Source organism: Coturnix japonica, chromosome 2, assembly GCF_054131305.1.
Source record: "Coturnix japonica strain WE chromosome 2, WE-NBRP24, whole genome shotgun sequence".
Lineage (NCBI taxonomy): Eukaryota > Metazoa > Chordata > Aves > Galliformes > Phasianidae > Coturnix > Coturnix japonica.
The window spans coordinates 94,599,450-94,671,538 of NC_140664.1; positions in this window are offsets into that span (position 1 = coordinate 94,599,450).

Consider the following 72,089-nt stretch of genomic DNA (forward strand, 5'->3'; position numbering starts at 1 on the left):
AAATGAGAGAAAATCATTTCAGGTTGGTCCAAAATTGATTTTTTCCACAATTTTTCAGGTCAGCCGATGAAGTGAAAAATCAATTCTTCACACAGCTTTAACTCAAGCCGTCTTGAATATAGGATTATTACTTTCCTCATGAGCATTTTCCATGGCATTCCTCACCACGTAAATTAATTTATCTTAATTTGGCATAGATTAATTAATTTATCTTCACAATAGTTTTGTAAAAGAACTGGGATTGCTCTTTCAATTTTACATAAGAAAGGTTGAGGTTCAGTTAGATTAGAGAGAAAGAACTGCACATTTGGGTGCTTCCCACAAGTAAAATCTAATTTAATACAGTAGTTGACTCTTTGTTGTGTAAACTACAGTGTTCAGAGTGTAAACTAGCTAAATGGCCCCCAAATGGTCGCATTTACCATAGACATTCGTTGACTCTAGGCTTCTGCAGTGCATTTACAAAAAAAGGTTTTCTTATTGGATGCTCCTCAGGACTGTAGAAAATGGTTGGCTCTGAAAAAAATGTAGACTACTACACTGCAACCAGCTCTAAAACCTAACAGTTAGAAATACTTTAAAAACAATTTAAAAAAAAAATAATTTTAAAACAAGCATAATTCCTTCTAGTAGTAAAATGGTAATAGATGTTGGAGTCTGCTGCATTCAAATAGAGGTGAGGCTACAGTGCTCTGGTACAACATGGAAGCCATCACAATTAGGTGCCAGAAAACAAAGACTACACAGCTAGGAATGCAGAGACTGTGAATCTTTTGACAATATAGACTATGATGATAAGGATCAATAAGGACCAATAACGTGTTTGGAAACATTTCTGCTCCCAGATAAGACCATGACATTCCACTGTCAGTAACGCAGTCTCAGTAAAATGCAGAATATGGCCTATGTTGTCTATCTCCTTACGCCTTAAACTTTAGCCAAAAATCCAGTATCTCTACACAATACTATTAAAATGAATTTAAACTTTGAGATTTGTTAGTAAGAACATCTTTAAGTCTGCTTACAGGGTGAAAGTAAAGTGAAATCACATTTCTGGGATGTGATTAGACACATATTCACATGTTGACTGAGGTATAGAATCCTTTTTTGGGAAAAAGTAGTCTTCAGAACTGGTACTCTAGTGCTACAAGATGACACTGCGAAATTGCTAAATTCAATCCTTCGTTCAGACTCACTACAGGGGTGATTTCAATTAAATCTGTTCAAAATTTATCAGTTTCCCGCATGTAGGCATAAATGATTTAAAGGCACTTACATACTCACTGAGCAGAATGTATTGAAGGGTATGTGCTATTGTTATAATTATTCACTTTTTTTCTATCACAAATGTACTTAATAGGAGCTTCTATTATTCAAAACCCTTGTCCTCTGCACTAAAGATTCATGGTGTTCATTCAGAAATAAAATCTTTTTTTATGCAAATGTCCAGAATTCTTCTCAGCCATCAAAAATGTGCTTTTCTTTGGCATGCTGCCATAGCTATTTTCTACTAGAAATTCAATGGCATTTAGTTTACTAACAAACTGGAAAGCTATTTTCTGTCCACTACAATGGGACCTAGTGTTGTTGAATTTGAAGTAGTTTCCAGGAAATATGGAGTTCGCTGTGATTTCTTTGTTTTCTTAACTATCATAATGAGAAATGTACACTTGCACGTACTATAAAAGCATTTCAGAGATAGCATTAGATAAGAGAGTAAGTACTTAGTTCACAATAAATCTGTTAACTCTTATCTAGCTACAAAAACCTATTAGACATCTTCATGCCCTGAAGAATTTATCTGCAGGATTGCATTGGAAAGGGTCTTCATTTCTAAGTGTATATTTATACTTGAAAGTACTGGTAGTATGCTTACCTAGATGCCTGTTTGGGGATGAGAATTTAATATATTTCATACTTACAAATCTTTCAAAGAATGTGTTAAATCTACTTTTGGTTTTGTTGCCTGTTATGTCTGCCAAATGGAAAATGTAGGGAATACTAAGCAACCATGATATACAACTTCCTGAGTAAATTCTGCAGTTTATATAAATTAAATATTTTAGGAAGGGGAAAAGACCATTAAGATGGTATAAAGCATATATTCTTTCCAACTTTTTTTTTTCTTCTTCTTCTTTTGTGCACCTTTAGATGTAGCCAAAGGCTAAGTTGTTAGCAAGCCATAAGGATTAAACATTACATTGCACTCATCACCTCTTGGATTCTGCAAATCTTTTCCCTACAAAATAGCACTTACCCAATGGCTAACCAACCCACTTCAGTAAGACTACTTATTAAATAAACTATCATTCATGCTGAGTGGGAGTGGCAGACCAAATAGGCATACTAAGCATTTTGTTTGAATTACGTGCTATAATTCAATCTTCCGTGCTTTTGTTCTGATTTCTTTTCATCATTATGAACTCAGGGAGAACACAAAGCATTTCTTAAACTGTACTGTATAGCTTTCTTTGGAATAACTTTAAACTGTACTTTAAAGACATGAGATGTCATATTCTGCTTCATCAAATAATGCGTGAGCCATAAACCAGTATTCATGATCTGTTTACCTAAAGCTGACTTCTTGGGGGACACCTTCTCTGCTCCCTCCACCAGGGAGCAGAGCAGGATAGTGACTTCAGATATTTAAGTGTTCCTGTCTAATGCTGCCAGAATAGTCACAGAAAATTAGCCTGCATTCACCTACAAACCCACGCTGAAAATCACAATTGCTTAAAATAAGATGAAAAAATCAACATCAATAGAAACAATAAAAATTCAAGGTACTATATTCAAATGCTGAGAAGTAGAAATGACAGTTGGCTTTATTGTTTAGAAACTAACTAGAACTTCTCTGCTGCTTAGATACTGTATGCTTTTATTTCATGCAGCAATTCCTGCAGAAGACTAATAATATCAATACTCTTGCATTCAGTCTGCAGGAGATACAGCTACAGTAATTTATTTTCATTACTTTGGTCTTGGATGTCATTAAAAACACAGCTAAACATAATTTGTTTGTACAGTGACTAGCACCAGGGAGTATTGGCTCATGACTTGAGCTTCTAAGAATGACATCAATGAAGATGATTCCCAAAGGAAGGTCTGCTTGGCAACTGTCAGACCTAAGACAATAAATTTTTCTACCTTCTTTGGAGATAGAAACCATAGGGAGCATGGGTGGTACGACTGCTGCAAATTTTTTATGTGTAGTTGAGAAGTTTCCTGGAATAAGCCCAGAGAAATATTTCATGGTCTGAACATTACTTATATAAAATACACTAGTACACTGAGTAAATGCTTTTTGGTCTCTACCTAAGTCATATTCTAAATCGTCTGAAAATTAAGCTTTGTGAATTTTTTTTACATTTGTATTTTGAACAGTTTGGACTGCAAGAGCCTTTAATATTTTGAATCCCCGCTTCTTTGAGGAGACACCCAATAAAGATACCTGAGGTAGGTATTCATTTGCTTATTTCAACACTTCATCTATTTATTGTGGCCCTGTATTCACCATTTACGACAAAAATAGCTTCATGAAAAATAAGATTCCAAAACAAATGCATTAACTATGAAACTGGGAGAAAGATTTGTCAGTGCAAAATATGAAAACTCTGGCTTCTTAACTTTATAATGAGATACATTTAAAAGTGAACATTAACATCAGACTCTAGTTCAAGTAGCTTAAAGAAAACTGGAAAAAAAATTAAAAAAAAAAAAAAGATTTCTAACTAGTTTTATGCAAACAACTCTCATTAATATTTGAAGTAAAATTCTAGCTCATTTTACCTCAAAAATTGAAAAAAAAATAAATTGAGAGTTCAAATATATAAAAAGCACAATTTTGTTTTCAGGCCATATTTGCAAAATGCATGAGCCTCATAGTGTATCAACATCGAAGAGATGCTTTGCGTTGTCACAAGATGTAAGACATATATGAGAGCCCTATGTTACCTCTCCTGTGCTTCTGTTCACTGAAGCTAAACAAATTAGGTATTTCACAGGGTAGATTAGTGGAGGCCTTGGTTTTTATACCTTAGTATATGAATGCTAATACTGGAACAGGAATGAGATAACCAGGAGGAGAAATAAACCTTAAATGGAAAAAGAGTATTTTAGACACCCTGCAGACAGCCCCCTCCGCAATTCCAGTATGTTAATTTTGCCTTTTTTTTTTTCCCCTGATATGTGAGGAAAGTATTTCAAATGCTTCAGCAAGAAAATTACCTAAGATAATCAATCTTAGACCAGAAGTGGGAAAAAAGCAAAAGAAACAAAACAAAACAAAACCAACCTCACAGCTCTTTCATCTTAATGCATTTATATGGTACCATAAATGAATCTGGGCCTTCAGAAAGTACTTATAGGCCCTTTCCTCAAATTTCAAATAAATTAACAACAGCTTACATGTCCACTTATGATCCAACAGGCTGAAATGTATCTTGTCATAATATAACATCACATATATTACTCCTCCTTCCTAACATCCCACTTCAAAGAATCATATTTTAAAGCTGGTACAGTGTAGTAGAAGTGTTAGGTGAACCTACACAGCTTACTACAGACAAGTTATATTGATGATATTGAATATACAGTGAGAAGTAAACTCAACATGTTGAAATTCTGAAATCACATCAATCATACTTAGATATATTTTATACATCTTTACTCTTTCCCTCTATGCTATTTTTATATTCAACCAAAAAACTTGGACTGAATGTTTCAAAAGCAAATTCTAGGGGGTTCTGTACTTCTTTCAAAAACCTGTTTTGATAAACTTTTCATATTTTGCATTGAAATTTTCCTTCCAAGTGGAAACAATAATACTATATATTATATTAGCCATCTTTTCCCCTAAGTTGAAAAGAATTCTGATAACTGTTCTGAAATTTACTTAAATTTAATAAACTTACCTCTTTTTTTTTTTTAAATTTTTATTTTTTATTATATATATTTTTTCAAATATTGGAACTTTACTTTTCATTTTCCTCAAAGTGAGATAGAGCATGTACCTCCCACTACCTGCATCACAGAATCTTCTGAAGGGCTCTTGATATAATAATGGGCACTCTTACTGTGCCCCTTCACCATCCCAAGCTGAAAAACGCAGGATGTTGAAGAGGATTCTTATTGCATGTAGATTGCATGCACCCTCATAACATAACTGCAGACAAGATAAGTATGCAATTATGTAGCATGGTTTATAGCAGAAATTATTAAGCACCTGGAGAAGCTGAGGGATAGTGAAAATATTAAGAGCTTTAGGGTAGAAATATTTAGATTTTGCTGATAGGGAAAATATTGAATTGTATGGTGAAAAACCAAATGGTAGCTTTCTGATTGATCTTTTGGGATGTTTTATAAATGGTTCTGGTTAAAAAAAATAAAAATAAAAAAATTAAAAACAAAAACAAAACTTGACTGCAGAAATGTCTGATGATACAAAATTACAAAACATCATCCACACAGTAGATGGTCTGTCTATTCGTTTTGTGCCTGTGTTGCTTAGTTCCCTGCCTGGCAAATTTGGAGGACTGTGGAATAGTGGAAAAAGGATTAAATACAGTGTTATAGAGAATTTGTCTGAAATTCTATTCAGTATTCTGGCCATATGGATTCAACAAAGCTGAGTTTAAATCATTACATTAAGAAAGACCAAATTCTGAATTGTAGGAGCCCAAGAGAACTCTGGCCAATGTTTTATCTCAGGGAAGACTGAACAGGTATAGCTTAGAGGATTAGTACCAGGTAGTCAAATGGTAGGTAGCATGAGACTGAAAGACAGTATAACAGATGGAACGAAGGTATAACGGCTCATGGAAAAGTGGAGAAGTTTAGACATGTAGACAGAAGGTTGGAAAACTTTTGTTAGTCTTAAAACTGCAGGCTCTAAGTGTTTACATTAATATTTCTGACTAAGTTAGAAGAAAATTTTTTTTTGTTTGTTCTGTGAAGGCTAATGACTAAAATGAAATTTTTTATAACCTGATGTTTTAACTTGTAGGACAAAAGCTATCAATATTGCCTATATTCAAAATGGATATTTTGCTTTCACAGAATTGTTTATATTACAAACATTTCCCAAGCCTTCTTAAAATGGTACCATGTACCCAATTCTTAGAAACAAATATTCAACATACATGCACACATATTCCCAGCTACATTTGCTCTGTATACTTATCTCTTGATTTTATTTTTTTATTTTCTGACTTCTTTTTTTCTCTCAAAAGTCCGACACAAATAGGCTAATCCAAATCTTATCAGGCTGACCAACTATATGGGAGACCTTAGGCAAAAGTTATGGGAGTATGTGTCTTCCTTTATGTACAATGTTATAAGAAGTTTTGTCTCTTTTCCAAAGAAATTAGGCATATCTTTTCCTTGTCTAATCTAAGTCCTCTGTGACAGCAGGTCTTGGAAATTTCATCTTACTTTAGTAATGGAGAAGTCTGAAAGTCTGAAGACTGCAGAAATTCTAATGTGGAGGCTTCAGGTATTCAAATTACTGTTCTGCAGAAGTACAGGTTTTTATAAAGAGTGACATACTTTTGCAGTGCTGTTGACACAAAATACACAAAACCAGAATACATACAAGAACAATTCTAAGTTGTGGGAGGTCAAAAATCAGACGTGTTGAATCCAGAATTGTTTTCTGTCTCACAGGGGTCAGTGAGAGCTCAGAAGTCTTCATCTGATGTTACTGTCTTACTGGTGATGTCAGACATGGATCCCTTTGACTTGTTCTTCCTGTCAGCTCATGCGCAAGAGCCAGACAGTGATACTTGCAGGGATGGGGACTCCACTACTTCCCTGGTCAGTCCATTCTAATACCACACTATGCCCTCCACAAATAAATTCTTACTAATGTTCAATCTAAATCTCCCCTGATGCAACTTGAGATCATTACACAGTAGGAAATAAAATGGAATTCATGCCTGCCATCTACCTCTGATGTTGTAGGCCAACATAATAAAATGAAAGATATTAATTTCAGAGCAGCTCTTACAAATGTATCTTTAAAAATATTTTGTTTTATTGGAATTCAGTCTTCTAAATCACATCCTATTTTTTGGTTCTTCTGCTGTTTATTTAGACTCATGCCATTCTCCATAACCTAATCTGTCATGTTTTAGAAGTTTTTATCATTCCAATTTCTCCACTGCTCTGACAGCATTTAAAACAACTAAAATAGGGCACCTTCGATAATATTTTTCATGCAAACATGTTTGTGGTTGTACAAAGTATTAATTCTGTGTTGGAAAGTTACAAGGTGAGTGGTTCTAGTAACCTACTGACTCTAAGTCTTTCAATTACACTTGGGAATGTCATTCCACTCTTCATAAACTTCATAGGAGGTCAAATTCTTTGCAGACATTACAAAATTAAAATATGTAATGCTTCAGGAATGTCATTATGTCATTTTCACAACTGTGGACAATGAAAAACATTTAAACTAAGAAATTTATTTGAGTTCATACAACTTTCCAACAGAATCTGGAATAGAAGGTCCAAATATTATTTTGCTTTGTCTAAAAGACATTTTTCCAGAAAATAATGAATCAAAGAGAATAAAGATGAATGATGAACTCTTGTATTATAAATTAAAAGTACACAACTTGAGAATATCTGTTCTAACAAAAATATGCAAATAATGCATATTATTATATGCATCATATAATAAGTCTTAAGTCTTAAGTCTGAAACATTCAGCACACACTCTAAGAGATGATGGTGAATTCATGAGCACAGTTTGTTTCCCAAGTTGTGTTGGATAATAGGTATCCTTGCCTACTTGGTACCTTAGAACACAATACAGAGTAACATCAAACGAATGGAGTAAAATAATTTGAGTTTAAATTCTTTTATCTACGCAAACAGTTAAGGAAAGGTCAACACATTATAAATCATCCTATAACAAGCAATGATAGAAATACTCAAATTAAACAAATATGTTTGTTGATAATATGCCATAGAAACAAATTCACATACTTTATTTCCATTTCCCATTAATATGTGTTTGGAAGCAGACAAACAGGAGTAATGGAATATAATGGTCTTAGTCACAACAATGAATTTCAACCATGGGCACACCAAATCCTTCAGGCTGCAATAAAACTCAAGGTCACAGTATAACACAGTTCCTAAACACATAAGGCTGCTATAATAACTACAAAGACTGGATTAGTGATGTGAGCAAATGTCGTGTCCATCCTATGTGCTCTCTAGATTTCCCTAAAAAGAATTGTCATAATCATTAATAGCAGCTCTAGGATATATTACTGAGACAGTACCACTTCAAAATGACTACTGTAACTATTCTTTTCCATAAACTTCTCAAAGAGACCACAGAAACAAACCTAAAACAAACTATTTTATTTTTTTTTTTGGACTCACAATATCAGAGGCGGTGGTATGGCAGTAGAGGTTGAACCTCCAATACTCCATTACATTTTGTTGCCATGAGACTGATGGCAGCAGAGGGGGAATCTGACACAATGGCATCTGACATGAAGTGTATATGATGCAACAGTGTGTCGCCAGATTCCTTCACAAAGAAAAAATGGCACCTAATGACACAGATATTCATTGATGCTTGCTGAACTTTGCTGGAGACTAAACAGTGGATGTGAGCAGAGTGAGGTCATGGGTGGTGTGCTTCAGCAGTGGTGACAGCAGCATTTGGTCACTTCCACTGGTGCAGATTTTTACAAGAGTGGCATGCAGGCTTTTGTTCATTGCAGTGAAAATGGAGAGCTAATGGTGTTTTTATGGTGAAAGGGTGTGTTTGGTAGCTGAGAATTTGCTCTATCAAATAAGGTTATTGTGCTCTTTGTATCTGTTGTAGTTTCAGTGGACATAAAGAGAAGGTATTACTTTCAGCGCAACATGTGTACATTTTTACAAGTTGAAATCATTTGTTTTGGTTGTTGTTTTTTGTTTTTTTTTTCCCTATTTTAAGCTATATCTGCTTTGAAAATGTGCACATAAATGTGTTTATCATACACAGCCTGATATTCTCCAAAAACCTGTGAAATGCTGCTGTGCCCAAGAATTGATTTCTGTGGTGCAGAATCGTAGTGAAACAGGTAAACATGTTTGTACAAGAGGAGTCACCTCTAAGAATGCCACATAAACTTCACATTTGCCACAATCCAAAGACATTCTGTGACCTAAACCTTCCTATTCTCATAGACTTTATTATCCTTCTCTCTTTCTGTTTCCTTCTTTCCCCTTCTTCTGTGTTTGCTTATGATGGACAAAAGAAAATGCGTATTTCCAGGCAACTTGCTATATTTACAATCAAGTGACATGGCAGCCAGACCATTACTTATCAACTCTCCATTAAACTTTAATAGATTAATCATCAATTATTGAGGAATTAATGTTCAGATCCAGCTGTGCTGTCCCAGTTCAGTTCACAAGTGCCAACAAAGATACTTTATGGCCTGTGCTGTTGAGCATTCAGATTCTCAATCACCTAGTTCTCTCACATCTCAGCTTTGTGAAGCAGAAAACATAATTTTTTTCCAAAGCAAGTGCACAAACAGAATGAGATAAAAGCAGAAATATGAGATGAAGAGTAATTTTCCAGTGCATGGAAATATTTTGGTATTTTTGTTATGGGGACAATAGGTTTACTTAAGGAAAAAAAAAAAAAAAAGCACTAAGTTATGAGCAGATCTTGAAACTGGGTATGAAACACTAATCTGAAACATTATCCTTAGATCAAAACAAAATAACAAACAGAAAAGTGATAGTGACATGTTAGAATGCAAATAAAATTAAAACTAGCATTTTAAACACAGATGAGCTTTGGATCTAAGTCCTATCCGACTGTTCTAATAGTTGACATGCATTTGAAAAACCCTGTAAACAAAGAGTTTTTTAGAAGACTAACAGATTATTCTGAAACAAATTGATACTTTCCCCATTAGGTTTGAAAACAGAAAATTTGCATAGCTTATATATTTTTTCAGCTGTAAGTAATGAAGGAGAGGTCAAGCAATAATCAGATAAACAAAAGGAACTGGTACATGTGCATGTCTTACTTTGGTGATCACTGTGACACTCTATGTCAAGTAAACTTTCCCTCCCCTCCCCCTGTCAAATATCAGTCTACCTGTCAATCCACCTACCGATTAGTATGCTGTACATGACTGAGAAGAAATAACAAAGAATTTCTTGGTCAGTTTTCATTGCCACAAGGAAAAAACAACGAAGAGATAAACTTCAGCACTGATCCATTATAGTCCCTTGTAAGCAATTTAGAATCATAAGCAGACTATGGGAGTAGCCAGGTAAATACTAAGATTAAAAAATATATATATATTTAAATCAGATACTCAAGTTGTTGACTAGAAATCCTATAGAGGAAAGTGAAAACATATTCTGATATATAAGGAGGGCAACCAAATGTAAATGATAAGTGTTAAAAAGTCATTTTGTTCACTGCTTGGTTTCCTTGATGAGGTTGATCCTAGATGGAAATAATTTTGACTTTGACATTTATGGAAAATTCAGGTACAGAACAGGAGAATGGAAGACAAAAATTCAGCTGTAATCATAAGCATTAACTGTGATGAAGTGTAGTACTCTAAGTACGACTTATATTCATTTCATTATTGTTAGGAAAGCATTGGCTATGAAAGTATAATTTCTTTACCCTACAGCCCTCTAAAATCATCACTGCTGCTATATCCAAGCAGTTTGCTTCAGTCTGTTGAAGCAATCATCACAGCCACGTAAGAGGTTATTTAGCCACAACCTTCTGTCATCCAGAAGTGGTAGGTCACCACTATCCCCAAACAGTATCCATGAACTGCATGCATTACTCTTACAGACATACTTGCACAAAGTAGCAAAACCAATATTTAATCGCTGTGAAAAAATATTGTCATACTGCATCTACACACTGAAGGCCAAAGTCTACTCATCTGGACAGAAGAATTTTTTTTTATTTAAATAAGTTAATAATTAGTATGTAAAAAATTGGTTATAGGTGAGATTCTTAGCTTGCTCTGCTACCTTTTGGAGAGAAGATGGCTCCACCAATTTCATCAATAAACATGTTGGGATGGTGGCAGGAAATGGCAGACAATTCACTAGTGTGGTGAATAATGTTCTAATAAATAATTGATTTCTGGACTCCGTGGAGGTTGAGAAAAAAAGATGTGGAGCCAAGGATTTACATCAAAGATGAGTGTAGAACTTGAACTGTAGTAAATAAGCTCTTGCTCATAATCTTTGTTTCTGATAAGGGAAATTTCAAAATTTAAGGCTACCATTAAGACATTCCTCTCCTATATATATGGTGACGTGTAAAATGTGGACACTGAAAAACACTTGCTTTGCTCCCAGTGACGACTTCTAGAACAGTTAAGATATTGAGGTGCTTTTGTATTAGTCTAGTCTCCCCATTCTGTCTTATTAGAGATAATAGAAGACAGGTATCCACGTCAATAGCTATGGACAGTTAGACTCGGACCCATTCACCACCAGTGCCTGCAACAAATCCCGAGACAGTAAAAACATCATCAGTGTACCAGTCCCTACCAACCAAAACACTCTGGAAGAGCACTAATGCATTTTTAGTTCCAGCATAATTTTCTGATTCATATTATGAATGAAAATGAGTTTCATTCGATCATTACTTGCTTATTTGCTGATGCATTAGAAGACAAACACAATTTTCTATTAATTTTGATAGGAAACAAATTTATGAGAAGTAAGAAGTTGCACATTCAGGTCATTTACCTAATTTGGACTTCTGACTGTTCTAATGCTTTGAACATTTAAAGGTATTGAGAAAGGATACTCATCACAACAGAAAGGATGGGAGAAGCCCAGGTAAACTTTATGTGTTTTAAAATAATTTACTAATTTTTAACAAAGATAATCTCTCTTCAAATTCCTTCACTGAAGAAAAAGGGATAGAACAGAACAGAGCACTAATTTAGGGTCAAGATTAAGGGAATTTTTCTGACTGTTGCAGTGTTATTGTGGCTTTTTCTTTTTTGTTGTCATTTATTTGTTTATTTTTTTATTGGTTAGGTTTTGTTATTTGTTTTGTTGTTGGTTTTGTAATAGTTAGCTGTCTTTTTCTTTCATACATTCACATGCATGCACACTACAATGCATCTAACTTGAAATCATTTGCCGCATGTATTTGACATAAATTTGCTAGCTAGCCAAATACACAAGACAGTATAAGTCTGTAGCTATACCACCTTGGGCTTTGATCTTGTCAGATCCCATAAACTAAGCAAGACTGGGCCTGCTTTGTAATTGGGATGGAAGACCTCCAAGGAAAACCCAGCTGTTATAGGAAGTGGTGGTGGTCACTCTGTAGGTGGCATTCTTCATTCTGGCTCCATACTGAATCAATGCCATATTAAGATGCTGTTGGAGGCATTATCTGTGCATGATACATAAATCTAAGCTGCTGACCAAGTGGGCTAATTAGATATCCCCTGGCACATTTCATAAGAGCTAAAATTGTTAACTGCGGCAACCTGGACAAAATCCAAACAGAGTAAATACATTATGCCAACTTAAATATTCTCTCTAGTTTCAACTGAATAAAGTATTTAAATACTTTTAATTCACTATATACTATCTTGTGTCATTTATGTACACTGCTAAACAACCGCCACATTTTACTCTAGAGGGAATGATATTTCACTGTTCGTTGAACTAATTCTTTCATGGCCTGTAAAACACAGTTGTAACAAAAAGCATCTTGTATGTGTAAATATTTACATGGAATATTTTTACTGTCATGTAATTTATTTCTCAGTACATATCTTAAAATTTAAACCTCAATTAGGCAGAATTCTTTTGTCAACGTAACTAGAAAATTATAAAGATAACTTCATGTTTTAATTTCCTTGCTAATTCATCATTTACTATCCCAATGTAAATTTAGGAACATAGAGAATATTTTACTTAACAGTAAAATAAAATTGAAAAAACATAAAAATGTTTGCTCAGTCCTTAGAACTATGCATATCTTAAGATGAGACAGAACTGTGAAAGAGTTTGTGTTGGGTATTCTTCAGAATATGAAACTCTATTTCAGACTGATAGAGAATTCAGTGAGCCGTTAAATAAATTACATTATTAAAATCTCAACGTTATGTGACATAATTATGATGAAGTTTGGAGTATCATCCTGAATTTTTATTGCTTTAGGATTTTCAAAGTTGAAATTAAAACTCCACACTCAGCTTTGGATTTTAGAACTCTGATAGCATTGTAGGTGAAACATCAGCAAGAAGCAAGATTAATGGCAATGTAATTTTCTCAGAAGAAAGAACCTCTGCTGTTAACATTCCAATTTAATTCTTTAACTGTCATTTTAAAAAATTAACACATGATATAAAAAGCTATACGTTGGATTACATTTGTATAATTTTGCCAAGACTGAAACCGTACAATTCAACACAACTTTATTTGGCAGTACTCATGTGAAAGGAAGAGTGTATTTAAATGTTCCTTTTAATGACATCTTGTTTGAACATGTCATAATAATTAAAGATATAATAACTTTATCAGAGGAATTAGCTGTCAGATCACTATTTTATTGTTGGTTCTGAATATGATGAAATAACTCTGAAGAATATTTTTAAAGAGATGGGGGAGTGCTGGAAAGAACGTCAATTCCTAATCATGGAGATCATACATGTTTTGGAGAACTGAGGGCCAATAAAAGAGAAGTATCAATTCCTGTCATGCTTTATAAAGTGAATTTTTCTGGATATTCTTGAGGGAAATATTATTCACTCGTGTTGATAACCTTAGAAATCATTCAAAAAAGGGAGTTTTCTTCATGAGGAAAATGGGTGTTTTGATTATAAAGTAGTTCTGCAACGGTAGACACAGCGAGCTTTATTAACTGAAATTTTTGAATAACATCTCTTGCTGGTAATAATAAGATTTTAATGATAACACCTCATCTCACTCAGGCCTTCGGGGAGATTTCTCATCTCATTTGTGAACATATTTCCAGAATCTTTTCTCCACCTAAGGAGTAGAACTCATGTTTTGTTCTTTTTAATATATACATCAGAATGTTCTGGAACAGTTTATTCTGTAATGCAATGGGATAAGGGACAAAAAAGTACCAAAAGCAATTACAGTTCCCTAATTCACAATGAATATTCTAAACATTAATGTACAAAACATAATACTGCTAATTTTTTTTTTCTTTCGTGCATTTTGAGGAGGAAAAGCTAAAATAAAGCAAACCATGCATTACTTCCTTTTCTGCTCAAAGCCTCAAACAAGTTGAACATGGACTGTAGTCTCCATATACATATATACACAGACTAATCCACATCCCGTACTTCCCACCATTATCACCACTTTACTGGCTGATGTGCACACACACCAAAATAAGTGTTTAATTTAAATAAGAGATTTAGTTTTAACAACTAAATCTAAACAAAAGAAATGAATATTTCTTTCTAGCTATTTCCAAAAAGCAATTGGCTTCCATCTTTTTCCATCAACCAATACCCCCAGGTCCCTTTCCTCTTCATAGTCATCCAGCCACTCAGCCCCAAGCCTATAGCGCTGCACGGGGTTATTGTGTCCAAAGTGCAGGACCCAGCACTTGGTCTTGTTGAACCTCATCCTATTCACCTCAGCCCAGTGATCCAGCTCCTCTAGATCCCTCTGAAGGGTATCCCTACCCTCAGGTAGATTGACACCACCTTCCAATTTGGTGTCACCTGCAAACTCTCTGAGGGTATGCTCAATCCCTTCATCTAGGTCATCAATAAAGATAGGCTCCAGTACTAACAACCTAGGGGACATCATTAGTCATGGGGTCACCCGCTGGACTTAATTCCATTAAGAACAGTATACCTGTCTAGGCCACAGGCAGCAGGTTTCCCTAGGAGAATACTGTGAGAGACTGTGTCAAAGGCTTTGCTGAAGTCTAGGTAGACTACATCATCTCAACAGTCTTTCCTTCATCTACCAGTCTAGTCACCCAGTCATAGAAGGAGATAAAGTTGGTCAAGCATGACCTGCCTTTCACAAACCCATGCTGGCTTGGCCTGATCCCCTGGACATCACACAAGTGCCATGTGATCTCACCCAAGATGAATTGTTCCATAACTTTCCCCAGTACCAAGGTCAGGTTGACAGGCCTGTAGTTCCCTGGATCCTCCTTACATCCCTTCTTGTAGATGGCAAGCCTCCAATCCTCTGGGACCTCTCCAGATAACTAGGAACACTGGTCGATGACAGTCATAAAACCAAAGGCGGCTTGGCCAAAGTTAAATGTTTCTGGGATTTCAAGGGCTCAAGGGCTCAAGTGACTCCTTGTCTTGAAAGAAAACTAATTTAAGTGCTTAAATAAAGCTTATAAAGAGTAACTCTGGGTACTAAAAATGAAGAAGTTTCAGTTTGGTTAGTCAGCAAGTATGCATCTTACTTAGTATTGAACTAAGTGACCAATTATTAGAAAAAAATTAAAAAAATAAAAATAAATAGATAGGTAGAGAGGTAGATAGATAACTAAATAAACATCACAAATCTCTGAGTTTGAAGTAATTTTCCATAAATGTCTCACTTCACATCTGTTTTTAATCACAGTATTTGAATATAAAAATTGTCTTTTCATCATTTGTCAGAATTCACAAAGAACTTATAATAGCTTCAGCTTCAGTATCTTATTAAACTGCAAAATTTTTATTGATTTTAGTAGGGTAAAAATAAACAACTACAGAGGTTGCTCTGAAATTATTGGCTTCAATTATATTTTGTTGATCTGTGGCATCAGAGGTGGATATTGGTGGTATGACAGTAGAGACAGAACCTTCTCCCCAGTATTCTGTTACATGTTTTTGTTGTGTGACGGATGGCAAGGGAGTGGCAGACTGACATGACACCTGACATGGAAATGCATCTAAAGCAAAAGTGTGGACTGACTTCCCCCAAGTGGAAAAAAATTGCACCCATGGACATACATCAACATTCGCTGAATGTTTATAGAGATCAAATAGGAGATGTGATCACACTGAGGCGCTGGATGGTGCATTACAGCAACAGTGACAGCAACAGCATGTCACTTCCACTGGTGCAGATTTTCATGATGATGGCATTGAGGCTCTTGTTCATTACTGGTGAAACCACGTAGTTAATGGTGGTGACTGTTCTGCAAAATAGTGTTTTGAAGCTGTGAATTTGCTCTATCAAATAGTGTTATTGTGCACTTTTGATCTCTTGAAATTTCCATGGAAATAAATAGGGGGCATTAAATTTTTTTTGTACCTCAGGTTGTATTGTGTACCAAAGCCTTAGAAAACATGTACAGAAGACAGTGGGACAGATGTTTAGATGATGTGAATCTGCATTGTTTGGTGAAACTGTAGTGAAATGGAGTTACAGTGACTAAAAGTGGAGTTACATCAGCCTAAAATCTAACATACAAGCATTCACTTATACATACAAAAAAAAAAAAAAAAAAAAAAAAAAGGCTCCACAAAATATAGAAAAGCATGATACAAAATTGGTAGAAAAGTTTAAATCCAGTTTCACATTTAGGAGACAAATAAGAGCACGACAGAACATTATCAGGAAATAAGTGCTTATGAAATTTGAAAGATTTTAGAGGACTCGGCAGCTGCTTTAGTTATAGCAAATTCAGTAAAGGTTGGTTCCAAAATAATTTTGTTTCAAATATCACAAAATATTCACATAAGGCTAAAGTAAAATTCCTTTGCAAACCTACCAGTACACAACTTTAATATCTGTAGGAAAAAATAGTCACGCACATTCCACTTGAAAAACTTTGATGGGCCACCAAATGAGTGTTCTTTCTAACTCTAGATTTCATTTTCCGTGCTTATTATTGCAATTATTTGATTTTTAGCATTTGACATCAGCTCCCAGCTAAACTTAGGACCAAACTATTTTAATATAAACCAGAAGTACTTACATAAGATGAATCTTGAAAATAATGAATTGAACAGTTACATATTTATTTTAATTGACCACAGACTGAAGTTGCAGATTGCTTGAGATGCAAACGTACTTCTGTGGGGTTATTCTTGTTTCCTCATGCACATTGCCTAAGATATTGCATAAGATCTAATGCTGCTATTTTCCTAAGATACTACTGTTGAAGATTTAACCTCAAATCACTTGTAGTAAATTGTCAGTAAACAGAATAAAAATGTTTTGATGTTTATGAAAGGCTGTCCTGAAGTCTCTGAAGTTATGTTTCTTCTTTTTTCCGGTTTGGAAGTGCTTCAAAAAGAACCTTTCTTGTGGGATTCCATTTCCAGACATGAACCAGAAGTGAAGAACATGTTTTAGAGCTTTAAAAATCATATAACTCAGAGGCAGTTCTAGAAATAAACGCTACCAGAAATAAGTTATATTTTCAAAACTGTTTTTTTTTTCACCCTAGTTTCCTTCTGTCCCTCCACCTTAATGCCAATAGACAGTATTTTTCTCCACTGTCATTCTGAAAGAAACTAAATTCAGTAATTTAGAATTAGTTTGACTATTAGAATAGTCATTTGTTGAATTTGTATCAATCAAGGATTTAAATATACATACATTTAAATGTTGGTTTATTTCCTTCTTTAGTTGGTTTGTGTGTGTTTTGTATGAGCCTCCCCTAAATCGTACGCTGCCTGTTTGTTGTGTATTGATTTTTTGTTAAAATACTCAGGAGGTTGCGTGACTTCACTCCTACAGGGAAATGGTTTATGAAATCTTAATCTACATCAAAGCATCTCCTACTTTGTCAAAAAAAAAACACATTCAGTTTCTCTATTCTCAACTTTTCTATTTTTGCACTTCCATTTTATTTTATTCTGTGATTAGTATTTTTGTTTCAAATTTTATCAATAAAGAAAATCTAATTGGCAAATCGTTAAGTATTTTAGTTTTGAATAGGAACTCCTTGAAAATACTTTGCAAAAGTTTCCATTCTTGAATTGAATGACGAGTTTACAAAGTTCTTGCATTTCACAGATTTATTCACTCACTCATCACAGATCTATAGTATGCAATTTCGAATCTGTCTTCCAGTAGAAATTAATTAGTCTTCCCACACACTCTTTTAATGCTCATATTTTAGTAATTAATTTTCATTTAAATATCACACAGCAATCAAAACCCAGATGTGTAGGAAAGGACATGATACTTTCCTATGGTCTTATATAATTATAAACATTTTTCTGTGAAAGGCACCAAGGTACAGCCAACAGTGGATGTGAACTTAGCAAAATATGTCTTTGTTTTCCTCTTTGCTGTTAGAATATGGCCTCATTCAGCATTGAATGTTATTGAAGGGAAGGACTCCCTTCCTTCGGTACTTGGAGCTCAAGGCCTGCGTGAGATCCAGAAATTTCAAAAAATATTTCATGTTTCTGTTTTCTGAAAAATAGTTGTTTATGTACTTAAGTGGATATAATCATTCCTCTCTGCAAGCATCAGATGAGACAGAAAGCTCACTCTATAGAGTCCTTGATAACGGAGAGAATAATTCAAATCTTGCTTCTCACACTGACCCTGAGTCAGGGAAATGCTAATGTCACTGAAGGTCCTCCCAGTCATATATCTTCACCTGATCAGGACAAAGCTCTAGGAACTCCCAGACCGGAGGGTGATGCCCACAGTGTATGTGGGCATTCTTCATCACTCTACAGTATTCAGGCAAAGACAACATCTGAAGTGCAGCTTGCGTTGGAGATACTTCAGTAACCAAATCGGTGTAGGGTAAAAGAGTAAGTACAATAAGGTCCTGAAAAGGGATTCAGATAAGTGAAAGGATATGGTAGCTTTGACTGTAGTACATGGGTGACTTGCGAGTGATTTTAACAGCAGAAAGGGGCATAAAGTCATGACATATTTCTCTCTCTGCTGGTCCTCAAATCAGTTCTCAGGTACACTACGCAGAAGTGTCTCTAGCTGAACAGTCCCACTTCTCTAATCCTTCAGTCATTTTTCAACTCTCTGAAATTAAGAGTGATTGATCTACAAATTCAGTCCTAAGTTCTCCAGTTTTTTAGGATTAGCATAAAACATATCTCAAATTCACAGAATTTTGATTAAATTTGGAATGAAACAAAAGTTCCAGTTATCAGGAATACCCTATGGAAGAAAAGCTATGCTTTCTAACAGGGTATGTATTGACAGTGTATTAACAATATAATACACTTTTCAAAATGTGTTGATCTTTATTTTATTTCACTAAAAAAGTTACTTTTGCCTCATATTCTTTTAAAATTTCAACTAATAATATACAAATGCTCCAGCAGTTTCACACAACATTTCTAACATGAAGTAAGTCTTTCCCATTCAGTTTTGTTTTAAAATAAAGTTTAAAAAAATGCCAAATTTACATTTCTTGGTTTCTAGTTGCATACAATTGTTTTACCTTAGAGTAGCACGTGAAAATTCCCTTTTCCAGGGACCATAGTTTAAACTTTCAGTATCTCAATTTGCAGTGTATTGATGGATTTACAATGCCAAAAGCAGATGCACTTAGGCACAACAGGAAAAAATGGAAAACTATGCAAATGTGAGAGAATGAGTTTTTCAGATGGGGAGGTAAGGAGGAAAGAACTATAAATGGTAACACTGTATAATCCGAATAGATATAACAAGATAGGAAACTGCTGGGAACACTTTAAATGGAAGACCTTAAATTCTGATTTATATACATTATTATTGGGTATCTATAGGATCTTTTTATGTTAATTGAATTTCCATTGATTATTAAAAGCCTGTTTATGTAACATGAGCAGCTACCTACATGTTCTGTTTCTATTACATAGGTGTTAAACAGTGGTAAATACTTTTTGAGGAATGATTTCATGTTTAATTAGCACACAATAGTTCTCCCCTTAAAAAGTAAATTAAATTCCTATTTGAGGCCCTTAATTTAAAGTGTTAAACAAACATGCATATGTTCAAGGTGGTAATTTCAGATTTGTAGTAGCAGTCAAGGTCTAGTAATTCTGCAATACCCAAGGTTAGAAAGTATGAACTCAGTTCTCATCTAGGTGATTTTAAATCTAATTTGCCATGTACTACACAAAAATGCAAGGCAAAAGAAATGATCATGCCATTATTATTTTGCAAGTAATTAAAAAATGGCAAATATAATCATTGAAGGAATCAGCTGGAAAAAAAAAAATAAAATCTTAGACATTGTTTATTTTGCTGTTGTTTTAATGTGTATGTGAATATTTAACAAAAATAGTGTTAGAAGTCCAAGGTTTTATTTATTCTTTTGAAAATATTCATCTTAAGGAAATGAAAACCTCTTTAGTGTGCCCAGTTACATTCCCCTCACAAGCTAAGCTTTATTCTTTACCATGAATAAACAGGGGGCGGGAAATGAACAACAGCAACAAAAAAAAACCACCTATATTTACTTAAAATAGGCTCTCTTTGCTTGAAAAACAAGCAAACTCAAAACAAGGCTTTTGGCTACTGAGGCAAATACTTAAATCATTCTATTCAATTTCCACATTAATTCAATCTCTTGTGCATCAAGATGTGGCCTTCTTTACCTAATCATTCTTTGTGAAACTAGCATCCTTAGGTGGTTCAGCAGTTAAGGTAGAAAGCTTGTCAATTTGAGCTGCTTTACTCACAGCCTTGGAGGCTAAAGCCCAAGTGATGATTTCTGTGCCCTGGTAGTTCACCCACTTAGCACTAGGGACATAAGCCAAACCACTGAAGTGCTGATGGTCTTCTGAAGACTGAATTTACATGATTAGTGCCCTCTGGCATCTGTAATTAAAACAGGAAAACTGATCTTGTTGTAACGATAAAACAGCATAAAAACTGTACATCATTTCAGCATCAGGTGAAGTAGGATGAGAATACTGTGAGAAGCTTCAGCAGAGGACAAGAGGGAAGGAATCTTTCAGTTCTAAAACTTACAACTCATATTTTTCACCTGCTTCTCTTTAAGTGATCTCGATTACCTCCTTGTATTAATATTGCATCAGTTTTATTCAGATTTGAGATATGGCAATAACAATGGTGGTTTTGCCATTGGAAAAAAAAAAAAAAAAAAAATTAATTTTCAGAACCCCAACATTGTGAGATCCTGAATAAGGATAACCTGAATTTTATTTCAAGTTGTATTGACATAAGAGACATATTTTCTAAATCACAAAGAAAATAGATCTAATTATTGAACATCAGCTTCTTATGATGATGATTTTTTCAGGTGTTTTTTGAATCCTAGTACAGTATCTGATTGATTTTGAAAAGATCACATGATATGTCTTATGCACACTGTAAATCTTCCTTGATAATGTTCTGTGAAATGCACAAATAGATCTTAATTCAGGATTTGTTCACACAATGATTTTGGGGTCTGACTTCTCCAAACTACTTTTTTCCTTTCCTCTATTTGGTTAATAAGTGAAATATTCCTTTTACCTACACGTGATTTAAAAAATGGAGTTTAAATAAGTTTCAAATTGTACATAGTCTGCTTGATGCAAATGTGGGCAATACTTTGTCACAATGCAATTTCCTTTTACATTTGAGGCAGCTGCATAAAAATATTGAGGGAAGAAATGAATTATTTTCTCATTTGCATTGCAAATTTGTGTGCATTTTATCTGGATTGGAAAATAATTACTATAGTGATACAGACTAAGCAGAGGTCTCCCTTTAAATGGATACTCTTACTGGTTCTTCATTTATCAATCTGCATTTTCATAAAGATGAGTATAATATCAACTACAATGCTGAAGCTGTAGCTCTGAACTATTAACAGTGCATACATATTAATGCAGTACAACAGAGAATGTAGTGGGAGAGAAACTAAGGTTATTGTTGGAAGGGGAAGATGAGGGTAATGATCAATAGAGATGTCTATAGTAAACCAGGCTTCTTAAACCTCTTTATATTCTTTATATATGTTAGTTGTCCAAAAATGCAAATATTGTTATTAAAAATGAATACTTATCTAGTAAACTAGAATTTTAACTTAAAAAATAAGAAAAGTTCTGTTGTAAGCAATATTAAAGGTAAGATTAGAAAGTATCACATGCAAATTCAATTTTCACGGGACAATCAGCACTAGGAAGCTTAGTTAGCTACTTCACTAATACATGGATGGATGACTGTGCTTTAGCCCCATGCTGCATTGGAGCAAAAGTTGCACAGGCTGACAGACAAGGCAGAAGAGTAGCTCTGGTGTTAAGAACTAAGGTCCTACCTCATGCATAAGAAATATTAAGGTAGATGGGTACTGTGACATGATGGTGGGGAGAAGATGTAGCAGGTCAGAGGGAGCAGAAGCAAATCCTTATGAAAATTCTGCAGAAATCCTGACATATATTAGTCTACTTTACCCTCTCATCTTACATTACCCTACAGATCAAAAGAGCATATCAGCTTTATACATACAGGGATGCAGCAAGGTTAGCAGAAAAATTCATCCTTTCCAAGCTAAGGGGTTTACAGCCAGGATGAAATATGGTAAAGCGAAGATTTTTGAGTGGCCAAAACAGTTTCCAGAACTGCAGACCACTGGAAATGAAAGAAGAAAATGTGGACATTCAGATTCATAGAGCTGAGAGAGAGAAAGGAAGTTTATGAGGACCAGAAGCTTGAGTCCTAAACGTGTACTGAGTAAAAGAGGGCAAGAGGGAAAACCCATTGTGTCTTAAAGGAAAAGGGAATAAAATCTTCTAGGCCTTCTGGGATAAGAGGTTTTTCTTCAGCTCTTGGTCCTCTCCTCCAAAAGGTGTCATCTTTTAATATAACAATGTTGGATAAAGAGAGTTCTTGCAAAAAATCTCTGTAGCTTGTAAGAAGAAGGAAAAAAAGATTGATAGAGGTATGTAATGTTACTTCATAAGCACTATGTCTGGCTTTGTTCTCCCAACCCTCACACTCATGCTTAGTGAAAAGACCAAGAAATTTCTAAAAGACAGTATTTGCAATGAAAATAAGTTGATTCTGTGCCTTTGAACCCCTGATAACTCATTTAACTCTTTGGTTTTATAGTGATGTGTTAACATCTTACTGTTTTAAGGAATCAGGAAGGAAAGTATATGTTTCAGTGTCTATATACTGTGATTCACTTGTCAAGAAATTGGTCACTGCATGGCAAAAGGTGATTAATTAATTAAGTCACTATGGACCTAATTTGTCTAGCTCACAACTGTTTTGCTCACAACTTGTTCAATATTATATTTCTAATATGAAAATTCTGTGGGATTTATTTTATTGGTGGTGATCGTGGAGGTTCAGAGTGGCCTAACTTTTTCCATTGCAAATTATTCTTCTGCTACTTTTGATGTGGCCAGTTTTAGCTATTTTTATTATATTTTTGATAGGTATCTGACTTCAGAAATATTACACACTTTCTACAAAAAAAAAAAAAACTTAACAACACTGTTCTCCTGATATAAGAAAATAACATTCATTTTTCTGATATATATAATATATATATCTGATAAAACATATCATGGTCTAAATCTGAACTTCTCCCAGTATCACTTCTTGTGTTTAGGAAATAACTGAAACAATCATCCTCAGAAGGCTACCAAAGTTTAATCAAATTAAAATTATGGTTTCCAGTGTAAATATTTTCTTCAAATCAGGGAAGCCTCAGATCACTCCTCATTGAAAATGTATAGCACCCATGAACTTTTCTCTGTGTATGATCTGTGGATGAGTTGGTGAATGAAGCAACAAAAGAAACTGAGGTTAGCAGAAAGGCAGAAATCAACTTGCCACTTGAGTAACCAGGCTAAGACTACACTGATTTGCAGATATTTCAAAAGAGGCAGCTCTTAATGAGGAATTTAAATGAAGAGAAAATTGTGGGTGTTAGTGCATGACACCAGTGTGCTTGAAGGAAAATGGATAAGCAGGTGATCAAAACACATGGCTGCAGGAAATTTACCACTGATGAAACTATGTGAATAAGTGCTTACAGTCATGAACAAAAGATTGCATAATATAGCCTGAAGTTCATAAACATATAGTAAATAAAAATTACCAGCCTAATCCCTTCCAAAAACAAGTGAGGAAGATAGAAATTTTAATTGGAATATTGCATTGAAATAATTAATTACAGTTGATATTAAAAGATAAATATTTAAATATAACATATATATATTGTTAATTATATATTAAATGTAGTAATTACTCCATTTAAAATGGTTAGTTACTTGCAATGCTATTACAATGAGACTATTTGTAGAGCTTCAGTAAATGAGAAAGCATCATGTCCCACAAGAAACGCATTTATAAAGAAAGTAAATGTAATCTTGGAGATGACATCATGGAAATTTAATGTACTTATTAAAATTTCTTTGAAAAATTGTGTAGTAGAAAAAGGAATTTCAAACAAAACTCTTGCAAGTACAATGCCAAATTTGCTATAATTGTTTTTTTTTAACTAGTTTATTATCTTCTTCAAAGCTAAATGCAAATCATTTAGTTAGCTTTTAAGATAATTGTACTTTGCAATCACACATGTAGGCACAGTGTATATTAGTTAATTGTTGCTTCAGAGACAGTAGAATGTACAACAGTTGTCAGTATCTGATTCAAAGACAGAAGTGTTTTTATCTAAACACTGTTTATTTAGCTAAACAAAGTACATCAAATAGTAGTATTTTCTTTTGCACAAATAATTGATTTTCCTTGTATCAAGACACAGAAGCAAATCACTAGTGTTATACTGCTCAAGAGTAAGACTTCCAGTGGAATGAATGTGTAGGTCCAGCACTGATCCAACATTGTTGTCCAAGTCTAAAATTGAAATATTCAAAAGTTTCTGGAGATGTGATCATCTCCATAATTATTTCCATCAACATTATTGTGTGTTTGATACTATAAATTCCCCCAAATTATTCCAGAACTCCAGTGATTTGAATTGACAAACCAGAGTTTATGACCTTATGTTGAACCTGGCAAGAGAAGTCTAGTCTACATTCTTAGCTTACCATCCTTAAGGTGAGATTGCTATTAAACAAACTTGAAATAGGAGTCATCTATGTTTTATTCACTCCTTAGTGAACTCTTTGAAGAAGCAGATCAAAAATCCAATTCTCACCTTTTTGAGAGCATGTAAAACCAAATTTATCCCTACTATTCATTTCAAGGAAAAACATTTCAAGGGCTGTTATTTAACTATATAGGTAGTGGTGAATGTTTAAATATTATCCACCCTTTGATGCTCCTGTTTTGAATGGGATGCTTCAGCATTCATTACACTTGCACAACTCTATAAGAACTTCATTGGAATATGAAGAACCTAGAATCCTCTGTGCTAATGAATCTTTAACATTAAATACCAAGGTACTCCTGGTGGCAGGAACCTAATAATATTAGCCTTGGTCCTAATATTCTCTTGAGAAATTAAAGTTTCTTTCTATGCAATTGAAGTTTACTGTAAACTTGTAAAACTGAGCAAGCTAACATATTTCTGAACAAAAGCATCCTGCTTAGTCTCAGCAAAATTTCTCCTCTTTTCTTCTGATACCCCACCAACCTCTTAGGAAAGATTTTCTTCCTAATATCTAATTTAAATCTATCCTGTTTTATTTGAAACTCTTGCTCCTTTTTCTTCCACTACGCACCATGGTAAAGAGTCTTTCTCCATCTTTCATCTAGGCCACTTTTAGGATTTATTAGGGATTATCTAAATTCTCTCAATATTCATTGAGTTAGTCAGATGTGAAACAGCAGGATGATATAGAATCATAGCATGACATAATCATTAATATTAGAAAAATCTCTAAGATCATCATGTCAACCCGTCACCCCCCTGACCACTAACCAGTGTCACGTCTACATTCTCCTTGAACATCTTCAGGCACAGTTGACTTCACCATCTACCTGGGCAGCCTGTTCTAAGGCACTACTACTCTTTCAGAGAATATTTTTTTCCTAGTATCCAACCTGAACCTCCTCTGGTGCAACTTGAATTCATTATCACCTCATCAGAGGAGGAAGTCAGCCCTCACCTTACTTCAACCTGCTTTCAGGTTGTTGTAGAGATCATTAAGGTCTCCTCTCATTTTTCTCTTCTCCTGACTAAATAATCCCAATATGTATTAACTAATAATACATATGTAAAATATGTATTAGTTGAAATTCACAGTTATATTCAGATTCATTTTGTCATCTCTAGTTTCAAATACATGAGAAAATGAAGCAAACAATTTGACTGGTTTTGATGCGTCAAATAACATCTTGACACTGAAGTTATATTTCACATTATGTATTTCAAAGTACATGCCATACTACCTTTGGTTAAAGGGGAAGTTAAAATCCCTTTAATTAATTCCTTAATTAGTTTGCTAAACTGACACAAAGGTGGATTATGGATTTTAGTATATAAGTGATTTCTGGCATCATCAAATGGAGAGTCTTTCTAGAATGCCTATGAATGAAGAGATCAATTCAAAAAAGGGTGAGTTCTAGCTGGGGTTAATTTTAGAAAGATCACTATAAGTAAAGAGCCATAATGTGGGAGGCTAAATTACACTTCATACCAACAAGAGCTCTCTTGAAAAATTCTGTGGGAATATGCATGATTTACAGCAGCAACATAGAATTGTTTGTCATACATTTTATCAGAAAATGTAATGCAAACATTCACTCCTCTCTAGCGTGCATGCAGATGTATAACACCTCAGCTAATAACTGAGCAAGTCCCCCACTTTCTTCTCAATGAAAAGATTTAGTTGAGTCATAAAGAATTCTTGGTTCCCCAAGGAAACAAAAAGATGAAAAATCTATTGAGATACTTCTGAAATTCTAAACAGATGCTGGGATTAGCTGATTTACAAATAGTGTACAAATGGTTCTCTGTAGACTGTGACAATTCTCTCATTCTCAAACTCATTTTCAATATATTAATTATTTAAGGGTATCTTGCCAAGGTTCCATGGATGATTTCATGAGAAGAGCATACTGAATGGAAGCATATTTCTCTAACTGTGAAGTGCTTATCCAAAATATAATTCAGGCACATTTTCTCATGTTTGGCAAAATCTTATGGAAACTACATAGAGAATTTAATCTCACTCTGTGTGACTCTTTCCAGGAATCATACAAATTCAGTCTCATTTTTCCAAACAGCAGGTTGGTAGATACACATATATGGAACACAAGAATGATGAAGAACAAATATTTATTTCATAAGTCTCATGAGACAAGCATCAAAACTACAAAGGGAATTTTGATTCTGATGCAAGCACTGTGAATAAACAGTTTTGGTTTGATGTACTCAAACAAAAACAACCAACTCTTAAGGAAATTTAAGCCATTATTAAGTGCTGCAAATTATTTCTTAACTAAAGTAATAGTTAAAAATATAATAATCATAGTTAAAATTGCCATGCAATACTCTTCAAATTTTCAAAATATCCATTCTACAGCAGATAAAAAAATTTCCTCTCAGAGAAACAAAAAACATTGGAATGACAGTACCATTCAATTTGGGTTATGACTTAGCAATACTGACTTGTACTAAGACACGTTTTTGATCATTATTTATTGGTTAAAATTAATATTTAGTTGAAAAAAAATTTCCTAAGAAAAGATTTCATTCAGTTTTCAAAATTTACACCTTACTATTTACCTTCAAAATTTGTCATTGCAAAGATGCTGAAGAATTGCCTATGTACATACAAGAAGATGCCAAGGATAATTCTGCAGTTTTTGTTTTTTTCTGATTATAAGTTCATCTGACATGGAAGGGCATATCCAGCAAAGGCATGGAACTGAATTCCTCACTGTAGAAAAAATTGCACCGACATTCACCAATGCTTGCTGAGCATTTATGGTGACCAAACAGTGGATGTGAGTACAGTGAAGTGCCGGGTGATGCATTTCAGCAATGGTAACAATAATAGTGGATCACCTTAACTGGTTCAAATTTTTACAAAGGGTGTTGAGCAGGCTCTTGTTCACCATTAGCAAAAATGTACAGCCAGTGTAGATGATTATGCTAAAAAACAGTGTTTTGTAGCTAAGAATTCATTCTATCAAATAGTATTACCGTGTTCTTTACATCTGTTGCAATTTCCATGGAAATAAATAGGAAGCATTACTTTCAAAGCAACCTTTATACATATTCTGTATAGAAGGTCATTTAAGTTCTCAGAAGGTTATACTATTCCAATTCATTAATAGTATGAAAAAAATCAAATAAATTCTATTGTATTTTTAGAGAGGGCATATACTTTAAATGTATAAAGCATTAGACTATGCCAATAAAAGTCAGAAATATAGAACAGAGGAGGCTATCCTTAAGCATTCTTCAATATCGCTACAGACCAAGGTAATTCTTAACCAGCCTACTGTACTGTATTTGCACAGGACAGATGTTTCCTTTTGTTATTACTTCTGTTTGCTACAAATTTAAAGTTCTTTTAATATTTATTAGGCATGCAGTATAATAAATAATTACTATGTTATAGTTTATTGACGCTCTTGGTATCTTAAATAGTATTTCTGCAGTGCTTTTTGTCTGTTATCTACAATAAAGTATGAACTACAAAAGATGTATATTCTGGATGATACTAAACCAACTCATTCTTGTTGCAAAGACGGATTTTTCTTAAATTTATCAATGTGGTAATGCTGCCAAGCCATAACACTAAACAGTTTGACAGGATAAATCAAAGTCTGTTTATCTTCCAATCCATCAGTACATTGTTTTGTTCAAAATTTATTGCCCTAGCAGTTGCAAATACATGAGGAAAGCCAACTACTGTAAAGATTTACATCAATAACATATTTTCATAGGGGTAATAATACAGAAAGAAATACCTTTGCTCTTTGTATATGAGAAAGAAATACACTGAAACTGTTTATTTCTTCATTCTATCATTTCATTTCATTTTGGCTTATTTTGATTTAATATTAATACTGAATATCAACTTAAACCTATATGTCACTTTTTAAATGAATATACTAGTCTTAACTTCCCCATGTTAATTCACAAAATAAACTCAGGAAAATATTAGGATGGAGGAGCAAAGGAAGAATGGGAAGATCTGACAGGGAACAGAAGAAAGGTGCATTTGCATAGCCTATCATTTAGGTCCCTTTTTTTAATAATCCTAAATTAAAATAAGAATAGAACATATCAATACTGGATGATCTGCAAGACAATTTCTGTATTCTCATCCTAATAGTGACCTTATTCTACATGTCTTAGGGAGCTGCTACTTGGATAGGAAAAATGTTTCCTGTGCCGCTGATGCTAACAGATGCTTCTAATGAGCATGTATGAGGACAACCCAAGCATTCAGTCTCTGCTGAATTAGGTGAGTCTGAATTACTTCTTGTAGAAGAAAAGTCAGGCTTCTGATTTTGTCATATGTGATTAATGTCTGTAAAAGTAGCAAATCAGCTGATTTTCAAGACTAATTAAATGCTATCATGCCCATCACTTCAAGGCCAAGTTAATTAAGGACTCTGAGTTGGTCAAGAAAGCTTTTAGGCCCTCCTGAAATTTTCAGGATTTCACAATTCCATTCTGCAAAAACAAAAAGATAAAAAAAAAAAATAAATAAATAAAACAAAAAACACATAAAATTGATATAAATTTATTTTATTTTATTTTTTGACAGAGAGAGGGGGGAAATGAAATCAAACCAAAATACACAAACAAGAAATGCAAAATCTTTCCTCAGTCTCACCATACAGCCAGTATTCCAAGGGTTCTCACAGTGTTTTTCATTAATGAGTCCAGAGCTGTGAAATTCAGCAATTCAGCTACTTTGAGGACAAATAAATACTGTAATCACTAAAGAGTTTGTTATTCTAAGGATAAGTTTACTCCTTATGGGACAGTTCATTTTTGTTTTCATGGAATCACCACTTTTTCCGGTAAATGTGATCCTCTCTTTAACATCCATCCATGCAAGTCTACATTAGTAACCTAGGAATGGTGACACCCACCATGCAAAGTTCTCAGATTGGTGTAGCCTAATAACAAACCAGTATTTTGCTCTGATTTTAACACATAATACCTACAAGTTTCCCATTGTTTCACCAGAGATTACCAACACAATTTCTTGTAGCCAGTGTCTAGATAAATTTGTCAGAGCAGCAGGAGTGAACTTGTTGTATGAGGAGATGAGCCAGGAGCTGAAATGATGATGCAGTGAGTTTCCCCTGAGGAGATCTGAGGAGAGCAGGTGGAGGAGACTGCTAGTAACACAGTCCATGAACTGAAAGCACTGAGTTTGTTTCAATAGTACCAGAAGTAACACTGATGTGCATGTTTTCATAAAGATTTGGCTGCCATATCTATGATCATTTCATGAGAAGTATGATTTTGATTTGTTTAGAATCACAGTAACTTTGTATGTTTTAGCCATCTGTCCCAAACTCAGGCCACTTTCAGAGGTCTTGCCATACTTTGTAGACAAGTGCATACATGTTCAAGGCTTTCAGTGTGGTTCTGCTTCTTCTGTTTACATCCTATTGAAGCTGACAGCTGATGCAATGATGTCTGTTTCTCATGCAATTTAAATAAGGTTACAGCTTGTAGTTTACAACTATGAGTCTGTAGAAGAGCAAAGTGACAGTGTGGGAGCTATTGTTACCCTGACAGCCTACTGAGGTCACTGTTAGAATGAGTAATACCACACAACTACTGTAATGTAAATATTTATTATTATTCTTGCTACCAATAGGATTCTGTCTACAGAGTTTTATTTCAAACAAATATAAAAGCACTATGAAAGATCTCTACATCTTCTAGAGCACAGTAAGGACATCTCCAATTGAAAACATCTGAATAAAACTCTAATCCAGCTCCAGATCAGAGGAATCTCATTTTAACAGAGTAATCTATGTTAAAAGCATCCTTGGAGGCATGCAAGGCCAGAATGGATGGGGCACAGGGCAGCCTGCTCTAGTGGGTGGCAGCCCTGCCCCAAAAGTGAGCAAAAGTGAGTTGAAACTTGATCTCTTCCACAGTAAGGAGTCCTGATTCTATGAATCTATGAATCTCCCTCCTCCGCCCTTGCATTATAGATTACCTTAATCTTACACTGAGGAAATCTTTCTATGTAAAATTATTCTTTTTCTTGTTATTTTCTTTCTCTGGTTCTGACTTAAAATAGCTTCCTAACAAAGGAAAAATACTCATAGTCTTCAGGGGGACTTTGATCTGGTCTACCATGGTATTATTATTATTTTTTTTTTTTTTGTTATTATTATTTTGTATTTTCCTTCCTCATTATGTTAAAAGATCATTTTTCAAAACTTCTGGTTGACTTTTGGCCTTACCTAGAAAGTTTTGTTTCTCATGAAGTTATTCTGATTTTCAAATCTCTAAATACCTTTCACATACAGCTTTTTGTTCTTTCCAGAGTAAAGATTTCAAGCCATTTTTCATTGTGAAAAAGTACAAGGTTTTCAGAAGGAAATTGTATAATTGTCTTTAGTACTTCACCAGAGAACTTAGCCTTCTTCTCAGTTAAAGCCTACAGAGTCACTGTATTTAACTAGAACATGCTTTGCAGTTAAGCAGACCACATTTTAAGACAGCTTTTTATTCCACAAGTTTATTCAGTTTACTAAAAGGAGTTGTGCTATTAAACAGTTCATACATATTTCACACAGTGCAAATGACAGTGTAACTTTCATACCAAGAAAATGGAAAACTGAAGTGCACACATCAGTTGTCTACTGCTATCTTAGAACCTTTGCAATATCAGCCAGAAATTTCCTAGAATACTCTGCAGTGAGTTCATTAAGGATATAACCAAATGTAAGATATAACCTGCTGAGACAAAATCGGAGGCAAGGGATATGTCAAAATGCTAAAAATGCCAAACCCTGAAAAAGACATGCTTATCAGAAAGTAGCTGTTCGAGACTTTCCCAACTCAGATCAATTACATTCAGTTACGTGCAGTTTTATGGTCTGAAGAAAATGAGGAGTATGGGAAATATGGCCAGATTTGAGGCATAGTAGTGTTTGAAACTGCTCTGCTGAATGGAGCATCCAGTGCTCAAGGCCATCCAAAGCCATTAGTGAATCTGAAAAAATTTCTCATCTGTAGGCTTCAGCTTGTAGCTACCTTCTACTGGAGGGCAAAAGGCACTTCCAAAACAACTGTCTTTAGTTATCTTTATAGCAGTATTATAGCCATATTAGATATACTGATGAAACAATCTCACTAGAAAAATGTCAACCTCAATCTTTGTTGGTATTATATAAGTTTCTGAAAGCTACTTACTTAGAAATGTACCCCCAGCTTATCACTTGATAACTGAGGCTTGTAGGATAGAAAAATGAAGGTCTCTAAACTTGACGAGATATACAATTGATCTCTTTAAAGTGAAAACTATTCTGTTTTGATTCCCTGAATGCTAAGTAATGCAGCGTGAAGTATGGTGGAATCACACATTCCTTGTAATTCTGTATATGAACTGCAGGTAAGTTTTAAAGCAACTGAGTCATTGATAATATCGGGACCTTGCAAGTACATTCTAATACAAGTATCAAAATTTGAAAACTTCCAATTTGTGTCAAAGTGATCTACCATCATGATGGCATACTAAAATCTTATAAGCAGAATATGCAACATAATTTTCCTCTTCATGTTGGACACCATTGCAGAAATGGCTCCTTTGCAAGTTTTCAAAGCAGGAGGAAGTGGAAATGTATCAGCCTACTAATCTCTCAGTGTTATAAATCTCTAAAAATGAATAGCTTGAGAGAGTACTGCATTGATTAAGAGAGCAATGAAAAAGCAAGAGTTTTGTCAGTATGCTGTTCCAAGCATATTCAGAAATCTAAGGAAAAGGGTGTAGTGCACCTTTTTATATAATGGAGCACAAAGCCCATGATGTAAATCTGTATTCTCCTGTATTACCCGAAAATATTCCTATATCACAGAGGCTATTCAGACTGTCTCTTATCGTGTGTTTTTATACTTGATACAGGGCAATTTTTAAAATTTTTTTATATATATATATATATATTGATAGGTCCCAATGAGTGTTCAATTAACTGACAATTGCAATGGAGAACTGAAGGGGAGACCTATAGATAGGTATGTTACATATGGTGATTAGAGCACTGTAGTGCTCTGCCTCTGAGCAGCATTCTGTAGTAGTCAGATAAGGAATTCTAAACATGGGCATTTTCCACATGAAATTACTTGCTGGCTTTGTGACAAGGTTTATAAGTGCATCAACATATAGTCCTGAAATAAAACTGGTCATTCTGAATTTCATTATATGTAACTTTCTTAATTAAATTACTTAAAAATTCTGAGGGAAGATTGATTTGGTGCTTACCTAAAATTAGGTGTGCCTGTTTGCTTGATTCATTTTTTTATTATTATTAATTTTACTGACAGAATCATTCCAAAGGAAAATTTAAAAGATTTCACAATTTGGTGCTTAATTAACATTAAAAATATGAGCTGAAAAGTCAGACCTTATCTTTCTGAATTTCTTTTATTTAGTTCTGAGTTGGAACAGCTTAGTGCTACTCTGTTTAGGTTTTAACAATAAAAAAAAAAAGTTATAGCTATTTCAAACTATAACTGCGCAAAAGTGAATGCTCAATAAAATGTGGAAGTCCAGTGTCAGAGCTTTTGTGTTTAGATATTAATCTGTAACATATTTTCTCATGTTTTGTGTAGCAGATTTTAAAGTCTGACTCTATAATATTGCTTGTACTAGAGAGAATTCCAGGCAAAAACATTCTTGGTTTTCTGCGCTATTTCTCTCACACATTTGCTCTGCAAAAATGCAAACTATGCCATAAGAAGTCCCTACAGGAATGGAGAATATGATGGGCTTTGATAAAACGAAAACAAGACAAATTTTAAAAAACCTGTCTGAATATTATTATTGTAGAATTCCAATTAAAATGTACTGATTAGAGTTTACGTCTTTAGATTTCTGTTAAAAAGAGACAAGTCAGCATTACACTGCATCATTTTAGAGAGCATAAACAACAAAAGTGTTGGCATACTTTTTCCTATTCTGTGCCTTCTCTCTTCCTCAAGCTTTCTGATGTCTTTCCAGTTTGGAGCTCCTGCTTAGATAAAACAGATGACTTTCTGGGACTGCTTCTGCTAACAGCAGGCAGGAGCAACGGTGACTGATTGGTTGAAACATGAGGATTAATGGGTATTTATATTTCATTAAATTTTATGCTCACTGGAGAATAATGTATCACTCGCAGATATTGAAACATATGTCAACCCTATCCACTTACATATAATTCAATTTGACTTAAATGCATTGATCAAATTTTATTAAAGTCCAATATATCTTCCAAAAATGCCCGCTAACACAATATTGCTGCTTCACATTCATCAGATAAAAGGAGGCAATTGTGTTGTAATTCTATTTATACCATTTTTTCGGGAAAAGGGAGATTATTGTGAAGCGAATACTCATTACAAGGTGACTGGTGCTGGCTGAAGGACTTGAGACTGAGATTATTAAGAGAATTCTCAAGTGGTGCCCTTTAGTTAAAATTACCCCAGGGTGGGTCAGGCCTCTTTTCATCCCCAGTGGAAAAGAGAGATCAGCATTGTTAACGATATTTTCTAGTAAAGTTTGCCATGTTAGATTTTCAAATATGTTAACAATTCATTCCTTTTTTTTTCCCCTGAAAATCTTTAAACGTAATTTTCAGTATTCCGATTTTCTTTCTCTGCTACCCTCCTTTTGAGTTTTGTGATTGCTCTTGCTGTTTGTTTTTTTAATTAAGGAAATATTAAGAAAAAAGTTAAAATATATTTTTTCCTTTAATTTTGCACAGGAAGGCAGGACGTTTTATGCAAAGTCCCTTTCTCATGAGGACTGCAGCAGCAAAGGGATATTTCTCAACTGTTTGGGTTTCAATTCTTTCTCATAATTATAAGTTTGCAGAATAGAAGTAGAAAGATGAGAGTTTAGCCTCCTAATATGAGGAGATAATGGCTATTTAAGGCCACAATCCAGAAAAGCCAAACAATGAGGATGTGTTGTTTTAACATCTGAGGAATGTCTTCATCTGTTTCTCATTTGTATTATTTTAGGAGTTTAACAGACTGTACACCAATGTAGAGGTGATTATCAAAGTGCAAGGCCTTTAAGGAAATGGTCAGTTCTAGACTGAAAAGGAAATGGCACTGGTCAAATTTCAAAGGGAAAATAAAGGAGTATGAAAGTGTAGCTAATGTCAGGTAGCATAAAAACCATACTTTTCATCTGTGGGATCACAGAACATTGTGTTCTATCTCAGATTATTTTTTTTTTTCATTGTGTTCTATCTAAGATTTGTGTTCTATCTCAAAAATCTTGAAATCACACAAAGCTCACTGGGAACTTTACGGCTTACTTCAAAGAAAGTGCACTTCTAGTGCTAATTACTTTGGAAAGCCTCCCCAAGATAAGGTGATAAGGTCACGGGGGAATAGCTTTAAACTAAAAAATGGAAGATTTAGTTTAGATGTTAGGAGGAAATTCTTTATTCAGATGATGATGAGGCACTAGACTAGGTTGCCTAGAGTATTTATGGATACCCCAACCACTGAGTTGTTCAAGTCAAGGTATTCAGGGCTCTGGGGAATCTGACCTGATAGGTGGCAACACATTGCTGTCAGGGGAGTTGGAGCTAGATGATCTTTAAGCTCCCTTCCATCTCAAGCCCTCCGATTCTATAACTCCATGAATCTTTGATCACTTGAATAAAGTTACTGTCCTGCTTTCTAAATGACAAGAAGAAATGGAACATATTTTTCTTCATTCCTAGAAAAAAAATGCATCTTTACAGACAAAGAATTTCCTTTTAGTATATTGAGACACATTAGTACATTCATCAACAAGAATGTTAGTTATCAAATAGTGATGCTATCTCCTTTTTATCACACACTTATAAATCCATTAAAATTCTATGTGAAAGTCCTACTCTTCTGAATATGTGTAATTTACTTTTCCCTAAACAAACAGAAGATCTTTGGTTCACTTGAGCATGAAAGCAACTTCTTTTTTTCACTGTATAGGTTGTATTCTTCAGGTCTGATCCAAACTTAGAATATTACAGTAATTTGTATATCTGAAAATTAACTTTTTCCTTTGTGAATGAGACTATTTCTTGACACGTTGTCTGTTTCTTCATTTGTTGAAGTTTTTCACCATTCACTTCAAGCATTAGAACTTTCAAAGGCATTCTGTAAATGTTTCTGAGATTAAACCTATACCACACCTAACTCAACACTTTTCCAAAGGATCTCCTAGGACTTTATATAAAGAGTGGGTTTGTGCAAGTCACATAAGCTCATATATTTGTGAACATATGCATTATCTTTTGAATTATTTTTCATTCAATTTTTCAGTGCAGGTCATCAGATACTAGCATGTCCTTGCATGTAAATTTTATTTAAAATATATTTGCAATATTCTTTATAAAGGTTTCAAAAAGGAATACACCAGTGCAAGATAATCTTTCTGGCCCCTGAAAGTGGCTTTTGCTGGACCACAACTAGAAATCAAAGTATAAATTTAATCTCAATATTCTTTGCACATCTTAGAATTATGGAAGATCTGAGAAGGGAAAGGATTGTCAAAGGTCGTATTGTAAACTGCCTGCTCAAAGCAAAATCACCTGTGAGGAGAGAGCAGTTTGTTTAGAGCTTTATTAAGTCTGATCTTGAAAACGTCCAAGAATGGAGACTTTATAATCTCAGTGAGTAAAATGCTCCAATTATACTTGGAGCAACTATTTGTTTAGTTTTCCCAACATCCAATAAGAACCTCTTCTGATTCAACTTATAACCATTGTCTGTCATTCTGCTGTCACATACCTCAGTAAAAATCCTGGATTTGACTTAACAAGAACCTCTTCACAGGTACTGGAAGTCTAAGACTAGTTCTTTTCATTAGAGGCAGTATTATTTGGTGTCAGAACTGGATGATTTCTCGTGCAGAATGCTCATTTTCTCTGGTCATCACTCTAATAGTTTCTTGGACTAAGAAATAATACTATATGGGGCTGTTTATGATAAAAGCATCAAACTGTTATGATCTTTGTTGGTAATTCAACAAGCAATTATTTTTATTTGCTTAAACTCTTGTATCCTATCTCAGTTTGCTCCAATGGGGATGTAGGGCTCATTTTCCTGGAAACTGTTAGTGCACATCTACCAATGAGTTTTAGTGCAGTCAGGTTACTGTAAATTCTGAAATGAACTGTTGTTTAATTGTTGGTTGTCTTTAGGCACAGACTTCAAGCAACACTCATCACTCAACATTCCTTGCATTATCCTTCAGTATTCTGTATCTTGACTGATCCACATAACATGTCTTATTTTCCACATATGCTTCTGATCTCTATTTTGTTCTTAAAGGAAACTTTTTATCTTTTTTTTTTATTCCAACCTCTAACTTCATGATGAAATCTTATGCCTCCGTTTTGCTTGCCTTCTTCATTTTAATTTTCTGTCAAGACAAACACAGCATTGCATAGTCCATATTTAACTCAAAATACTATTAGCCTCAAAATCATGTGGACAGGTCTTTATGTTTCTCTTCTGCTCTTGAAAAATAGTAGTTTTTATTCAATAAGACTATTGCATAATTTTTTTGGTAATGTTGACTTATTGTTAAAAAGAAAGCACATGTTCAGACTCACATGTGCACACACATTTATCTATTGAGATTAAGCAAAGTGCCACCAGCTGGCCATGTGCCTCTATATTTCTTCTGTAACAGCACATTTCCAAATAGGTTATCATTTGCCATTAAATGTCCCATAACTTTCTCCTGTGATACTTAAGTCACTAGATCATTCAGTGTAGTCTCAGAATGTTTTCAACAGTTAAAGCTTATCTCTGTTTAAATTCAAAGAGATTGTTTACTCAGACACAGAAATCATCCTCTAATCTGAAGAATGAATGTCTATCTACCTGTTTCCACTCCTCTCATGAACCCAGTGAAGACTCTTCCTTGACAGAAGTCTGCTCACGAGTTTCTACTCTCATGGACTGTTCTGTAAAGTAATCCATTATCCCAGCAAAAGCTGATGGAAGGCAGTAAAGGTGGGAAAACAGAGCTCCCAGTGGTATGCACAACTTGCCTCTTCCAAATTTCCAGGTTTTTACCTTTGCTGATATATTAAGCAAATGTTTCACAATATTGTTTCTCAAACTGTAACGTGTACAAATTATCTGGATATTTAGACGCTACAGATTCTAATAGGTTGCTATCAATCTTTTATACTAAGATAATACATAAATTATAAACAAATATGTCCTTTGGTCTAGTGAAACAGCATAATGATCAAAGACACACAATAGAAATGTATTTGCTTCTACAGTAAGCTTTATTCCCCCAGCACTTTGTCTGTAGTGATGGACAGGCAGTGAGCTGTCAGTTTTTGTACTGTCTGTCACACTACACTTACCTCCTGTTGTTTTAAGTAATCAATATGGGGGCTGAAATCACCTACCACTACCTCTGCTACCTACTATTTTGTCCACTCATAAATTATGAATCCCTGCACAACATCAAGTCTACAATTTCGATTGCATTTGCTAATCATTGATCAATAATTCAGAAGCTTCTTCTTCTTCAAGAGTCCCTCGTTTCCTGTAACATATGGCATAAGGCTGACAGTATTCACGAGACTATTCCCTTATCACAGAAAGGAGCTAAGGGAAAACGAGTTGTCCTTTTTTCTTTTCTTTCTTTTCTTTTCTTTTCTTTTCTTTTCTTTTCTTTTCTTTTCTTTTCTTTTCTTTTCTTTTCTTTTCTTTTCTTTTCTTTTCTTTTCTTTTCTTTTCTTTTCTTTTCTTTTCTTTTCTTTTCTTTCCTTTTCTTTCCTTTTCTTTTTTCTTTTCCTTTTTTTTTCTTTTTTCCTTTCCTTTCCTTTCCTTTCCTTTCCTTTCCTTTCCTTTCCTTTCCTTTCCTTTCCTTTCCTTTCCTTTCCTTTCTTTTCTTTTCTTTTTCTTTTCTTTTCATTATTTTTTTGCTATTTTTTCCAAGATATTGATTTTTCAAATTTTCAATATTGTTATTTCTTTGGCTTGCTACAACTAATGTCTGCACAAGCACAGTAGCTTTTGAATACAGTAGCTTTAAGAATTATTTTCAAGCTTATACTTGTGGAGACATGCCACTTAGTCAATCTCTGTGGTTCAGTTTTACAATGATAATGATTGCTATACTTCTGTTTATTGAGTTGAACTGTATTTCGATTTTCCAGAAGCCTTATTTTTGATAATAATGTTATGCTGTTTATTCCTTATAAAAGAATATAAAAATGAGATAAAAAATAATCTTTATTATGTGTTCCTGTAATCATATGGATGAACACAATGAGCTATTTTACTGATAGACTAGTACCATGAATAATAAATATCATCATATAATCTTGATTACTTCAATATGGAAACCTTGTAAATGTTCAGAACCTGAAAACATCCATGTACAAAAATTCAATTAATGAATAATCTAAATAGATTAATGAAGAGGCAAGTTCAGATGTGCTACTATATTTGACTATTTTCTTGACTGGCCTAAAGAAACCCTTCAAATTTCCAAACTTTATTAAGTCCTTTGTTCTGTGACATTATTTGAGATGAGATGCAAAAAGGCATACTTAGACTGGGTTGCATAAAAGACTCCTTTAATAACATAAACTTATTTTCTAATATTTAATTGGTTAAGAATTTAAATATAGGCATGTAAATGAAACCATTATAGCCATGTAAATGAAACCAATATAGTCATAAAATGTGTTGGATTTTTTTTATTATTATTTTAAGAAAAGTATTATCGTATTATTTTTATTCTTTCCTCAGTTTCTTGTAACTGCATGTAAAAACTAAGAAAATAAATAAATAAATAAATAAAGTGCCCTGACATATTAGGTCTTAAATACAAGTTTAAAAAATTACTGCCCTTGTAATAAAACTACTAATATGATTATTATATCTTTCTAAGAGACAAGATAGTGTATGTATGGCTTGAGACAGGCTGACAAGTTTCTGCAGTTTGATCTTCCTTACATCATTTCTTTTAGGTGGACTATAGCTGTGAACAGCACATGCAAACATAGTCAGCACCAGTGTGTTCACTAGTTTTATTCTCATCAGAAATCTGAAGGCAGTAAATTGCAAGGTTGTTTACAAGAGACATTAAACACTGAAAATCTGCACTTTTAGTTACTAGTAAAGCTTATATTAAAGTACTGTTAACACATTCATTTTTATCATGAGTGGGTCCATGAGCTCAACAGCCAGAGGAACACAGGGGAAGACAATAAGAATGGTAATTAGGTGATGCAGGTGCTTAGGGTAAAAATTATCATAATCCAATAATTTTGAATGTGAAAGAGGGTTTTGACTAGACTTAATTATTGAACAAGAAAAAAAAGAGACTTGATATGCAACTTTTTATAATCAATCTGGATTTTTCTCTATTTTTGCATCTATTTTAATGTGAGAAACAAAAGAATATTAATTAAAACTAATTTCTGTATTCTTTTCTTCCTAGAATTTTCATCAAAAATAAAATACTTTCCAAGTACAGAATACACATATGTAATACAAAGCCAACTGATGAAAACTACCATTTTGTGTTTGATTCTATGACATTTCCATTGGAATCAAATTTAAAAATGTTTGTAGTATAATTAAAATTTCCGAATAATACTGATATTGAGAATAACTCTCAAAATCATCAGAGATCTAGTATCACAGTATCTAGATCAGAGATCTAGTATCATAGGGAGTCTGCCTTTAACCCTAGTTAATTTGGATTTAGGTATTTTAGAAGGAAAAAATGAAGGGGAAGGATTGTGTGTTGTTCTTTTTGTGACGTCTTTTTGCATGCTTGTTTTTTACAGTGAAACTAAATGATTCTGTATAGAGAATATTTGATAAAGATCCAAGTCAGAAAATTCCCATAATATTGTGATAAAGATATTCCAATTCCCCTTAAGTTATTTTCTAAAAGTGGAGATTAATAACACTCAAATTTTGAATCATATATTCTACATACAAACTGTGTGGTGTCTTATCTCTACTTTCAAGTGCAGACTTTACCCTTTTCCACATTTCAACTCCTAAAAGCCTTTTCAGTAGTTCTTGTTACTTTCCTAGTTTCCATATTTGGGTCAGTCATGCCAAAATCAGTTTGTTTGTGGGTTGTTTTTTTTTTTTTTTTATTAATATTTTAATAATTGTGGATGAAAAATCTAACTTTTTTTAGAATATTTTAGAGTCATTGGTATTAGAGGAGGATTGGGCCTGCCACAGAGCACAGCTGGCTCCTGATTGCTCCTGAAGACAAAGAGTTTTTTACTCTGAAAGTACGCAAATACTGGAACAGGTTGTTCAGAGAGGCTATGCACTGTCCAAACCTGAAGATATTCAAAAGTCATCTGGACATGATCCTGGGCAACTGGATCTTGGTGACCCTACTTGAGTTTGGGTGACAGGCACAGTGACCTCTAGAGGTTCTTCCCAAACTCAACCATCCCATGATTCTAAATCTGTGTTCTTTCTTTCTCTGTAAAGGCAATAAAATGCTAATAGCTGGACTATTAGAAGTGTTTCAGAACCACATTTCTGATACATTTAGGCAAAACCTAACATTTTTAAGAAATCCTGGTTTGTTCAGATCTGTAATCTTAAAATCCAAGATTTCTTAAGATTAAGTGCCTCATCTAAGTAATTACTCTTGAAAGTAAGTGAATCTTTTTTTTTTTTTTTAATAATATACTGCCATTTCCTGGGGTGATTACAGACACTGCATTTTAATAACTACAATTCTGATAGAACTGGTTCTGTAGATTATAGTGATCATAATAAATGAGATAACTTCTCTAGATGAAACAAGCAGGAGCTCATTTAACTGAAGGATTCTGTTCATTTTCTTTTCATTCTCCCCTCCCTTTCCTTCCCTTCCCTTCCCTTCCCTTCCCTTCCCTTCCCTTCCCTTCCCTTCCCTTCCCTTCCCTTCCCTTCCCTTCCCTTCCCTTCCCTTCCCTTCCCTTCCCTTCCCTTTCCTTCCCTTCCCATTTGTAACAGCTACCATGTGTAAGTACAGATAGGAAAGCTAAGCATGAAATGCAAGTTGAAATTGCATTACAGAAGGGAAGATTCTCATGTACTAATTTAAGCCAGTGTTCAATTGATGAGAGCTAATGAACTACAAAAGCTCTAACATCTTTTGCAGCAGACAACCCAGTGTAAACTAATCAACATTAAGTCAATATAATCTAACCCTTCGTTGTTCATTGATCTTTTTTACAGGCTACAGACTGCCTGACCATGTGAATGGATCAGAAATATATATCAGGAGAAGGATAAATCTGTTACCACAAAGGAAGACTAAATTAAAATTGGCTCACTGAAAGGAGAATGCAATTACCTGCTGCATCTCTTTATTTTGCTTTCATAAAATGCTTATATTTTACATCAATGCCTAGTAAAAAGAGTCTGATCTGCTCACCCATGCTTGTCTGTGCTTGTCTAAGCATTCCAACCAGAGCTATGGAATGAAATCACTGAAAACTTAATATAAGGAAGGTTATATTTGCTCTTAAAGGGTGCTTAAAAGAAGTCATACCAAGACTAGAAATTAATTATTTCTCTTACTTAGCTCAATAGAGGCATATGGAGATATTACTTTAATGTTCAGTTCTCTTGACTGTTTGGAACCTATAGCTGTAGACACAATGCACTTCTTGAAACACTGCTTTTTCTTAGGCCTGTGGATATATACAGAGAAGTGTCACTATACAGACAAAGATGTTGTATTATCTTTTGAAATCATTAAGAGCTTTGGGGGAGAGTATATAAAAGCCACATTTTCTCCCAAGTGTGTGGCTGAGGAAGCTGTAGGTGTTTCATTCTGGATGTGGGAACTAGATATTTTACATGGTGATTACTAACAGAGGAAAATTTCTAGGACAATGAAATTATGTCCTTTATCTAGAACTTAGTTTGAATGTCTCTTTTTGTCAGTAGTAACAAAAAGGGTATATTATTTTTAAATTGTTTGGAACTATTGATATGGCTAACATTTATTAAAATTTACTTTTGGAAAGATTGAACTTATACCCTGAAAGATAAAAATTAAAGTGTAGAAATAAGAATTTATCCACAAAGCTTTTCCCCGCTACTACACATATCTCCTATCAATATTTTCCCTCTGCCTGGAAATTTCAAGGGAGCTTAAAGATGCTAGGAACTTTACCTAAATAGAGTTTAACTGTTAATACCCTTGTTGCTATCCCTGATTTCAGCAAGTATATCTTTGAGACTAAAATATCTCCACAGACACTTACAGTATCAAAGTGTAGCTGCATTGCTCACAGGAGTTGTTTCAGTACAGCTCTTGAGACTACTTATGAGAGTATATCCAATGAGTCTGGGCCTGTAAATAAGTAAAATATCATATTTCTGACCTAGTAAACAAGTAAAATAATTTTAATGTCTCTTTTGGAGAGGTGGTTTGTCAGCCTTCTTGCATGATCAGAAGCAATAGATTTTCATGTGTTCCAGCCTTTGTTTGTCTTTATTGCCAAGCAAATCTCAACACATTTTATGTCCCTTTAGAATCAAATTGTGTTACATTATTTTTAAAACTCAACTTTTATTGTATATTTTTGAAAGGATATCTCTTCTTACTAAGATAAAATTAAGAAAAAATAGTTGAGAAGTGGGATCACACTAAGGAAATCTCTGTAATATTTTTATAACACAATGTCATTGAGTCAAGAAACTACTAAAAAGCAAGGAGGAAAAAAAAAAAAAAAAAGCCACCAACACTGTGTAACTTCAATCCCATCTTTTTAGTTTATTCAAATGAAGGACCCTCAGATGGTTTAGTTAGGAATTAAGTTAATTGGGTTTGGTGTAAGGTTGGTGTGCTTCCTGCTGGAAAGTTTCCCATATTTCCTCAGTATAAGTAGCGGCTGGACTCCCATGTCACCCTGTTATCCCAGACTTTAATTAGTTCTGGCATTCTCCTCATAATGATAAATGCTGAGATGATGAATGGAAATGCAAATGAGTGTGAAGTGGCTCAGCCATCAGAGCTGAATATCATTAATACCTTCCTACTGTTAAATCGATCAATGTCATCCCAGGATCCCTCTGTTCAGCGGGTGCAGATGGCTGTCTGCCAGAATGCCTTCCATTATATTGGCAGTGAAAACTTTGTGGGTTTATCCTCCCCATATGCTTTTATTCATCTTTTGCTGAATATTTGTTTGGCAACTAGAACTCTAATATATTTCCAGCTGAGATGATAACTATTTAGGGTCAATAAGCAAGTAGCTAATTTAGAGCAAAATAAATATGAAGAAGGATCTCTTCTCAGAAGAGGAATATCAGGTGCAAATTAAAGAGATCGGAGGAGAAGTTTTTCACATAATAGTGTTGAAAGATTTAAAAAAAAAAAAGTATTAAATGAATCAAGAGGATTAAGGCAATTATGATAAAATTTTAAAATTATGATAAAATCTAAAACTTTTTTTCATTAATATGAAGAGTAATCCTTGAAAGTGTTTGGAATATTGGTTTCATGAGTCAGGTTACATTTTCTGTGCAGTGTGTTTGGGGGACAACCACAAAGTTCTCTTTTAGTCCAGAAGGTTTTGTTATTGTCCATGAATAAGCTTTCCAGTCTATAGCATGCTATGTGAGGAAAAGTTTCTGTACATCTGAACTTAGGACCTAAGTCTGAATAATCCTTCAGGGATGTTTCTCTGCTTAACATAGAGGGAGGCTGGAGTCAACTTTGCTGAATAATCATTTCTTCATGTAGTTCAAAACTTTCTAAAATCCTCAGATTGTATGAGTGTTTTACTATGTTACATCAGAACCATGTTTCATCCACGGAAATTACATATAACTGACTACCTTTTCTGAAGGTGCTGAGACTAGTGAGAATCTGAAGTCCGTCTAGACTCTACTCCCTTATAGCCCATGCTGAGCCATTCGTGAAAACAGCTAAACCATGTAATTTTCACACTCTAATATCCATAATCACAGCTCCAGTTGTCTATGAAGCTACTCATCTGTAGCCTTGCAAAGATTAAGAAAATACATTCTGTATTTCCTTTATATCATAATGCTTAGATGAAAAGTGTGTTGGCCCTTCCATCCCCTCTTCTCATAAATAAAATATATTTCATTTCCTTTTATAAAATCTCTCATTCTGTCCTCAGACTGGGTTGGAAACTCTCCAGTGGGTTGAGAACTCACTGGAAATGAGCCAAGTATAAATCACTCGCTATCACTTTCTGTTCTTTATAAAAATTAAACTGTTGGGTTTTTGTTTGTTTGCTTTGTGTTTTTTTGTTTGTTTGTTATTATTTTATGTTCATGTTCCAAAAAGCAATATCTATAAATCAGCTTTGTATTTATCTACTGAACTTGTTTAGTAATGAGATTACTCTTGGATTTTAAGTTAAATATTTTCTAATGATAGTCTAGTGAAAATTACAAAATAAAATCATACAAAATATATTGTTACTATGGAGTTTATTAAAGCTTTAGAATGCTAGAGCAGCACTGGCCAGTTTCAGTAACAGTGGAATCACAAGGAAATACATTAGACATTTTAATTGTGAGATTAAATCACACTGATACTATGGCTAGGGAAAAAAAGAGAAGGAAACAAGTAAATCCAAGAAATGCTGATGACAAAACAATAATTTAAGCATAGCATATCACATACAATTCTGTGCTATTTTTGCTAGGTTTTTAGTGTTAAAAAATTGATAATAATACTTCATGCAGTGAAGCTGCTACATTGACATATGGAATGACTATGAACTTTAATGTTTACCTTATTTACAATCTGTGCTTGCCTGAGACTTGAAATAGAAACTTTAAAATACTGCACTTTATGATTAAAAAAAGATTAAAATATATTTTGTGGCATAAGAAGTGTTATGTTTAGTATTTGTATAATATACAACCTCAAACAATTTTACAGGAATTATATACATCAAAACATAGCCATGTTTTTTTATAGTAGTATAGATATATATATGTATGTTATTGTTATTCCTCATACTGCTAGCAAAACTACTTTATAATATTGATTCTTTTTTGAATTAGTTCTATTCTTGTTATATATAAATTTTCCACAGTACCAGATGTATATGTAGTAGTTTATAAAACAGAAGAAAGCAGGCAAGAGTACTGTGCCAAAAAAACTTCTCATTGTGAAAAGAAATGAGGTTAAAAGCACAATGATTAGTGTGGAAAGCCAATGGCAAGGATTCCATCAGAAGGCCACCAGTGACGTCTCCGTCAGTAATAAAACTTCAGAATGGTTTTGGATTCCAAGGCAGCTTCAAAGCACCACAATTAGATACTATCCTCCAAGCTTCTGGTATTACCCTTCCAGAGGCATTTACCAAGTATACCTTAAATCAGCTTTAATATGGTTTGAACTAAAGGTGGTCTAAACTGTTCTGTTTTTTTCTTGCTTTACTCCCCTTGTTCATACTGACCTCCTCCTAAGTGCTCATGTCTCATACTATGAGAATCTACATTTTCTTAGAGCAGAGCAGAAAAGAGAATAGAAGGGGAGGGGAGATGAACAAACTGAGAAATACCTAGTGCATTCTTCTGGTTACAAACAGATGTCTAAGCTGACTGTTATCCTGAATCAACTTTACTCAACACCTGTGAGCATGTGATTAATTTAACTAGAGTAGAGAGTGTACTTTTCTTTCAGTCAAAAAATAAATAAATAAATAAATGTTGACCTCTGGTATTGTGAAAGACAATCAGCTAACCTAATAGGCCCTTTATTTGCTAATCAAACCTCTCATTAACAATTAATTGGATCAAAAGTTCGCTGGCCATTATTGCTGTGTCAGTTCGACTCTGAAGGCCTCAGAGGATGAAACTAAATGAGCTGGTCAGGTTATAAATAATTTCCAGTGGCTACTCCTCTTACCTCAGGCTGTTCAGGTAGAGGTCAGTGTCCTGTCTAGTACAGGTAGTAAAGACTGTTGCTATGACAAGAGGCATTCTTCCTCTTCCAAGGCACTCATTTAGGCTCAGTAATTTAAACCTTTGTAAAATCCTATAGTATAAAAAGGAGCTTTGTACTGTAGTATTTCTGCATGTACTTGCTTATCATGACTGAATCAAAGAAACATTTCAGATTGCTTAAACCATTAAAAAATGAAAGAGGACGGGTACCTTTAATTAGGAAATCTGCTTCTTAAAGAAACCCTGCAGAGACACCTTTATAGTGGTAGAATTATTTGTTTCTGTTCTTAACCTAGTAATACAGATAGTGACTGACAGAATTCAAATACTGCTCATCAAATAACATTACAGATCCCTTGAGAAATAAATGAAGATACAAGTGAGAATGAAGCTTTTGTCCAAGATATGTGCAGTGCCACATTTAACAATTGCCATGTTTTTTCCTTTTTTTTTTTTTTTTCCTGGGAGAGCTGAAAAGAGGAGAGAGGAGAAGAGGAGGAGATAGGAAAGGAGAGTAGAGGAAGAAAATCTCATATTTCTGGCTTCCTTTTTGAAAAACAAACAAACAAACAAACAAAACCTTATAAACACATACACTTATTCTTAGCATATACATATTACTGGACAGTTTTAGGAAGTTCATTGTGGTCTGGGCAGGCCAAGTTTCAAAAATTATGTGATTAGTTCCTATCTATGACAGTAGGACTGTTTGTTTGTTGCAATTTGAATTAAAAGAGCATTGTAGAAAAGTGACATTCAGCTGGGTTCAGATAGTGCAAAATGGTGACATGAATATGTACCTACAGTGGCAAAAGGGAGAAAGGGATCTGGAAACAGAATCATGATACCATGCAAGAATTTATGGATTTCCATATATAATGGAAAATATTGAAAAAATGTAGAACTTCTTATATTGGCTATACTATTAGTTAATAATTAATAAAATAAAATTAAAATAAAAAATAGGAAAAAAAATAAAAAACACGGGGTGGGGAGGGCTATAGTAGGAAAAAATGTGAACTTAAATAGGGAATAATCTTATGAAGTGATAAATGTGTCTAATAGAATCTTAGCCATAGAGTTAAGTTACTCAGATAGAATAAATGAACTGAATATTTACAGAAATTGATTGGTTCCTAGTAAAAGGAATACCTAATGGCTCAAGCTGTCATCCAGAATGGAGAAAATATGTGAAAACAGAGTGGGATGGGAAAGGACAATAGAAGAGATATGGATATTCATAAGTTATATCTAACTGTAAATTCCAGATACTGCATGAAGCTATGTGTACATAGTGATTTTTTTTTATTTTTTTTTTTTCCAAGCAAATGAAAGTGATCTCCTATCTGTCCAGAAGGCATGTAGATGTGGTTAGGCCAGCATGACATTAACATATTTATACAGCTTTGACAAGGCTTGGGAACAAAAGCTGAGCTCTTGTCTGCTTGGAGCATAGACAGAGGGAGGTCAGAAAAGATTGATAGGTCTGAGTAGCTGAGACTTGGAAACTTCTAGTGCATAACAATGTTCCTAGGGACCTCTAGAAACTGGAAACTGGAGCTTCAGATACAACTACTATTATTGCACAAGCTTGCTGCTGGTAACAGGTTAAGTCAGGAGTGAACCTTCAGTTCACAGCCCTGGTGTGAAAAAAAGCTCTTTTGACTCCAGACTCGGGACCACTCAGTTGTTGGCTGGGTTGTACAGCATCACTTGTAACTGACTTTAACAAAAGTAGAAGGCTTTCAGAGGAACAGGAATAAAAGAGTGACTCAGTACCTTGAGAAAGGGACCCCAGTTCTGGAGAAGAGCCAGGAGAAGGAAACTGTGACCCCAAAGTCACCCCACCTTATGAATTTTACATTTTAATGAAAGATGTACTGGTCAGGCAGGATTTGGCTAACTCTGACAAGATTAAATATACATGATTCCATTTCAGTGACACGCTGTTTGTTGTCAGGCATATATATCAAATATGATGTAGTTGTATTTGGAGATATTTTATCCGTTTAGTAATGCATATAATTATATATATGCATTTTTCTCTCATGATTACTTTTTTTTTTGTACTTTAGCAAAGATGTTTCTCAAAGGGCTGAAAAGAGGGCATGGGAACTGGATAAGACCGTTCTCTGAGCTTAAATTTTTAATATTAAAATGCATTGAGATTTGCTACACACTTGCTCAAGATGTATTGCCCCAAGCAAAACAGTGTTTTATAGATGGACATGCAATTTTATTGCTTTCAGCCGAGGGTCACATTTATTTTATTGGTTTTAGATGTGCAAAATAATGAATGACAAGTATAAATATACAGATGATGTTTGGGCAAAAAATCAGAACAAAAATGTTTTATGTACATATACATATGCTATAAGTAGGTGGCTCTGAAAGTAATGCCTCCTATTTCTTTGCATGGAAACTAACTGAGAAGGATAAAGCTACTCAATAAAGCAAATTCTTAGCTACAGAAAGCTATTTTTCAGCATAGTCACTATCATTAACTATGTAATTTCACCAATGATGAGCAAGAGCCTGCATGCTGCTCTCATAAAAATCTCCATCAGCGGATGTCCTTGTATGTGTTTAAGAGCCATTTGGATATGGTGCTCAGAGATATGATTTAGCAGAGGGTTGTTAGAGTTAGGGCACTATGGTTAGGCTGCATTTGGACTTGATGGTCTTTAAGGTCTTTTCCAACTTGAGTAATTCTATGATTCTACGATTCTATGTGAACCACTGTCAGGGTTACCAGCGCTGAAACACACCACCCACCACTTCACTGTGCTCACATCCACTTCTTGGTCTCCATACACATTCAGGAAGTGTCAATGAATGTCAAGGAGTGCAGTTTTTTGTTTTCTTTTTCATGGGGAAATTCATTTACACACCTTAGATTGGTATGCATTTCCATGTCAGACACTATTCTGTCAGACTGCCCCTCAGCTACCATCAGTTTACACATAAAATGTAATGGAATATTGGTGAGAACGTTCTTTGTCTACTTCCATATCACCAACATCTGCCTCTGGCATCTTGGACTAAGATAATAAAATGTGAGGCATTACTTTTGGATCTGCCCTCATACATATGGAGATTTACATAAATGCACAGATATACACATCTGTGCTGACAAAAAATTCAGGCAAAATGAAATATTATATTGTTATTTTTATTTTACAGAGTTGCATTGTTGATACTATGAATGAATCCAGCTTTCTTTCCACTGACAAAGCACAATACTCTTAATCTAAATCATGCCAACATTAAGCCCTAACCTTCCCACCCTCCTACAAAGAAGAGACATCTGTTTCAGTCAGATCATAGCTGAAACAAATACAAGAGGAAGTTACATTACATCACTTCTATCTTCCTAAATTTAAGTGACACCAGTATTTGAACCATACTTCCTTAAATATTCCCAAACACGTTCTATCTTTACAACTCATTTTCCTCAAGATGTGCAGAGAAAGCCATGTGAAAATCTTTCTCATTTTATACGTAATGTAAGATTGCTAATCATGCATTAATCTCCTGTATTGATTTTGCATTATTCCCTAAGGGGAAAGAAAATTGATTCTAACAATTTTGTTAGTTTGATAAATATTTTAGCTCAAATTATGCTGTGATTATTGTAAACCAAACTTAATTCATTTCAAACTACTGCTTTATGTCACGCAATTCTGTACAAAAAAAAAAAAAAAAAGTGCCTATCCTTTAGGATGAAAATTATTTCCTTGTAACTGGAAAACCTTTTTCCAAACTTGAGTGACCAGGGTCTTCTGGAGCAATGCATAGAAGGAGCATTGAGAACAGATGGCAGAATAATAAGAACTTGCTCAGAATAAACATGCTAACTTAAGTCAGAGTTATGATTATGTAGCATTATCTTTCAACTCATACTGGTTTTGTTAATTGTCAAGAATGGGAAATGCAGGTGCATTCTGCTAAGCAGCCTTTTTATGTAGTCTTGAGTTCTCTGCCCAGATACGCTTGGAAAAATTACAAGAAGGAAAAATAATAGACAGTAACTGAGAAATGAAAAATTCTTCTGTGTCTAATAGCTGAAACAATACAAGCGTTTATCAATGTCACAAAATTAAATGAAAAATTGAATGATTGTTCAAAACTGACTTATTCTGGTTTATTTACTGTAATAAAATTAGCATTTTCAAATATTTGAATCACTTAGTAGAAAAAAAAAATCACTGTGAAAGGTAGCTAGTTTATTTTATATATTAGATGTTAAAAGAAATTATCCTTTTTATGCATTGGTTTTGAGTAGTTCTCATTAATGAGAACGTATAAACAGGAGCATATATAAAAGAACTATACTTGGATGTGAACTGGATAAAGTGAATCTGTACAATTGTACTGTTTAACTTACCTTATCTTATCTTACCTTGTCTTTTTAGGCAAGAGGTGAAGTAAGAGTATTTTCATTTGCCTCTTTCTTCTTGCTAGTACTCATTGATCTGGTGATAGGTGGAATGATTTTTGCACAATAGCCCCTTGTTGCCTGAGGACATTCTCAACTCAACAGTACTGCAATAGTGGTGTACATAAAATAAATAAAATAAAAAAATAAAATAAAATAAAATATAAAATAAAATAAAATAAAATAAAATAAAATAAAATAAAATAAAATAAAATAAAATAAAATAAAATAAAATAAAATAAAATAAAATAAAATAAAGCCAAAAGTCAAAAGGTTAGAATAGTATCTGTGTGTTTTGTTGTCACTTCTGCAGTAACAGACTGTAGAAGTCACTTATACATTCCAGGACACTTCCTCAAATGATGTAAATCAGTGAAGCTTCAGCAAAGACAAGTGATCCATACTCATTTACAACCTCTAAAGATTTAGATGTCAATCTGCGAGGTGTATATCATGTTTTTCTTTTCCTAACCAAAGACAAGCAAACATTTACCAGTGTAAATGATAATTTTTAATATCTCAAAACTGGAGAAGCTAAAATGTGTTACACTTCCTATGTTAAGTGGAACTCCTACCTCTATCTGAAACAAAAGCTGCTGCAAATTAATGAGTAGCATTAACATTAATGAAAATAATATTACTTGAAATTGCTTGAAATATTCCCAGATCACAAAAGAGTTAGTTAGAACTTGAAAAATAGAGTTTTAACAAATTTCTGCATAAGGAATATTTTGTTTGTTTGTTTGTTTATTCTATGCTCTTACTTTGTTGATTTCTGACAAATATAAACATGCTATAGGGAAATACTGCTATGTACCTAAAAGTGTATTGTTATTTCCTCTTGATCAGAATTTTCACTAGCTACTCTCCAATTACAGCACATACAGGTTACTAACTAGGTATATTAAATAGCAGATTCCTCTCTCAATCATAGTAAACATACTCAAAGTTGACAAATTTCTTTCTGTGTCTAAAATTAATAGTAAAAAGGATGTAACATATGTAAGGAAGAATTTGTACTGTGGAAATGAAGATCTATATTAAAAACAAATATTCACTTGGGCTACATACTGTGAGGTGAAATGAAACAAACTTCTCAGACCCTCCTATTCTAGAAACATGAAACACCTCCTGATTCAGTATCAGCAGAAGGGTGAGGTGAGGTGAGGAGAAGGGTGTAATTTAAGCTGAGTGTTTTGTAGTTAATTCACAATTTTTTAAATTTTGTTCTGTTTTTTCTCCTTCAAACAGCAAGATAACTAAGTTTCGGAAATATAAATAAGGTAAAGACAAAAGATGTTGCCTTTGTTTAGACTGAGGATCATTTTAAGATATCTTTTAATTTATCTTTTACCTTAAAACTGATGTTTCCATTAAAATATCCTCTTGTGCAGGAGCTGGAAAAGGAGAAGACTGAAAGTGGGATTTCTCAGCATTTTTCTGTGCATGTCAAATAAAATTTCCTTGATATCATCAGACAGTTAAACCATTAGGAAACCCTGTTCAAAAGGGAAGAAAATGAACACATTTTCAAAATTCAGGATCACATAAATGCTAAATGTTTTGGAAGTCATTTCTAAGAAAAACATCTGGGGTGCTTGTGCCTGCAGGCTTCCTTAAGATATATGAAACAAGCAGGCTTGGATACCTGCCCCAGCAGATTGTGCCAGAGTCATCTCTGGCAGTCCTTACAGTAGAGATTACCATTAAATGTGAGCTGATTCACATTATTCACGTTACTTTCTATTTTCCTGTTCTGACAGATGGAAACAGATACCAAAGAAGAATCCAAATCTGCCCACATGTTGATCCATCTCACTCATCATGCTCTCTATACCGCATCCAAAGTGAAGAACTCTTCAGCAGACATCACTTCAGGAAATCTTTAACTCTAGAAAGAAAATAAAATCAAGTACACACAAGAAGAGACTACCAGAAAGACATGTGCTCTGTTCTCAGTCTAATGAAAAGCGATAAAAACAAGATGTAGATCTGCAGTTTCTGACAGATCAGTTTATTCACACCAAGCTGAAGGAAAGTTAGGTTTGTACTGTGAGTGCTTTGGATGGACATGGACTATAGGAGGACTACATTACAAGCATACAATAAAACAAGCAAAAGTATAGCTATTTCCACTGGAAGTCTTGAGATGCAGTTCTAGGGAGAAGGTTACATTACATGAACACGGCTTTTACACAGCAACTGCTTTAGAAGTGTGGTTCAAAGACCTGCCAAATGGAAACAAATGCAAGCAGAGCTTCACAACTGATGAGTTCTAAAGGATGAAATAAGGTGAGCAGAGCCTGAAATTCAGGAAACATTCCAGTGTGTTACTTGGATTCATGTCACTGGTGGTTTTTTTAAATTTCTTGCCTCATTCTGGCCCTCAGTGGAGCATCACTAGGTCTGGTCAGACTCTAGAATATTAAGCAAGAAACCGAGTATTGATATAAAGACTTTTTTTGTAGAAAAATTCAGTTGAAAACCAACAAAGTTTAAATCAAGAAATTAGGAATATCTGTAGAGAGTTAAGATTTTAAAACCACTAAGATTTTCACATTGTTTTCTTAATGAAGATAGTGATTTTGATAGTTTGCCTGCCTTAGCCCTGTAAATGTTTTTATCCACTGAGAAAAAAATAGATACCTCAGAGATATGGTGTTCAGACAAGTTTCATGAAAATCAGTCACTGAATTCATGGAAAGACTCAAAAGAAGGCTCTCCTGACAGAAGGACTGAAGCCTGAGTTCACCATTACTTCCTTTTTAGCTAGAGGGCAACCAGAGAGTACATACAGGCTGGGTAGCCAGAACACTCTGTTCTTCACTAACCACAAGAAGTTGCTGCTTTTACCAGCAATTACCAGAGAGAAAAAGGATCTTCAGTAGACGATGTGGGAGAGAATTAGAGACATTACAGGGACATATAATATTCAGTGTGGACAAAAGTTTGTGAAAATCGGGTTTTACCACCTCTGTTTTTTTGAGGAGTGACTTAATGAGTATATGAAAAAGCTGTAGAGGCGAGTTTCTGGCATCTGCAATGATAATATGGTAATCTATGATAATCATTAATAATCCTACACATTTTTCCAGTGTGATGGGGGAAAATGTCTTTTTTTTTCCACTCTGAATTTATTTATTTTTTCCCAACAACAGCATACAATAGATTTAAAAAGGATGTTTCAATTACATAAAGTAGAATACACTTTTAAAAGCATGTCATACATATGCTGTTAATTTCACTTTAAAACTTAGAGGGAAGGTAGAAATTTATTTGAATTTAAGGGTGACGCCATCCATGGTTTGAATTTTAATAACACTCCCTTTAAGCTCTCAGGAATTGTTTTGCATTCGTGATGAGAAATTCAGAAATAAGGGAGTGGCTGACAAATATTTTGTTCGCAAACAATGCTCTCTAATAGTGGCAGTAGTAATCATGTTAAGTGTTTCAAATCCGGAGACTGAAGAGAAATGCCTAACATGAGAGGGCTTTTCAGTCTTTGAACCAGGGAGAGGATGAAGCAATCAAGACTAGTATCAATATATCAAAGGGCGCAAAACCTGGCTGGAGCTTGTTTAATTGGTTGGCATCAAATTTTCAAAAACAGGCTAAATGATAGGAATGGAGATAAGAGAGGACATGCAGCTTGTATCTGCTCTCCTCTAATCTGAATTGTGCACCATCTATGTGAATATGAATAGTGCTACAGCTGTGTATCCATGTGTAATATCATCATCATTATCATTTTTTGCAAAAAATTGTGCTCAGCAATGAAGGTTTTAAAAAAAATGCAGATTGAAATTGAAGACTTCAGTTGGATAACAGTGTGGATTTTTATTTTTCTTGTTTGTTTTCTTATGTTTGGTTTGAAGGAGAACTGAAAGAATAAAAAAGAAACAACTTTACATCAAGACTAAATTTGTATTGTAGTAGTTGTTAAGTCTAGCTGAGTCCTGTCCAAGGAAATTGAAATACTTTTCTTTAATTCTTCAAATTACAGAGTGGTCTTTTCCTTGGTAAGGGAACATAAAAAAGGAAAATGATGTCATAAAGTGGGGAAAAAAAAACACTTTATTGTAAAAACTGTTAAAGTATTTCAAATATTTTAGCTTTTCTCCTCTTTTCTCCACCAGAGCTACTCAATATTTTGACTGTAAATCAAGAACATTTCAATTTCTGTCAAACTGCACTTTTCAACAGTTAATTCACTTAGAGATATTGGGATGCTTTTTATACCATAACACGTAGTTGCCCTGTCAGATTAACCCATTACTCTTAGAATATGATGATGTTTCTAAAATTTTGTCTGTCCATAACCAGATGCTTTATGATTTATGTCTCTTCATAGAACTATTTGCAGTTAGAGAGAAATTGAATATTAATGTTCCATATGTGGCTAATGCAAAAATAAATAATGCAGTTGGAACAGAAACTTATGCAGATTCTATAACATGTAATAAGTGAAAAATGCACTTTTTCATGGAAAAAAAAAAAAAGCAAGTAAATACATTATGAGAAACTTATGTAATACTGAAGAACTGTAACTAAGGCGAAAAATTGATTTTTGCAAGCACACATTAAATGCAAGGCTAGATATTTAATCTTATCACTAATTATAACAGAAAGAAATGATCCTTTACTAATAGACAAAAGTTGATTTAATAAGAGAATACTGAAGACTGAACACTGTGTACCATGTGTTGTAGACACTGGTTACACTAAAAACCAGCTAAAAAGTGCTATCTTGATATGTGCTTAAGTGTAATAAAAATATATATATACATATATTTTTAGAAAAAATAAAAGGTCCTGCATGCAATCTTTTCAGAGATGATCTTTATGTACTAAAACTCTTAGAAGAATTACTTTTAGAAAAATGGAGGACAGACATCAATTTCTCCAATAAAAGTAAAGCCAGGAACAGCATCAGTTACGACTGATTATTATTAACAACAGATTGGGCCTCTAACTTAGAAATTCTACACATCTCTTCTAAATCATGAGGAATGGTAAAAGAATAATAATAATAATTGCCTTCTTCTCATGAACTAGTATTCAAATATGCTTGACCACTACTGTTCAGATCTTGATTTTGATATTTTTAAAAACACGATTTTGAATAGATGCAGTGGTGCATTGTTAGAAGTAAAAATAGAATACATACTTAATCATATACACAACCTGTAACAGAATAAAGGCATAAATAAACTGCTCATAAGATGAACTTTGAAATACTTGGAACCTAAAACGATTTTTCTTTTTGCCTCTGTACAGGGATGCGCATATGATTTAGTGAAGAAAGTTGCTTTTTATACAGAAATGTTTTTTGGTCATTGTTCTTGCTTGAGAGTTTCAAGAATTGTTTCAAAGTGTGGGCTTTAAATATTGAATTTGATATTCTTTTAATTGGATTTTTCAAATGATTTAGGAATTCCAGTATGTATTTCTTTTCTAAAAAACACTCAATAGAATTAATCTTTGAAGAATACACATAATGAATAATGAACAAAATGAAAAACCATTAGTGTCATTCTCCCTCTGCTGCTTGCTTCTTTTATTATTTTATTTTTCCCACAGTTGATTAGTTTTGTGCTTGTTTAAGAGAAAAGGAAAAAATAGTGTTTCTTCTGAATGTGGTATATAAATCAGTGAGATCACAATTTGAAAATGAAGAGTGGAGGGAGAACAAAAGAGAGAACGATTATCTGAGATGATGTGAGACAGAAAGTCCATTTTTTGCTGATATGTGTAAGAGTAATTCTGGCTCTGAACATACTTGCTAGAGCAGATTTAAATACTGTATGCTGTATCCAGAATTACTGTGTGAAAATCCAAAAGGCAATCAAAGTATCTGACATTGTCATCAAGTGCTTGTTTTTCGCCCTTTGCAGTCTTTCTAGGACTGGAAAGTCCAGAAGCCTGCATAGGAAGGTCACCACTTGTCAGAAGTGGATTTAAGTTCCTCTGCTCTGTTGTGAGATGCTGTTCTCTAAGAATTTATGCAGTGGTTTATCAAAGAGGAAGAAAACATATGTGGCTACTCTTGCTGTTCATGAAGGGTACAGTGACAAGCTGTGGCCTAATCAGAGGTTCACACATGCCTGAGACCAGATGCATGTTTCACCTTCACAGCTATCTCTCAGTGCCTTGGTCACTCCAGCAAACAGCTCCAGCACTGCCTTTTTGGCAAAGAGGAACTAAATCAGCATCATTCACCTTGGAACAGCCGCAAACTCCTTGAATCTTTCAGTACATTTTTTTTCCTCTTTCTTTCTTTTTCTTTTCTTTTTTTTTTTTTTTCCTGTAAAATGAAGGAAGCAGATTCCACTGGCAGTAGGACATAGACTGTGACCAATACCATTCCTTCTCTGTGCTTTCAGCTGAGATACGGTCAGTGTCTGGAGTGAGGTATGTCACTCAAGATGTCTGCTTGTTCTTAGTCCCACACCACAGTCAGGGCAGAGCATTCCTGTAGCTGTCCTACAAGGGCTTCTTAAAATCTAGTGATTCTAAGTTTGATGTTTCAGTTGATTTGACAGCTCACCACTGCTGAAGGGGGTAACACGCATTCCTCCTTCCCATCTCCCTTGTTCCCAAAATACAGGCTTCTGCATCATAACTTATGCCCATGCTTTCCAGATTTATCTGTGAACTAATTATGTTCATTAAAATTGAGAAAACAAACAAAAATTGCCTTTTTGTTTCTTTGTTTTCTAGAGGATTGTTTCTTTTTCTTCTTCTGTTTTTTTTTTTTTCTTTTTTTCCCCCCATTGTAGGGACTTTGGAGTTGAATTGATTTGTTCATTTGTTGGTTTTGCTGTTTTAGTTGACTAAGTCAAATCAGAACACAGAAATATATAAAAATACAAGACAGAGGTTAGATACAGAGTTGTAGCAAGACAATAGGAGAGTGAGAAGAGAACAGAGAGAGGAAAAAAAAAAGTACAAAGATAAGAGAGAAAAAGAGAAACATTTTGCCTTTGAAATGACAGGAAATAATTAGAATTATCCATCTGTCCCTTATGTATGTATGTAGGTCAGTACCAAAAGGAGAAATCCAGTATTTGGAGCAGTCCACATTCAGGTTCAGGAAGAAACATAACAAACAGTTTGTCTTTCTGTCAAATAAAGTTCAGGAAAAGGAAATAGACGTCTTCGATAAACCCTAAATAGCTTTTCATGCATCTGGCATAGACAAGGCCCTTCCTGTTGCATGTCCTCACACAGGCTACTTGAACTGATACTACATTTGTCTGCCATTCCTCTCCCACTCACATGGAGTGGGACAGCACAGGCAGGATGTGGATAGGACTGCCACTCCCAATCAAGTGAAGATCATGAATGACTGTGCTAGATAAAGTGATGTCCTGTGGAGCAAGAAAGAAAGCAGCGTTGTGATCATGAACCTTAATCTTCTAGGTCTGCGTGCTGGAAGGAGGCAGCTGTGTCTTCTGCTGTCTACACTTCCTCCCATGGAAGCATGCTGGCATTTTCAAAGCAGTTTGGAAGCCCATTCTGGGCTGGAATATCAAGGTGGGGGAGTGCTCAGAGTGGCCTTGTGTAAAAGTTCTATGACAACCAGGATTGCCTCTTTGAGCCATGGCAGCCTGGAACCTGCCTGGATAGGTTGGATAGTCCTGCCTAATGCCTAAGAGGGTCACAAAAGTGCTCTTGTACACAGAAATTAAATTGTCCAGAAATAAAAGTTTCAGTAGATAATTCTTTTTCTACTTCTGAAAAGGAAGCAATGATGTTAGTGAAGAGGACTAGTTTATGGGAATAGCTAAAGAGAAACCTTGTCCATTGATTGCAGTACTACATTAAACAGAAATTAAACATGTATTAAATACAAATTCAACGTGGGTGCACGAAAAAAAAAAAAAAAAAAAAGAGTTCTGAGTCTATATAGCAAATGGTTTGAAGAGAAAAATCCAGTGAAACACAACACAGACAGCAAAGCTTATCTCTCATTCTGGGAAGGTAATTCCTAATAAGGGTATAATGTGACCTCTATATAAATATAGAACCAAAAAATCTTGACAGGTTAATTGTTGGAATTATGTAAGAAACTGAATAACTATACTGAAATGAAAAAATAACAGATTGCAAGATCCAGTGAAAGAATTGATACTGTAGATGGAATCTAAAGCATACAAATCACAATAAGTATTCAAATGTGATAAAGAAAATTACAGTTGAAATACTACAGATGTTGTTAATAATATGAGCACTTTAAAACAAGTAAGTAACAGAATTAAGCATGTTACAGTGTATGAAATGAAAAAACAATGCACATGGGACACTAGAGACAAATATGCATAAATTATCATGGTAAAATGATCACTAAAATAATCAAGAAAAGGCACAGAAATTACAAATGCAATATCTGTAATAGAAAGTGCAAGACTGATATTTTCTAGATATATAAATACTGCAATGGCAGAAAATGAACCACAGTGTATATCTGTTCCAAAAGTAATGCCTCCTATTTTATTGTGTTGGTCCATGATTCCAGAGGCAGATGTTGGTGGTACAGAAGTAGAGGCTGAACCCTCCCATCAGTGTTCCAATTACATTTTCTTTCCATGTGACAGGTGGCAGCTGAGGGGAAGTTGGACAAAGTGGCGTCTGACAAGGAAGTCCATATGAAGCAAAGTTGTGTAAATAAATTCCTTCATTTAAAAAAATAAAAATAATAAATAATTTAAAAAAAAAAAAAAAAAAAAGGCACCCATTGACATTCACTGACACTTCTTGAATGTTTATGGAGACCAAACAGTGGGTGTGAGCACGGTGAAGTGGTAGGTGGTGTGTTTCAGCTATGGTGACAGTGACAGTGGTTCACCTACACTGGTGCAGATTTTTATTAGAGCAACATACAGGCTCTTGTTCATCACTGGTGAAAGTGCACAGTTAACTGTGGTGACTATGCTGAAAAATGTTTTTCTGCAGCTGAAAACTTGCTCTAACAAATAGTGTTATTGTGCTCTTAGTATCTGTTTTCATTTCCATGGAAATAAATAGGAGGCGTTACTTCTGGAGCAAAATACTAGGAATTCAAAGTTTTCCAATTAACCCACTAGAGCTTAACTAATTCATACTGTCAGTTCTGAAGTGCTACCTTCCTGCCAAAGAACTCAGCAATAAAATCTACAGTCATCCTAAGTCAGCCTCCTTCACAGAGACCGCACACATTTCAGATGCCTTCTCAGATAATGCAGATCTCTTTCATCAATACTAGTCAGGTAATAATGTACTTATATTATCCAGGTTTAAAGGTTTCACCTTATGTGACATCTGTAATTGACTTTAGACTGTGAATCCAACTCCTGCCCTCTCTCTCATGAAATATAGTCCTGAACAGCCATAGACACTCATGTCCAAGACAACCAGTACTTAATTTAGAGAACAAAAGGTTTCTCCTTCACACATGTTGCAAGCAATACACAAGAGATTTACCCACTGTTTATCATCAAACCTTCCATTCCTGACTGAATTTATAGAGAAGCTAGGAAAAAAACATCTGCAAGGTCACTTGGGTGAAACAGAGACTATATTTTTGAGACAATGCAGGCTTAGATCATTGTGCTGAGTAGAAGCAGCTTTACTGTTTTGTTAGGTGATAGCCGTCTGTCAGTGCATCAGTGCAAGATATCCACTCTCATCATCTGGAGTTATCTGCTTCATCAGTGGGAGATAATGTGGGCTTTCTCCACAAAGGTACTAGAGGCAACCTGACTGAATTAGGTTTTACATTCTTCCTACTAGTACATAGCCAAAATAGTTATGGGAAAAGAGAAAACATTCCTCTGAGACTCATTCCCTTATTTATCATTCCCATATTTTTTTCGCTTTTTGCCCTCTACTTTGATGCCTAGGATGGCCTAATGTTTGTGGAGAAACACCTTCTGAAGAAAAGCTTATTGAAGCTGAACCTAAATGAAATGCAAATAATGCCTATGGCCATGGAAAAAATTACTAAGAGAAATAGTATTTTTCACACAGTTTCATTCAGCTGTACTGTTAAACTCACTTCTCATCTGTTCAGTCTGTAATTTTTTCTGCACTGAGCTTTGTGCTATCATAGGTCTAATAGTAGTTTAAAAGAAGTTTTCTTCACTCTGCATAACAGTTTGGTCAATGGAATGGCTTCCGTAAAAGTGTAGGCCAGCATAAATACCAACATATTTCACCCTCAATACAATATGCTTTTTCTTTAAGACACATGGGAGATGAGAAGTACCAAGGCAAGGATAACTTACCAAAACAAATGGAAACAAATAAAGATCTAGTCCAAAGTAAACATTACACATTAGACACCATTTTTCCTTGAAACTATATGAAGGAAGTAACAAACCAGAGATGATAAATGTTAGTTATATGACAGAAAATGCTCAGTATAACAATAAAAATTAAAAAGAATCAGACAGTTCAAAGCCACTTAAAACTGCAAAACACTTTTCAAGCAAATAAAATATTTCATGTCTGCCTTCAGTTCAGTCCTTCAACAAGAGGGATGATATAAGTCATTACTTGCACTGCATCACATTAAAGAATCAGGCCTGAACCCTTCCTCCTCAAAACAGTAAATAGTTGGATTTTCTTTACAAATCTCAAGATTGCAAAAAGTTTTTATTGCTTAATATTTTACTTCACAGATTATTTTTCCATGGTTAATTAGTACAATTATATACAGAGCTACTAAATCATCTGTGTAGTAAAATGTAAGAAATTTATTAGTCTGTTTGGTATTAAAACATTTGCTTTAATATAACGGTACAATGACTTCCAATATTTAAGCAGCAAATAAGATATTCAGTCTTTCAAGACAGGCAGCATAACAGTTCAGAAATCCACTGAAGTGTGTGTATCATTCTTAAGCAAACAATACAAAAAAGAAGAAATACAAAATATGCTTTTTGCATTCAAGATCAACAATTCAATAGTTTTAAATTAAGCTATCTTTGCTGATCAAAAATTAGTTAGCAGCATAGAAAGATGTAGTAAGAATTCCTGTATATATAATTGTATAATATTCACCTTATTCTTTTTCTCAGACACAGAACAGTAGGTAACCATATCTTAGCTCTGACAGATATTACTGCTATTAATGTAATAAAAAAGCTATAATGTTCTGCTCTATCTTTTTCATGTATTCCCTACAATGTACCACTGGTGGGCAGCAGCCAAGTGCAATGTGGGTGAGGACTGCAAGATCAAAATGTAACTTCACTAACCGGTACAAAAATTAACACAAACCACAGTGATCATTATGTAGGCTTTGGAGGTATTTCTGGAGAGATATTTCTGTTTCATAAATTCATCATATTGCTTTATAAAATGTCTGGCTGTCCACTGAGGTAATTCAGAAGTTGATATCACAAGTGTCAAAAAAAGGCACTGTAGCAATAAGGTTCAGATTAAAATAGAAGTGAGTGATCTTAGTCATTTCAGATGCACACCTCCCATTTCCAAAGGTATCTTGATTTAATAATAATAATAATAATAATAATTTAAAAAGAAAAAGTTGATGTCATGCAGCGGCAACAAATTATCACAATGTTTCAAACATTTGGAATGATGGAAGAAATTACAAATACGTTTTAAAATGATATCAATTCAAAAAAATTGGTTAGAGACAAACCACTCCAGCATACCAAACTGCTCTCAAGAAAGCTGAGTTAAAATCTCCTCATTTTGCCATTAAAGTGATCTGTGACTTAAGGGAAATATTTGTCCTACATATTTAAACTCAAAGCTCTATAAAATCCTGGGAACTTTTTCTTGCTAGGCACAAAGAGGTTCTCTACTTCAAGGGGCTGCTGGGTACCTCAGCCAAGACCAAGGACATTAGCAACTACATCTAAAAGAAATTTTTTTTACTTATGGTTACTGTTGCTGTTGTTACTACTGATTTTTTTTGGAACTGTACATGGAGAGAAAGAAGGACTCCTCCTCTCATCCTCTAGCCTTCCTGTTCTTTGATTTTGCTACTTAAGCAGATGTTTGTATGTTATATTTATCAGCTTCTCCTTTGTTTTGGAAATATATCTATGCCTTAGTACTTCTGCAAGAGTGATTATTTCACACACAGAAAACTTCTCTCCAATATATGGTCATATTTGTTCACATACAGTGAAAATTGACTATGCTTCTGTGCTAACATTGTCCTTCACAAAATAAATAAATAAGTAGATAGATAGATAGATAGATAAATAGATAAATAGATAAATAGATAAATAAATAAATATGTCTTTTTCTGTACCTGGATTTTCTCCTTTTCCAGTGTCTATACACTTCCACTGATGTGACTCAGCTTTAATTTTCTAGACTGCATGCTTCTGGTTTGTCTCGACTTCTGTTATACTGTAAGCCTAATATTTACCTTGCCATTTCTATGTATGTTTTAATGTCAGTATTTCTCCCTTCAACATGGCCATCCAGAAATGTACACACAGTGTATGTGAATTCATATTTGCCTTTTCCTGAAGAAATGTGTGTTGAAGGAACCTTTTAAGATACACTGTGGGTTAGCTTTTACATGTACATATCTTGCTTTGAGGTTTTTTATATCTTAATTAGTACAGTCACTTCTTTCTTATCCTCTGTTGCTTCCAACTGGTGAATTACATGTCAACAGAAATTTTTCATAGCAATACTCTTGAAGCATGACTTTGTAATATTTTGTAACATTTCTGTAATGTTATTTCCTTTGATCTCCATTGCTTACAGTCTCAAGGTATTCCAGTTCATTCTATAAGGCAGTTTAATCCTTCCTTATATTGACAACATCTCAAGTCATCAGCATATGGTATCATTTTTACATATTTTGTTTCACAATGAAAAAATTCAGTAAGACCTGTCCTCAGAGAAACTCCCTCCAGCTTTTAGTTTCTAACTCTAGTGAGTCAGAAAAGGACACGGGGGTATACTGGTGGATGGGGAGCTGGACATGAGTGAGCAATGTTCCTTCACAGCCCAGAAAGCCAATCGTGGGCTGCATTAAAAGAAGTGTGGCCAGCAGGGTGACGGAGATGATTCTGTCTCTCTACTCTATGCTGGAGGCTGAAGCCTCACCTGGAGTACTGCATCCAAATGCGGAGTCCTCAGTACAGGAGATACATAAACCTGTAGAAGTGAGACCAGAGGAGGGCCACAAAAATGATCCAAGGAATGGAACACCTCTCCTACAAGGACAGGCTGAGAGAGCTGAGGCTGTTCAGCCTGGAGAAAAGAGAGCCTTTTAGTATCTAAAAGGGTGTATAAGAAGGAAGTGGGCAGAATCTTTAGCACTGTCTGTTGTGATAGAACAAGAGGAAATGATTTCAAACTTAAGAGTGCAGATTCAGGTTGGATATAAGGAAAATGTATTTTCCAGTGAGAGTGGTGAGGCACTGGCACAGGTTGCCCAGAGATGTAGTGGAGGCCCTGTTCCTGAAGACATTCAAGGATGAACCAGCCTCTAAGCAACTTCATCTAGTTGTACATGTCCCTGTTCATGGAAGGGGTGTGGGACTAGATGACTTTTTGAGCTCCCTTCCATCTCTAAGGATCCTATATTTCTGAGATTCTATGAGTCAGTTCACCTCATGTCTTCTCAGATTCGTGTTTCTTCTTGGGGCCAGTACAAAGCTTTTGTGCCTACCCTTTCATTTTTCCATTTTTAGTGCCTTAAATATGTGATTTTAACTTAACAGTCCTCCAAGAAGCCGCCTTTCTGAGGAATAAATTCAAGGCTCAAAATTGTCCTACCAGTATTAGGTCAGCAAACTTGCAATATTTTTAAGGGTGCTATATTTCTCTCTGCAATTTCTTTTCAAAGACTTTAAAAGATTCAGTCTCTGGCTCTTATAGTTGTAAACAAAGTAAAGAACTGAATGCAGAAGTATCTGCCTGAAGGTCAAATAATGAAATGAAAACCTTCTTTAGGACACTGGATTATCTGCTTCTTTGAATTCAGTACTGCTGGTATCTTGATATCATAATAAAAATAAAAATTAAAAAGCCGGTGTTGTTAAAATCAGAAAAAATCACTAGTGATGAAGGCGCAGATGAAGGAAGTTAACAGGTTTTTGTGTTTTCTTTTTTTATGAAGGATATATGTTATGTGTGATGTGAGGTCGGGTGCCACTTCTACATGATGCTTTGAAGAGTCAACACCTGTTCCACTGACTGATTCCTAGGAAAAAGCTAGAGGAAAAAAGCATAAGAAATCCTTTGCAGAGGGTACTAGAATGAATGTATGTATGATTTTTACCCAGATCAGCAACTTATAGCTGACATTTAGACTCACAATGCACTCATTACTGACAAATTTTTATTACTGCATTTTTTATAGTGGACTTGTAAACACTTCCTTTACAAATTTCACAGGGCTCTGAGTGCAAATACCTTAAGTATCTGCATATTGTGCCCATATAACAAACTATTTTGCAGGGCAGGAGAAAGCCTCAGGAGCCTAGAAAAGTATATTTTTAACATTGCTATGATCAGTAGCTTGTGACAACTCAAGCAATTAGAATTTGTATTGTGGTCCAGATCTGGTATCATACCATTGCTTTCATCTTAACATATCAGATTCCAGGCCTCATAAGCATATGGCTTTAATGAATTTCTCTTCCAGAACAGTACTGTGTATCAGAACTGCTTCTTCTAGAGAGAAAATGCCTACACACCATGTTTTAAGCTGAAAAAAATAAAAATAAAAAATCTTTTCCCTCTGTCTTGATTTTGATATTTTTTGTCTTTTTCTTGTATGTGCATGTGAAGGTAATTTTGTGGTGGTTTGTTTTGTTTTGGCTTTTAATAGAAAAAGGTGAAGTCAGTGGAAGAACTATAAACATACCTAACTTTAAAAAAAAAAAAAATTGCCTTTTGAATTAGCATTTCACTGTGGATGAAAGATAAAGTTTAGGAAATCAACCACATAGTAAAATATATCACTAGCTGATAATATCCTACTTAACTGTGAATATGTGGAATTTTGTTGTTGTGGTTGTTGTTGTTTTTTTATTCTATGTGGTCAATTAAAGCCATCTGCTTAGAGCAGTGGACCAAATTAAGACTATGACATAATTTATACAAAATACAGAATTACTAATTTTTATACCATATATTTTTTCTTAGGTAAAGTTCATTTTCTAGCTACTAAACTTTGATTTCACAACTTATTCAGTTAAAATAACCAGTAATTTTTTCATATTTAAAACAAATATCTGTTACAGTATTGTAAAATTTTATAGTGAGCTACTCACAGCCTAATAGCCCATTTCTAAAGATATTGTTTTTACCTCACTTAGCACAAAATTAAATAATATGGGCTAGTTTGGCAAAATTCTGATGCTAAGAATACATTGTGAAACATTTCTTTATGATAACAACATTTGGAAATGATTAATTGAGAGACATACACAAACATTTTCACTCTAACATGAACTATCATATTACAGTACACAAATTTTAAAAATTGTATAGAATTTGCCTTACAAATGCAGTTGTATATATCTTAGCTGTTGTATGTTGGGCTTTTCTGGGGTATAAAACAAAAGAAACTTCAGCTTTTTTCTTGGCAATATCTGTCTACACTTTTATCTATACTCCTACTAATACTTTTGTTATACTATATCAAACTAAATCAGTGAAGCATCTGAACTGGAATAATCCAGCTTCCTCAGCAAATCAGATTTCTATACTAAAAGACTAAAAGACAGATTTCTATACTGAAGGATTATATATATGCTCCATTTCAAAGATTATGCTTTGATTATATATTTTGTACATAAAAAATCAACAATGCATAAAATCTTGTACAATCTAATGAGTCACAAATTCAAAAATGTTACTAAATCAATGAATGTTGCAAATTTTTTACATCTTAGTACTATTATTTTTCAAGTTGTGTGAGAGGAAAACACCTCAACTTCAGGAATAACTTATTCTCTAGTTTCTATATCACACAGAGCTTTATATGTCCTAAATATCAAAGCCTGTGCCTACATTGAGTGCAGTACTATAGACAAAACCTATAGAACAAAAATATCTGTGCTGAAAACAGTCACTATCACACAGATATTAGTGTTATTTCTTCAAATAAGTTCAAGACTAGGGAGTGACTCACTAGAGTACTACAGATAGCAGTTTATATGGTACATTCCTGGAGTGCACCTTCTGGCTTAATTTCATTCAGCATCTAGTCTATGTGCTTTCAGACCACATGTTTCTCAACATGTACCAAAGCATAGTAAGTAGTTATGATGTCAAGATGACTCTTTTCAGATCCACAGTAAGACTTTAATATGACATACAATACATAATAATATATATATATATATCTCTGTGGATAAGGACCTGAGGGTCCTGGTGGATGATTGGCTGTCCATGAGCCAGCAGTATGCCCAGATGGCCAAGAAGGCCAATGGGTTCCTGGGATGCATTAAAAGGAGTGAGGCCAGCACACCCCCTCTGACCTGCCCTGGCCAGGCCTCTCCTGGAGTACTGTATCCAGTTTTGGGCTCCCCAGTACAAAAAAGATAAGGGTCTCATAGAAAGAGTCCAGAGGACATCTGAGAGAACCAGATCTGTTCAGCCTTGAGAAAAGAAGACTGAGGGGGAATCTGATTAATGTTTATGAATATCTTAAGTGTGGGAGTCAGAGACATGGCCAACCTCTCTTCAGTGGTCTGTGGGGACAAGACAAGGAGAAACGGCCATAAGCTGAAACATAGAAAGTTCCACACCAATATGTGAAGGAAATTCTTTACAGTGAGGGTGACAGAGCACTAGAACAGGCTGCCCAGGGGGCTTGTGGAGTCTCTTTCTTTGGAGATATTCAAGACCCACCTGGATATGTAACTATGCACTACAGGGGGCCTGCTTTGCAGGGGAGTTGAAATCAATGATTTCTAGAGGTCCCTTCCAGCCCCTACAGTTCTGTGATTCTGTGATAAAAAGACTTGAGGTAAAGCAACAATCAATGTGAAACAAGCATTCATAAAAAGATGCTTATATTTTTCTCATTGTATCTCATTTAAGCTAAGACATTTTTTGCTATCAATCAAGAACAAAATATTATTGTTCTATCCAAATGTAAAGTTTATATATTTTTTTTAAATTACATGATCGACTTTCTTGCTGAAACACAAGAAATATTCAAATTAATATTTGCTTCTTAAGCAGAAAGAAAACTAGAGTTCATTTGAAGACATTTTTTAAATATTCTAATCTTAAAAATATACTCATTTAAGACCAAAAAGAAACCAAAACTAGAACTAAGAATTGTTTGTTTGTGTATGTGTGTTTTCAGTTGCCTTGTGGAACATACAGTCTTAAGCTAGACTTCCATAGTAAGCTTTCTTGCACCCTGAGGAACAATGAAGTAGATAGCAGGATGACAAGAAAAAAAAAAAATTTAAAAAAGATGCTAGAAGCATCTAGCAGACTAGAAAATGAGGCACATGATTCTGGAGACATTAAGATATCCTGATGTTTTCAGGATCTCCGCTATCCCTTTGTTTTCACCAGTGTTGCTAGAGTCAGAGAAGACCTACAGAAAACTTGGCAGGAGAGTCCTCAGTGAGACCCTAACACTGTTTCCTGCCTGAAATGTGACTAAGAGCCATCAAAAGAGCAGCTTTGTACAGTTCAGTTAGGTCTTGCAAACTTATTAAGAGGAAGTCTCTGCAAGTTGCTCAGAATACCCTGCCCAAGTGCTCTATTACTCTGTCAGTACCATTCTTTCTGTATCCAATGCTATGCCAACCAGTTAGCATCCATTGGGATTTTATCATTTCCTTAATTTAACACAATACTTCAAGTCATTCTCTGTCAAGTGCAGCAACTGTACTTTGCAAATCATCTACATATTCCTCTTGTCTGAAGCAGAGTTAGTGGTGGCAACATACCTGCAGCCACTATCACTACTGAAAGAGCCGCTGACTACATAAATGTCCTTGTAAAGACACGTATTAAGTTTATCAACTGCGTTCCTGTTAGGAAAAGAAAGGTGTCTCATCCTCACTTCAGCATTACAAGCATGTTTTCTGTCAAGTAACTGGCAGACGCATTAAAGTGGCAATATTTAAGTATTGGTTTGTAGCCTGAATGGTACTAGTAAGTTTTGGAAGAGTCTTGGGAGAGGATTGGTTACAAAATATTTAGAAATTACAGGCTCTTGGAATTTACAACTATGAATTGTAGAAGTACACGCAATCAACTGTGAAAAACATTCCAATTGGTGATATAAATAAAATAACAAGGAAAATAATTGCCACCAAATAAATAAATAAGTAAAGCTTGAAGCCAAAAATCTGTAAGAATTTTATGGCTTATATAATAGCTGTTTGCAGGAATCTAGACTGTGCAACATGTTCATTCTGATGGTAAGCCATTTCTTTCTGAAAAGCTAGGAGAAACTCAACTTTCTCTTGATGAAACAGTTAACTAACATCTACCCAGAATGGTTGTAAAATGGTAATTTACACAAGGCCATGAGAAAGCAGAACAAAGCCCTGCAGGCTTCTACATCAGATACATGAGGACAATCCTGCCTCATTCCTAAACTGAGCAGTCTCCTCCCTAAGTGTCACTTAAAATGTACTGGTCTAATCCTTAAGTATTTCAAGGTTTTCAAGACTAGATAAAGCTCTGAGTAACCCAGTCTGACCTCAAAGTTGACCCTACTTTGAGCAGTAGACTAGAGACCTCTTGATGTCCCTTCTCCCCTCATTATCATGTGATTATCCCACAATCCTGTGTTGTGACTCAAATGCAGTTTTCACAGCTTTATCTTAATACATCTTATCTGGACAGATGTGGCATCACATGAAACTGTAGCCTGATCTGTAATGGTTACATCTATGTTGTTCACAAAAAAAAAAAAAAAAAAAAAAAAAAGTATCAACTGTTAAAGAAGGAAGATGCTAAGATGCTACACCTTATGTAATATGTAGAATTAAATGCAACTTTGACCAAATTTTCTGTTATCAGACATAGCTGGATTGCAGGTTTATAGGTCAAGAGTTGCTGAGAAAATTCAAACATCAACACAGATGGTGTGTTGGTTTTCATGATCATTTGTAATGTGATAGTTTGTGGGTCACTCCACATTAAATGGGCATCTGGAATGGCTATTAAGTTTTGTCAAAATTATTACACATCTTCAAGTGATGGTGGGGCTGAGTGGGTTAGAAGTTAACCTCGGTAATAAGATCCATCTATAATTGGCAGATATTCTAACAGTATCACAGCTGTGCCAAACCAAGAGTGAGGATTCTCCACCATGCCAAAAGAAGGTAAGCTTGCTGAGGATCTGCTGTCAGAGGCCATGAATCAGGCAGGATATGAAGGAAACTGAGAAACATTAGCAGAATAAAGAAAGTCTTTCCACAGGTTAAAAAACAAACAAACTAAAAAACCCCCATGAGGCCAATATACACAATTGAGAAAATGGTCAATTTCCATCACAGAGAAAGGAGATACAGGTGATAATTGTGGCTAAGAATGTTGTGCTTAGTACACTAAGATGGAGGGGGTGAAAGGTACCATCATATTAGTGCTGAAACACAGGAAAAAGTTTTCTGTGGTGTTTTTATGCTATTTCTTTGAATGTCTTAAGTGAAGCTATCCAAGCCTCCCTGAGAGCAATACTGTGTCCTCACAGTGCTGGGCTTTAGTGTTTTCAAACACAGTAAGGTCAGCAAGAAGGTGTGAATTTTTCACATGCTGAACAAACACAGCTATGCCAGGAGAACTCTTAGTTCAAAGTTGACTCTAGAGATTTCATAGGCAACTGAGGGGGTTTTTATCAGCAGCCACACCTGTTCAAAGTGATATATATGTGCGTGTTCTGGGTAGTGGGGTCGTCCACTGGATAACTACATGCTATAAATGTTAAATAACAATAATGAAAAAGCAATATTTCATTTGTTAATATAACTTCTTTTGTACATTTGTCACAATACTGGGAAACTAAAGGGCTTAATCTTTGATATTACATATTTACAAGCCTTGCAGATCAAACTCAAATGGTACTTCAACTGTACTTTACCTAGAGCAAGAAATGTCTAGGCAGATAGCCCAGAGCATATTTAGAGCTGCCCTGCAGTCAGTGAGACACATGAAGTGAGTATACAATGTCAAAGTACTGTAAAAATAAGTCAGCTAGAATATAATTGGCTTGGATCATGGGTCTACCAGGCTAAGGCACCCATGCCATTTGTAAATTGCACAGTCATTTTTGCTTGATTTCCTGTTTCTTCAGCTCTGCAGTGATAATTCTGTTGAAGATGATAAAGACTGTTGAAGAGATTTTATTTAATACAGATGGACATGTTAATGCAGAGTGATCTACCCATCCCTCCAATTAGCCTACTAGGTGCAGCTTGATATAAAGCAGAGACTGCAGCCCTGAGGACATAAAGCAAGACAGGGAGAGCAACATAGCTCAGCATGTTTTCAGGAAATCCAATTATTTGTCTGAAGCTTTGAATTCAAAAGTGGATTCAGAAAGTCCTAAAGCAATTATGATTTGCGCTGAAAGAGACTGGCTAAAGCCAGCAGCTAAACGTTTGTATTGTTTTTGGCTTGTGTGCTCCATTTATACAGTAAAACCCTTTAGCACAATCACTTCAGCATGTAACTGAAATGTGTTTAGTTTTCAATAGGAGTATTCTTTCAAATAAGTTG